The sequence below is a fragment of the Apium graveolens genome, chromosome 9, assembly GCF_009905375.1.
Source record: "Apium graveolens cultivar Ventura chromosome 9, ASM990537v1, whole genome shotgun sequence".
Classification (NCBI taxonomy): Eukaryota; Viridiplantae; Streptophyta; class Magnoliopsida; order Apiales; family Apiaceae; genus Apium; species Apium graveolens.
This window is the reverse complement of record NC_133655.1, coordinates 183144775-183216863: the sequence shown is the minus strand read 5'-3', so window position 1 is coordinate 183216863 and position 72089 is coordinate 183144775. Positions and strand designations below refer to the sequence as shown.

Below are 72089 nucleotides of genomic sequence, written 5' to 3'. Positions count from 1 at the left end.
AAAGTCTTCCCGCACTTAAGTTCTGATATGACCTTAAGTTCTGATATTAAGTTCTGACTTTCAGTAAGTCCGGATTTCAGTAAGTCCTGATATGACCTGTTTGTTAAGATATGAAAACTAAACATGAATCATATTAGACATGACATCTCAAATATATCTAACAATCTCCCCCAACTTGTAAATTATGCAAAATATACAAGTTAATAGATTTGATGATGTTAAAAACATTTAAGTACAAATACAATAAGAGTTTAACTAGATAACTAACTACAACTTACAATCCTTGTAGCTTTTACCAATCTCACTAAGTCAATCTGAATCCATAATGATTCTTGACAAAGCTTGATATCAGCTTTTCTTCTTTAATCCTCAGGACTTGAGACATTGTAGTCTTGACTTGCTTCATCTCTTCATTCTGACTTCCAATCTGATAGATTGCAGTCCTTAAAGCAGAGATATGGTTTCTTTCTAAACCATCATTTAGTCTTATTAACCTAGGATGAGAAGAATCTTCATTGTAGCACATACATTTCTCATTCAGTAACACTTCAAGCTTAGCAGAATTCTTCTTCATAGGAATTTCACTTCCATCATCTTCAATAATACTAGGAATGAATTTTGTAACTCTTGAACCAAAAATTCTTGCTTTATCTCTGATGGTCTTCAATATAAAGTTTGACCATTTCTTGGTAATATCAGACTTTACCTCTAAAAGGTAATGAAAGAATTGAAGTTATTTCAATGATTTATTTAGCACATCTTATTCTGACATTTGATATGTCCTTCCATCTTCAAGAAATAGAATCAGATTTTCCTTGACATTGTGCTTGTCATGAGCATCCAGTACCACTTGAATAGAGATAACCTTATCAAGATGTTTTTGTGTAACATCTTCAAGCGATTTGTCAGTCAATAAAAATGGATCTCTAGTAGTAACTTCAACTCCTGTTTTAATCTTAGCTTCATCGAGACCTAGTCCAGCCCTGTCTCTTGGTTCTCTAGCATTTAACCTAATAGTCATGAAAGTAGACAGTAATTGACTTTTCTTTGGATCTGATGGTTTGACATTTTTCGACAGAAGTTTCTTTTTAGCAGCTACTTCCATCTTGTCTAAATCAACTTGAGCACTGTCAGAGGTTGACTTGATGACTTTATCAGAACTTGTTGTTTCTATTAGAGCTTGTTGTTCTTCACTCTGAACAACTTGAGCCTTGTCAGAGGTTGTCTTTGATTCTTCAGAAATCTCCTTTCTTTTCAGAGTTTGAACATCTTTATCTTCAGCAAGAATATCATCAGTAACTTGAACCATTTTGTACACTGGCTTTATCAGAATTTGAGGAATTTTCATCTCCAGTGGCTTGGTTGGTTCATCAAATTTTCCTTTCCCTTTGTCTTTGGGATCAATCTCAGATTGTGATCTTATCTTGGGCTTTGATTCCTCAGTTTGTGACTTCTCCTTGATCACAATGCCTTTTATCTTAGGCCTTGGAGGTTTCTTTTCAACAGAAGCTTTTGGCTTTAGATTTTTCTTTTCAGCTTTAAATCTAGCTTCTTCCTCCTTGAGATTTTCTAAATCCGTTCCTAGATTATGCTTCAGAAATAATCTTCTAGCAATTTCCTCATCAAGTGTCTAAATCTTGGGATCCTTGTAGTAGACAGTTGTCTGCTTCCCCTTGAGCTTCAGAGTTTGCATGAACTTTTGAGAATCTTGACTTCCACCTTGTATAAGAACATCAGGCTTTGTCATCATATTTTGCTCATCAGAACTTGATATCAGATTTTGAGTTTTAGTACTTGCTATCAGATTTTGAGTCTGAGCAGCTTCAGAACTTGTCTTCTTTTGAATAGAAGATTTGCTTGCTTCAGTAATTATTTTCCTTGAAGAAACCTTGTTGCTCTGCTCTTTACTTTGAACTTGACCTCCACCCTTGCTAGGGTTTCCCTGGTCATCAGTTTCATCATCTTTCTTCTTCAGTATTTGATCATTAGAGCATTTGGACTTAACTATCTTCTCCCCCTTTTTGGCATCATCTGATAATAGGAGTGAGAGAAGAAGTTCTACTGAAGATTGAATATCATTCAATTGAGCCTGTTGAGAAGCTTCATTTTCCAGAACTTCGGAAATTTGGGCCTGTTGCTTCTCTTGAGTTTTCTCAATTGCTTTTACTTTCTCAGAAATAAACTCAGGATATGTCGATTCAAATTCAACATTTGTTTGTCAAATCATCAAAAATTATTAGTAACCACAATTTTAATCAACACATTTATCAAGAAATACAGTTCAAGTAGATGAAGTAAAGATTAACAGGTTTCAATGAGAACATTCACATGCATATAATGCGAGATAAACAAAGACTAAATCTTGCAATCAAAAGAAATTTCATTAAAATATCAAAAGAGTACATTTTATGAAATTTGTAGATTACATGCAAAAAATTACAAGATAATCCTAGTCTAAGATTAGTTCCTCCTGCTGCTGACAAATAGCACTGCAAGACGGATGATCCGTTCTTGCTGAAGAAGAGCCTCTCTCCATTCTTCTTCCAAGTGATCAAGATGGAGTTGATAGTCCATCTGAAAGAACAAGAGATTTGTTTGAACCTCTTGTGGAACTAAGTTCCATATCTCATCAGGAATGGCAGTGACGTGCCATTCCTGTTCCCAGTCACCACAACTGAACTCAAAGTTGAAGTTTTCATAGTTCATAAACATGTTTACAAGAACCATTTTTATGAAGGATGAAAATGGTGAGAATTAAAAGAGAGAGAATGATTTTATGTGAGAATAGAAGATGATTTGTCTGAGATGAAATGGTTGTTAAATAGCTAATGGAATATCAAGGGACTAGAGGACTGATTAATGATTAAGTGTAGAGTTAATGATGCCTCGTCTCCCTAGAACGATGTGTAATAATAACGATCAGTAAAAATTAAAGCAGGAGTTAATGGGCACGAGAAATAAGTAACAATTACTGTGTACATGCAGTTTTTCAAGACAGACACGTTTACCACTAACCCAAATGATTATGATTGTTTTTATCTCACCTAATTATATTCTGATTAAATATGTCCGTTTCAGTATTTACCAAAAATAAGTCAAGTAAAGAATAATGCCACGTAAGCATCAGAGTTTCCATCAGGATTTAATATCAGAACTTGACTATTACCAGATTTTAACAGTTATCAGAACATGGCTTATGTACTCAAAAAGTGAATGTCTTTTTCGGTGATTCTTCATACAAATACTGACTAGTTTTTTCAGATTTTAATTATCAGAACTTGAATCAGAACTTGTCCTCAAAATTTATGCAAATGACACTTAACTGTTTGTCAAAAATAACTTAATCACCACAATAATTTTCATCATTCATATGGAGTGAGAGTGTGTGCATTTAGCAGAATATCAGATAAAGATTAAAGTCTGATAAACTTCAGTACATCTTAGAAATAAGGCATAACTAAGAAAAGTGCTTAAAATCTGTCATTAATAATGAAGTCTACTATAGGATAAATTTGTGCATGAGTCCACCTCAACTGTTTGTGCTCATTTTATGCATCTTTTAGAATTCTTTTTCACAGTGGCTTCTCAGTGTAAATGAGTCACAACTGCTATCATAATTTATGCTATTATCAGAGTATTTCTCCAGTAATCAGAGAATGTGAAAAGTCACCAAGAAAAATTTATTTGCTTTTCTAATGCATATTACTTAATACCAGCAATGCACTTGGGTCTTCCCTTCCACATATTTACTCTAGATCTCAAAGGAGTACCTGACTTTAATTTTTCTTTTCTTTTCTTTTTCTTTTAATAAGTGAGGCTTATCAGCATTTAGTTCATCCTTAAGATTTACTGACATCAGAATTTGACAGATAAGAAGCAAGAATCTAGTTTGTGACTTAGTAATAAGTTACACAAAGTAAATTTGACTAAGCTCAAAATCAGAATTTGCTTGTGTTAATAAGTTTCCACATAAACAACTAATTCAAACATGGGATTTCTAGTATGTTAAAGACTACTAGGTCAGCATCTAGAACAGTAATCCTCATTGGGTTGAATAGTCACAGAACATTCAAATCACTATCAGAGTATATAGATCCAGATCAGATTACAATCAACATTTAATGTATTTCAATTTAAGTACAGATTACATGAAGATAAGACAATCTATAAACACTGATCATAAAGTCTGATGCATGAGAACAAAAACTAAGCAGATTTAGAGAAAGAACCTGAAACCATTCCAAGTTCATTTACTAGTCTTGTAAAAGTAGCTTCACATAGTGGTTTTGTGAAGATATCTGCTAGTTGTTGATCTGTCGGAACAAAATGCAATTCCATTATACCTTCCATCACATGTTCCCTTATGAAATGGTACCTAATGCTGATGTGCTTTATCATTGAGTGTTGAACTGGATTACCTGTCATAGCAATATCACTTTGATTATCATAGTAAATAGGTATTTTAGAAAATTCTAACCCATAATCCAGTAACTGATTCTTCATCCAAAGAATCTGTGTACAACAGCTTCCTACAGCAATATATTCTGCTTCTATATTTGATGTGGAAATTGATTTATGTTTCTTGCTAAACCAAGAAACTAATCTGCCTCCAAGAAATTGGCAGCTTCCACTAGTTATTTTCCTGTCTATTTTGCATCCTACAAACTCTGCATCTGAGTAACCTATTAGCTTAAAATCTGATTCTCTAGGATACCACAATCCTAGATCAGCTATACCCTTGAGGTACTTGAAAATTCTTTTCACAACTATTAGATGGGGTTCTCTTGGATCAGCCTGAAATCTTGCACAAAGACAGGTAGCATGCATGATATCAGGTCTACTAGCAGTTAAATAGAGTAAAGAGCCAATCATACCTCTGTAGTAATATCTACTGATGAACTAGTATCTTTATCTAACTTGGTTGCAGTGGCCATGGGAGTAGATGTAGTTGAACAGTCTTGCATTCCAAATTTCTTCAGTAAATTTCTGGTGTACTTGGATTGACAGATAAAAGTACCTTCTTCATTTTACTTGACTTGAAGTCCCATAAAATAACTAAGTTCTCCCATCATACTCATTTGATATCTTGACTGTATTAGCTTTGCAAACCTTTCACAGAGTTTGGCATTTGTAGAATCAAATATGATATCATCAACATATATCTGTACCAAAAGTAAGTCATTTCCATGGTTGAGGTAGAACATTGTTTTTTCAATTGTGCCTCTGTAAAATCCACTTTCCAGAAGGAATTGAGCTAAAGTCTCATACCATGCTCTTGGAGCTTGCTTAAGGCCATAAAGTGCTTTGTCAAGCCTGGAGGCATTATTTGGAAATTTTGAATCTACAAAGCCTGGAGGTCGTTCAACATAAACCTCTTCTTCCAATTCTCCATTGAGAAAAGCACTTTTCACATCGATTTGCAAGAATTTAAACTTTTTGTGAGCAGCATAAGCCAAAAAGATTCTTATAGCTTCCAATCTAGCAACTGGTGCAAATGTTTTATCATAATCAGTACCCTCCTGTTGAGAGTAACCCTTAGCAATTATCCTTGCTTTGTTCCTTGTAATTATGCAATCACTGTCAGTTTTGTTTCTGAACACCAATTTTATGCCAACAATGGATCTGTTCTTTGGTCTTGACACTAGGGTCCAGACTTTATTTCTTTCAAATTCATTTAACTCTTCCTGCATTGCTTGCACCCAATCAGCATCTTGAAGAGCTTCTTCCACTTTCTTTGGTTCAGTCTGAGATAGAAAAGAATGATAGAGACATTCATTTGATGTTGCAGTTCTAGTTCTGACACCAGCTTCAGGATCTCCAATTATTAAGTCAGGTGTATGTGATTTTGTCCACTTCCTTGCATATGGAAGTTCTTCTCTAGAACTGGATCCTCCCCCATGATCCATGATATCTTCATCAGCATTTTTTGATGCTCCCCCTGTAGTTATGCTCTCTGATACTTCAGAATTTGAGTTAGATCCTTCAGGATTTGAAGAATCAGAGTTTCCAGAATTATCAGAAATTTGCTCATCAGAACTTGATGAACCAGAACTTGAAGAGCCAGTGACAGGTTCTGATGCTTCTTGAGAGTCTTGAGTTGTGGTAGGATCTTCAGCTCGCTCCCCCTGGACATGTGCATTTTCCTTCAGAGTTGTTACCACAGTTTCAATGACATCAGAACTTAACCCATCAGAACTTACAGGATCAGAGTTTAAGTCATCATAATTTTCAGAATTAGAATATAAATCTTTATTTTCAAATCTCAGCTGATCATGATCATTGAAATCTTCAAGTCCAGTAATCTTCTTATCATCAAAAGATACATTGATAGATTCCATGACAACCCTTGTTCTTAATTTGTAGACTCTGAAGGATTTTTTGGAAAGTGGATATCCAACCAAAATTTCTTCATTAACTTTTAGATCAAATTTTGACAGCTGTTCAGGATGAGTCTTAAGAACAAAACACTTACAACCAAATACATGAAAGTATTTCAGATTTGGCTTCTTTTTCTTCACCATCTTATATGGTGTTTTTCCATGCTTGTTTATGAGTGTAGCATTCTGTGTAAAACAAATAGTCTGCACAGCTTCAGCCCAAAAGTAGGTTGGTAGCTTTGCTTCATCAAGCATAGTTCGTGCAGCTTCAATGAGAGTCCTGTTCTTTCTTTCTATAACTCCATTTTGCTGTGGAGTTCCAGGTGCAGAAAATTCTTGTTTGATTCCATGCTCTTTGTAGAACACTTCCATGACTAAATTTTTGAATTCAGTGCCATTATCACTCCTTATGATTTTAACAGAATCTTTGATCAATTTATCCAGCTGTCTGACATGATCAGTTAGGGTAGATGCAGTTTCATTCTTCTTGTGCAAGAAATACACCCAAGTGTACCTTGTGAACTCATCCACTATAACCATAGCATATTCCTTCTTTGCAATAGACATGACATTGACTGGACCAAATAGATCAATATGCAGTAGGTGATAAGGCTCAAGAATTGAAGATTCAGTTTTGCTATTGAAAGAAGATTTTCTTTGTTTTGCCTTTTGACATGAATCACAAAGGCCATCAGGAGGAAATACTGATTTTGGCAGTCCTCTCACAAGATCTTTCTTTACAAGCTCATTTATCTTGTTGAAATTTAAATAAGAGAGTCATTTGTGCCAATTCCAGCTTTCTTCAATTGATGCTCTACTCAACAGACAGATTGGAGAACCATCATAACTTGTTGAAAGTCTGGCTTCATAAATGTTACCATGCCTGTAACCATTCAGAACCACTTTTCCTGTAGAATTACTTACAACTTCACAGTGTTCTTCAAAGAAATCCACATAATAACCTCCGTCACAGATTTGACTCACACTTAGCAGATTGTGTTTAAGTCCTGAGACACGAGCTACTGATTCAATGATGACATTTCCAAGATTGATATTGCCATATCCCAGAGTTTTTCCCATGTTGCCATCTCCATAAGAAACTCATTGACCAGCTTTCTCCATAAAGTCTGATAGCAGGGCTTTATTTCCAGTCATATGTCCTGAACATCCACTGTCCAGCACTAGGATGTTTTTCCTGTTGCCTTGCAATCACAAAGACCACTAACGGTTAGTTTTAAGGACCCGGACTTGCTTGGATCCTTTGGCCTTTTTAAATTTGTTAGCATTTGCAGCGGATTTAGTTTCAGAGTTTGTGCTAACATGCTGTTTATCAGAACTTATATCAGACTTTGCATCATACTTTACACTAGAAGGAATAAAAGTAACTTTCTTCAAAGAAGGTTTTACTTGATAATAATCATAGTACAGACTATGATATTCCTTAAAAGTATAAATGGAATACCATAAACTACCACAATGAAAACAAGGATTTTGTGGTTTAAACCTAATAGACTGACTCTTAACTCCTGATCTAGGAGGTAAAGAGTTTATATCTTTATTCTTCCTGCAAAACAAAACAAGATGGTTAGAGTTTCCACAGTTATAGCATTTCTTTCTAGGAGCATTAGGAATTGGCATATAATTATTGCTTTTGTTCACACCTTCCTTTCCATTCCTATTTTTCCTAGCTTCCTTTACCTTGTTGACATTCCTAATCTCTTTCATCTTATGCTTAAGCTGCTTCTTTGTCATTAAGCCTATGTTGACTTCTGCTGGTTTATCCTATTTTAATTTGTCAGAAGTTGACTTATCTTTGACTTCTATCACAGACTCTTTCATCTTTTCAGAATCAGACTTTACAGTTTTTCTACAAACTTAACAGGATTTACCTTTGGCTTAGCAGTCCGTTTAACAACAATTGGCTCAATTTGATCGGTTCCTTTTTCACTTTTACAGTTTTTGCTACAAACTTAACATGATTTACCTTTGGCTTGGCAGTCTGTTTAACAATAATTGGCTCAATTTGATCAGTTCCTTTTTCACTTTTATCATCTCCATAACCTAAGCCCTCTTTCCATTTTCCACTACTTAATAAATTCTGAGTTGTTCTGCCAGAGTTAGTCCAAGTTCTGATGTTCTCTCTTTCCTTTTCTGAGTCAGCTTTTAGAGATTCATTCAATTTTAACACTTCATCTCTAACATATAAAGCATCATCTTTTTCTTTCTTAGTTTGATAAAGAACAACTAACTCCATTTCTAAATAATCATTTCTCTTTTTATAAGCAGAATTTTCAGATATTAATCTTTCACAAGTTAAAGTCTAATCCCTATAACTAATAAACATGGTTTTAAGATATAATCTCAACTCAGTAATATCATCAGTATGAAAAGCATAAGTTGTTTGAGGTACCTTCAATTCAGCAATTTCAGGACTGCTATCAGCATTTGCCATCAGGGCATAGTTCACCTCATATTCAGAATCTGAAGTGTCTGTCCAGCTTTTCTTCTTTGTGACAAGTGCCTTGCCTTTGTCACCTTTTCCTTTCTTGCAGTCAGGGGATATGTGGCCTCTTTCACCACAGTTGTAGCATTTGATATTTGAGATGTCTCCTCTGTCAGACTTTCCTCCCTTGCCTTCAGACTTTCTGAACCCTTTCTTATCAGAACTTCCACTTTTCCTGGAAAACCTCTTGCCTTTTCTGAATTTCCTGTAGGCTATCTTTGTGATACCCTTCACCATAAGAGCACACAATTTCATCATCTCTTCATCAGCATCCATTTTAAATAAGCTTTCAGTTTCTGAATCATCTTTATAGAATATGATGACTCTGAATCAGACTTTATGATGAGAGCCTTTCCTTTGCCCCTTTTTGAGGCAACAACTTTAGGAGATTCCTCCCCAGCCTTAAGAGCAACTGTCCTTGACTTTCTTCCATGCCTCTTGCTCCTTTGATCCATCTCAAGTTCATAAGTCTTGCGCATACCATAAATTTCATCAAGAGTAGTTTCAGTAAGGTCATAGTTGTCTCTTATGGTAGTACACCTCAAATCCCAATTTTCAGGAAGGGCTAAAAGGAATTTTAGATTTGAATCTTCAAGATCATATTCCTTGTCCACCAGTGACAGATCATTCAAGAGTTTGACAAACCTTTCATATAAGTCAGTTAATGATTCATCAGCATTTGAGTCAAAGTGCTCATACTCTTGAGTGAGTATAGTCCTCATGTTCTTCTTGATTGCATCAGTTCCCTGACATCTTGTCTCCAGAGCTTCCCATATCTCTTTTGCAGTCTTGTAATGTATTACCCCGATTGACATGACATTATCAATGGCACTATACATCAAATGCCTTACCTTTGCATCCTTGGAAATAGATGAGATGTCTTCAGCTGTGTACTCACCTTTCTCCTTTGGTATGGTCTTTGCTGGTTGATCAGCAACTACAACAGAGAGCTTGGTAGGCTTATGTGGTCCTTCATTAATTCTGTCAAGGTATTCTGGATTTGTAGCTTCCAGAAATATAGCCATCTTCACTTTCCATATGGGATACTCAGAAGGTCTTAGTATGGGAACCCTAATAGTCTCATATCGACTATGGGTTTGAGTCTTTTGAGTTTCTTTAGTTTTGGTGGACTTGGTTGGAGTTTGTGCTTCTTCAGGCATGATTGTTTGGATCTTTACTGTATGTGTGTTAACAGAAAAGCTCTGATACCAATTATCAGGTCACACAACACTCTAGAAGGGGGTTGAATACAGTGTTACTACAATCAAATTGATTTTGAACACAAGTAACAATAAACAGATATATTCAATATGATAAACTTTGTTAGAATGAAACTGTTCTCTCTCAGTGATGAACAAATATCACTAAGAGCTGCTAGGTTACAATGTATAATCTTCTCGATAATGATAACACATATAGTGTAAACCCAAAGTCTGTGTTTATATAGTACACGGTTACAAGATAACTTCTAATTGATATGGAATATAATTTTGTCTCCTAAAATATATCAATCATATATCTTCTACAAGTCTTCCAGTCTTCTAACTCTTTCCATGCATATTTTCTTTTATTTAAGTCTCGATCTTCTGCTGTAAATCAGCTTCCTTCCTTATATGAAAGTCTTCCGGCACTTAAGTTCTGATATGACCTTAATGTCTGATATTAAGTTCTGACTTCCAGTAAGTCCTGATTTCAGTAAGTCCTGATATGACCTGTTTGTTAAGATCTGAAAACTAAACATGAATCATATTAGACATGACATCTCAAATATATCTAACACATCCTCAATAATCTGAGTGAGTTTTTAGGACGCGCCCTGGGAATATCTATCTCATATGTTAAGGCTTCTTCTTTCGATATGATTACCAAGGTCATCTGGTTGTTTTTACTAAAAAGAAAATATGGGGGTTGCATTAGAAACATATGAGGAAGATGAGGTTACAAAGTACTTTTGACAGGGTGCACGCTCGGGGGTAGGTCACCTCTCATTAGGTATGTGGTGTTACATATTGCCACATGAGTAAGATATATGGCTTTTCCTAAAAGTCAGGGAGATGCTCAAGCTCAGGATAACACCCACTTTTAAGAAAATGCTCAACTTCAAAAAAATATCTCTGAGAGTGAGATGCCCTTTATTGGATGCCACTTCATGAGATGCCTCGCTAAAAGATGTTTCTACATGAGATAATTTTTGTATCCCTTGAGTTTTGTTGAAGATAGACACCTTCTAAAAATATTGATATTTGATTTAGTTTTGTTACATGAAGATTCTATTGAAGACCCTTGTCGAGGTAGATGCTCCTCTTAGAGAGGACGCACCCTCCAAGGATGATTCTCCTTAGTGAGGTAGATGCTCCTCTTACAGAGGATGCGCCCTCCAAGGGCGAATAGCCTTGTCGAGGTAGATGCTCCTCTTATAGAGGATGCGCCCTCCAAGGATTATTCCACTTGTCAAGGTAGATGTTCCTCTTATAGAGAAGCACCCTCCAAGGATGAATACCCTTGTCGAGGTAGATCCTTCTCTTACAGAGGACGTGCCCTCCAAGGATGAATACCCTTGTCGAGGTAGATGCTCGTCTTGCAGAGGACACGCCCTCCAAGGATGAATACCCTTGTCGAGGTAGATGCTCCTCTTACAGAGGAGGATCCCTCCAAGGATGATTCCCCTTGTTGAGGTAGATGCTCCTCTTACAGAGGATACGCTCTCCAAAGGTGAATACCCTTGTCAAGGTAGATGCTCCTCTTATAGAGGATTCTCCCTCCAAGGATGATTTCCCTTGTGGAGGTAGACACGCCTCTTACAGAGGAAGCTCTCTCCAAGAAGAATTTTCCTTGTTGAAGTAGATGCGCCTTATACAAAGGACGCGCCCTCCAAGGATGTTACCTTGTCGAGGTGGACGCGCCTCTTACAGAGAAAGCTCCCTCCAAGGATGAATACCTTTGTTGAGGAAGATGCTTTGTTGAGGAAGACGCGCCCTTCAAGAATGAATACCTTTTTCGAGCAAGACGCTCCTCGTGAAGAGGACGCAGCCTCTAAGGATGAAAACCTTGTCAAGGTAGACACTCCTCTTACAGAGGACGCGCCCTCCAAGAAAGTTACCTTTGTGGAGGAAGACACTCCTCGTAAAGAGGACGCGCCCTCTAATGATGTTAATTATATGAGGAAGACGCCGCCATTATAAAGGGCGCTCCCGCTAAAAATAGATGATTGTAGAATATCGTAAAAGTTTTGACTTTGATTTGAATAAATGAATCACACAATTTGTGGAAAAGATGAGATCAACGGTTTGGAGTTATGATTTGGAAAGAAGCAAGAAATTAAATATGGAATGGTATTATGTCGTCGGTGGAAGGATCACTCTCACCAACTGTAATAACCCCAATTTTGGAAATTTTTGAAACCCTTATGAATAGTGTTTTTGCTGAACGAGAAAACTTTTCATGCCACGCTATGTAGGGGTTCTGTTATTGATCTTATGGGATATTATTAGTACTCTATGAAGTATATAAGTGTATGTAAAGATCGTCAGAATCCAATTCCGAACACTTTGGTTTTTCCCGGAAATCCACAATATACGGAGAGAATTGAGTATAAGGTAACAGGATAAAAAGGATTTAAATTAAAGGATTATAAAAGAGGATCATAGAAGGAATATAATATATTGAGAAAGGTTAAGGGAACCTAAGTAATAAGATCCCGGGTATGATCCTTCAAACGATAAAACGAGAATGAAAGTTAAGCGAACCGTATAGCAGATCAGCGGTCATTAGGCAAACGATTAGGAAGTTAATCAAAGGGATTAATGGGAATGATGTCATCCAACCAATAGAAAGAAGACAAGGAAGGAAGGATGACATCATGTGGATGAGATAAGCATGACATGGGAAGGAGGAGGTGTGGTGGCTTTGTAACCACACAAATCCAAGGGCAAGAAGGTAATTCACTAAAGCAAAACAAAACCAAATCAACCAACCAAGCAAATCATTTCATTTTCATCAAACAAAACACAAAAATTCTCCATTCTTCATGAAGCTCTCGGGTGGGTTTCTTAATTTTTGAAAGTCCAAGCTCCTCCACTTGTTATTTTCCAAGGTAATTATCCTAGCTTCTCCTAATTAAGTTACATACTTCCTATAAGTTTAAGCTTCTAATTCCAAGCCAATCTTTTTCTATAAATCATCAAAGAAGATGGTGAATAGTGTTTTCAAGAACTAAAATTTGTGTTCTTGAAGTTTTGTTTAGATTAAGCTTGGATAAAGACTTTAAAGGTGATTCCAAGCCATCCTCTTGATTCTCCACTCTCCAAGGAAGGTATAAACTACAAACCCTAGCTTTAGTTTTGAGTAATTAGGATTGAATGTGTTTGATTTAGCATATGTGAAGCATGATGCTTGAATGGTTGAAGTTTGGTTGAGTTGTAGAGATTAGTTGGTTTTGTTGTATTGTTGGAGTTGTAAATCTTGGTAATTAGTTAAAGAACCTAAGTAAAGCTTTTAGTTCATGTGAGGAATAAGTATAAATGGTAAATGTTGTGGTTTTGAATAAAAGAACTTAAGTATGATTAAAGTTAAGTTTAGGCATAAGTATGAATGATTAAATTGAATTGGTTGGGGTTGTTATGATGTGATAAGGATGGATGATTGTTGTATGATGGATTTGAGGTTGGATTTGGGGTTGATTTGGAATGGGTTTGAATGGTTTAAAAAAAATGGGAAATCGCGTAAACATAGCCATCGTAACGTCCGATTTTCTTTGGACTGTTTTTGTGCATAGCATTAGGACCCGAGAACCCCCTGCTAGATTGTGACCACTGCCATGTTTAGATAGCTCATGTTACGAGCTTCGTTTTGATATGTAGTTCGTTCGATTCCGATTTACGGTTTAGGAGAAACGACCGTTTCAAGTAACGGCGTTTCACGAACGAAACTTTTTCCCTCGCCTTACTTTGAAATGTAGGTTAAAGACCAAAAAGGGTTAATTAATGCATGAAACATTTATGGTAAGTGTTTTAGGCAGTTGGTAAGTCACTCGCGAAGGAATCGCTTTAAAACTCGTAAAGGTTAAATTATTAAAAATGAAGGAGCCGAGGGTACCCGAGTGACTTAAGCAAATCAGTGAGCGCAAAATCAAGCGTTAGAGTCTAAGTTAGTTAAAGTATAGATTTACAAGTGATTTTGGTTTAATTCCAACTTACTTGTTGTTTATAGGTTACCAGACTCGTCCCGAGCCTTTTATCACCCCAAGTCGCTCAGGCAAGTTTTCTACCCGTTATACTGTTGTTGTGATGTAAATATATGTATATGCATTATCTTGTGATATTGCATGATTGTTATTAGCAAATTTTGCGATATATTGGAGCATGCTAATATGGTATATATGCATGTCTGTTTCGTAATCTGGTTATCTATCTGTTGATTTCAGTGCTTATAGTTGCATAATACCTATGCTAGAAATAAGCAAGTAGTTGCGTATACCCTTAGTATAGGGGATAAAAGGTGAACATATTTCTAAACCGGGAGTCGATGTTCCCGAGTATATTATATATATATATTTATATATATATATATATGGATATAGTTTTTAAAACTATGGATCGAATAAGGTTTATTCGATACCTTTATTCTATTATTTGAATATTATTTGAATATTCATTCGAGGGCTTATGACTCAGTTTATTTTATTATTTGAATATTATTTGAATATTCATTCGAGGGCTTATGACTCAGTTTATTTTATTATTTGAATATTATTTGAATATTCATTCGAGGGCTTATGACTCAGTTTATTTTATTATTTGAATATTATTTGAATATTCATTTGAGGGCTTATGACTCCTTTTATATTATTTATTGAATATTATTTGAATATTCATTCGGGGGTTTATGACTCAGTTTATATTATTTATTGAATATTATTTGAATATTCATTTGAGGATCTATGACTCCGATTATGTACTGAATTATATTCTTTATTCTATTAAAGAATAAGGTGTTAATAATCAAACTTATTTTCGATTATTCAAATAAAGATAATACTTTCATATAAGTATATCTTTGGTTATTTAATGTTTATTTCAAGTATAAGTTAATACTTCTACTTCAATTATTTTTATAAAGATTATTCTTTATGGGAATATTATTTAAAATAATAATATTCAGTCATTTTCTAAAATATTCTGGGGACTGATTTACTTCATTAAATCAGCCTTACTCCAAACACTCTTTAAAGTGTTTTCGAGTCTTCAAAATGATTTTTAAAAGTCAGAGCGGATCCCAAAAACTCATTTTTATATTTAAGATCTTCCTTTTAAGGGGATTTAAATACTCGCTCAAAACCTGGGGAATCCGGCTCTGTGGTGTATTTTATATTCGCAACAAGGTTGCAGATTTGGTAAATGAATTGATTACTTGCCCAACGTTCGGGAAGTAAGCCCCTCTCATTGAGTCGGCATAAGCGACAGGCCGAGGTACGGTCTATTATTGTGTAAGTGGCTCAGTGGGAGTCCATCAAATGCATAGGTGGCTGAGTGGCAGTCCAGCATAGGTCTTAATTATGACCAGGGTGATGACCAGTGGGGAATTCGTCCATCTACTAGTAGAAAAGGTTACTTATTGGTATCTTTGCCTGATCAGCAAGATATCGGGTTTATGCCAAAATTCTTTTCCTTTCCAAAATTCATTGGATGTTTCGAACTCTGTTCATACTTCACATAACAGAGGTTCCAGGAAATGTTTAAAGGGATATATATATGTGGTTATATATATATCGGGACTAAATAAAGTATCTCATAACTTTTTCATTCAATAATCTTTCAAAGATTGAATCTATTCAAGTCTTATCTTGTGGTCTCATCAGTGGGATGAACTTTTGAAATTGATTATAACTTGAACGGTGGTAGTTCAAGTAGTATTGGGAATGATATAAATGTAGTGAAGTATTTGGTAACTTCATCTTTTAAACTTATATCTAATTAATAATTGTCTTATGAATGACAAAGATTTTCAGAAAAACGTTGAGACAAGGTTAGATATATGAGATCACCTTGCAACGATATTTTTTTATATACAGTTATACACTGGGACTTTGTGTATATTATGCATGGAAGAGGACTTCCAATATTTTGAAAAGTATATATGTATATATATATATACTGAATATTTTGCGACTTCATCGCATTAAGTTATCAACTTGGTTCATTTCGTTTGACCAAGACTTTCATGAGTATTATGAGTAGACTCATATACTGTAAATAATTATGCATATTATTTTGGTGGGCTTGCTGCTCACCCTTGCTTTCTTCTTTCATCACACAACAACAGTTAGGAAAGATGACCAGACTCCAGCAGACCCAGCGCAAGCGCGTGGAAAGCGTTCCGCGTCTTCCCGTTGATGTCGTAGCTGCTATAGCTGCAGAGGTAGATCTATTGTAGATTAGACCATCTGCTTTTGGAGAATCAATTATGTATAATTATAACTTGTGGCAGATAATGGCAATTAACTGTAAATTTATCAAGTAATCGTTTTGGGTTGTAATAACTTTTAAATTGTGGATTCAAAGACTTGTACTTATTTGAATTTCATCTCTGAGACTATAACGGGTTGTGGTGTATGTTAGTGTGGGGTCACAGCATAAGGTTGGTTATTATTAATTAAGTGAAGTGATATTGTGGAAAGAAAGACCGTGACGACCCGGATCCCCGACCCCGGATCTGGGGGTGTTACAGAAATGGTATCAGAGCTAAGCGTTATAAACCTCAGAGATGATGGGACGTTAAGATAATAAGTTAACTAAGATAATAAGAACTCTTGCCAAGTTCATAGTCGGGCTACCTAACGTAGCACTGACAGTTAAAAACCCTTATGGGAACCCTTATAAATATCGTGATAGGAGCGTAGTTCGTTATCGTATATGGTAGCGGGACTCCGAACCCTGAGGTTGAGGAGCAACATCGCGATGATGTTTTATTACTCATTGGAGATCAAATTATGGATCCAATAGAGCGTCCTAACGCAGGACCGGTTGATGTTGATATTGAGGAGGTAGCGGTTGAGGAGGTTGTCCTAGAAGGGATAGTTGTTGAGGAGGATCCCAAGGAGGATCCTGGCAAGATTGGATAAAGGACCACTGATGAATTGATGACCATGGTTAGGGCAACTCCCAGAGGTAGGATTGGCCGGTCACTACCGGAGGTTCGTTCAAGTTTGTAAAGATAGTAACCCCTTTAACGCGGCTTACTCGTAAGACTGAGAAGTTCGAATGGACAGAGAAATGCGAGAACAGCTTTCAAGAACTGAAGCAGAGGTTGGTGATAGCCCCTATGCTGGCATTGCCGGATGGAAAAGGTGATTTTGTGAAGTGTAGTGACGCTTCGCACAAGGAATTAGGGTGCTTCTTATATAGCACAGCAAGATAATCGCGTCTGCGTCAAGATAATTAAGGGAATTTAAAATTCGATATCCCCACCCATGAGCTTGGGCTCGTGGCAATAGTTTTACCCTAAAGATTGGAGGCACTACTTGTATGGAGAGAAGTGCGAGAATTACCTAAGCCATAAGTGCTCTAGTACATTCTTACGTAGAAAGAGCTCAACATACGCCAGAGGAGGCGGTTAGAGCTAATCAAGAATTATGATTGGGAGATTCTTTATCATTCGGGGAAAGCCAATATGGTGGCTGATGCCCTTAGTAAAAAGGAGAGACTCAAGATGATAATGTCTTTTGGAGAGTTTATAAGAGATTTTGAGAAAATGGAAATAGTAGTGAAGGTAACCGGAGCCGGTACCGAAAAGCTGTTGAGATAGCAATACAGCCCGAATTATTGGAAAAGATCATATTGTGCCAGAAAAGTTATGAATGAAGGCAGAGAGCCAACAAATAGATAAGAGGTTAATACCGAGAAAGATGAGAAGGGAGTAATGAGGTATTCCTACAGAATTTGGGTTCCAAATGTTCAAGAGCTTAAAGATGAGATCTTAGATGAAAGCTAGTTTGAGGAATAAGATTTAGAGCAAACCCTGAACGTGATAGTCAGGGAGGTCGCCATCAAGATAGAAGGAACCCATGACATAATGGAGTGAAAAATGAGGATTTTAAATTAAAAGATGACCCCAATTATGGGGAGTAGGATGAAACATTTCATACTAAGGAAACAAAAAGTCGAGCGAGATAAGGAGACCCGAGACGGTACTCCTATACGGAAATTCATGGACCTGTCTAAAGAGAACTTAGACTATTATCCCCAACCACCACCCTGAGGAGACAGTGCGGTGGGAAATTCTTTCAGGACCTTTAAATCGCTAAGCTCTCAGAGTTCCAAGGAACAAGCTGACCCAGTCGAGGCAAGAGCCTGGCTAAAGGAAATATAGGAATCATTTGAGATTCTAAATGATTGACGAATCACAAAAGACTGTTTTTATCACTTACCCTCCTAAGAGAGAGGCCACCCGCCGGTAAAAGGCCAAGGAAGGCACGGAACAAGAGATTATAATAAACTGATTTAAGTTCAGTCAATTGTTTTCGGGAAAGTAATTCCCAAAGATAAGGAGATAGTGTAAAAGCTTTAGAGCCAGAACAAAGGCAGACGAGTATGATAAATTATGAATCTAAGTTGTAAAAGTTATCAAGATTCGTTCTGAGGACACGAATCCAGAATGACGGGATGTTTGGAATCAATGCTTATGTTGTGATGGTTCATGAAATAATGATAAGAGAAAGGGAAATAAAAAGGAACTGAAGTGGAAAGGGATATAAAGGCAAAGGAGTTTGAGGTATGATAAGGGAGTCGGGTATGAGGAAACCCTAAAGACTCATAGCAATAGAAATAGAAAAGTATGTAATCGTCCGGATGAGAGTGATTCACCATGAGTTAAATTGATGGTTGAAGGTATAAGAGATACATATATTTTATCCCCTGTAAGTTGGGAAGATTCGAGGAAACCTTGAGATAATTCGAAGGATAAATAATGAGACGCGGATAGACTGAGGAGACAAGAAAGTAAGGAATTAAGAAAATTGGGTGAAGGAAGTGACCTTCAAGAAGGTAAAGTGTAAGACCGGTGGCATGATACCCAGAAAGGGAGACGCCAGATATGAAAGATATCCCAACATTGAGGTGACTGTTGAGATAAACAACAGAAGTAAATAAGGAATTATTAAAAAGAAGTTCACGTTGAACACGACCAATATCTTCCAGAACATCCTTGTTATCGTTACCAAATTAGGCAAGACAAGCGGATAACCGTTGTTATCTTTTGGAGGCCATATGGATTGACCTCAATTTGAATAAGGATGCTATTATGAAATTAGGTATCGACTATCGAGGTGGGAATGATGAATAAGATAATCTGTCGAGGATATATGACTTGATTTATCCATGGATGGATGCAGGTACCTTTTAAAGGTGGAATTAAGGCTAGAACATCGGTAACTTAAAATGAATCCTAGGGGAATGCATAAAGGTTTGCATTTCACCCTTAATAGGGACGGTATGAGTTTTGACAGTATGATTTGGAAAGGGTTAAGGTAACAATAACCTTTAAGAATTCGTGGAGAAATTTTCAGAAGTATATAGACAATGGTTCTAGTAATAGTAAATGGTATTTTGATATGCCCTGTATCTAGGGAATACAGGAGGAACGATTCAAGGATAACCTTAGAGGTTTTACAAGGAGAAAGGTAATATTCAAAATTCTCAAGAATAGAAATGTTGATAAAGGAAATATGACGTAATTATGATGTTGCCAAGTGGGGCACATGTTAAACCACGAGAAAGTATGGATCGAACCAGTAAAGGTTGAAATTGTTAGGGCAATTAGGGCCTAGGATAAAAGATGTTCTAAGTATGATTGAGAGTCAGTCGTGACAGTGATTAACCTCTAAAGATTGAGGCAATAACTTATGGAAAAATGGTGATATTTTTTTTTTTACTCATCAGATTTTAAGGAAAACATCTTCACATAAGCTGTGATTGAAATAAGGTAGAAAATTTATTTGGAGGTGGTTAAAATGACATTGACTGTAAGGAAATTTTACTATCAGGAAAGGCCAAAGAGGTGGCCGACACTTTAAAGGTAAGTGGATAATTATAGGCGCGTGTGCCAAAAGAATACAGTGATGATGGTTAAAAAAAATGTGAAGGTTGTATTATGGTTTGGAAGATTGACATTCCTTCTGATGACTGTGCAATACCCAACCGTAATAGTAGTTAGTAAAGGTTTAATTCGTGTAATCGCCATGAGCGGGCTATCTATCTCAGAAGATACTATCTTGAGATAAGCCAGGACCATAGTTCAAAAAGGACTAAACAAACCTTTGAGTTAAGTCTTCTATTGAAGGCATATGATTAAGAATGGTATTAACCTGCTATCATTGCTTTGAGCGAAACTCTTCTGCAAATTTTATCTGCTTCATGTCATGAAAGTACGTCAGAGTTTGGAGTGTTCTTCATGAATTGTGATTGGTGGTTATGTTAACTCCTTAGGAGAATTAGATACGAGATGGATGGACTCCGTATGGTTAGTTATTAAGACTTCATGGAAAATGAATGACTACAGTAGGTCAGTGGTGGACCTTAGTAAGGCAGCAATGATTCTGCGAGTAATGAGCTGATTACAACCGTGAGAGTTGTATTGGAATGGGTGTTGAGATTAAGTACCACTAATCGGGTAGTGGTAGTGTATAAGTTATCATTGATAGACTAATTAAGTAGAGTATCTACCTAGTGAATAATTATTCTTTCTTATCAATAGAGAGTCATATTATTATACAAGGAAGGTTGCGGTGCAAGCATAGAATTCAAGTAACGATGATGTCTAGAATGAGATCCCAGATTCGATTTTCGATGTCGAGGGAGTTTCAAAGGTAATTGTGTATAAGCTCGAGGAAGAGCATGGGTCCATAGAATGATGGACGGGATAGCGAAAATATTTAGGCACGTGAAATGCGATGCTATAATACTTGATGTTGATTAAATACATATATGTTTTGTTCTTCTATGACAAACCTCTATAGTTCAGAGGTAGGTTCCAAGCCAGATATTTTATGGCAGTATATTTTTTTTCATATATACAATTCTCTTCAGTTCGTTCTTTTCTCTTCTTTTCATTTCATGTAAGCTGAGAAGAACAACCCTTCCAGAAGGGGAGGTATTGCCGAATGACTATCTATCTTTGTGATAGAAGCCTAGTAGGATACCACATGTTATTTAATTGCTTGTCAAGTACTAAAGGCTGGCCACCTTCTGTACTAACTATGCAATATAACAAGTGTTCATGATCATAGTGATCTCTCAACAAATTCCTTTACTTCTATTTGATTGATCAAATTTTGGAAAATAGAAACAACTGAAAAAGGAGTAATAAAGTGGTGGTAGTATGCGGAATGGGAACACATTCGTGATACTAAGGTTGACGTGGTTATTAAAAGGTTATAGAACGCTAACAAGCAAAAGTATAACCCGTATAATATTAGGAACGGAAGGTAGTAGCGATTACGAACTGGAAAAGAATGGGTATTGAGAAGCAAGAGCTCTAATGATTGGAAGCTATGATGAGAGTCTGTGCAATAGACTTGAAAGAATTTGGAATGATCACTTAATTCGGATTGAGTTATCTTACGACAATAGATCATATGTCATTATCGAGATGTCGCCTTATGAGATCCTTGAGGGAAGACAATGTCGATCTCCCTTATGTTAGGATGAAGTTGTAGAGCGCAAGATACTCGGACCCGCAGTAGTCCAAAAGATCAAGGATATGATAGATCTAATCAGAGGACGGCTGGTAGTAGCCCAAGATGGACATGATAAGTATGTTGATTTGAAACGAAAGGATAAAGAGTATGAAATAGGGGACCTAGTAATGTTATAGGTATCCCTTGGAGAGGATTGATGAGGTTCGGAAAGAAATGAAAGCTAAGTCCACGAATTGCTGGACCCTTGGATATATTAAGACGTATTGGGAGGATAGCATAGAAGCTAGCCCTAACCCCGAACATGTAGCAGGTCGTAACGTGTTTCACGTATCAATGTTAAGGAAGTGTAATTTAGATGCCAGATAAATAGAGGCATATGAGCGCATAGATATGCAACCCGACGTAACCTGTATGGAGCAACCAGGAAGGGTTATAGAGTGAAAAAGAACAAGTGCTTAGGAGAAGGATTATTAAACTAGGCAGAGTTTGGTGGTAGGACCACAATGTGGGAAAATTTACTTAAGAGTTAGAAGGTGCAATGCTAGGAAGGTATCCCTATTCATTTTCTATCTGATTCCGGGACGGAATCCTTTTAAGGAGGGGAGACTGTAATAACCCCAATTTTGGAAATTTTTGAAACCCTTATGAATAGTGTTTTTGCTGAACGAGAAAACTTTTCATGCCACGCTATGTAGGGGTTCTGTTATTGATCTTATGGGATATTATTAGTACTCTATGAAGTATATAAGTGTATGTAAAGATCGTCAGAATCCAATTCCGAACACTTTGGTTTTTCCCGGAAATCCACAATATACGGAGAGAATTGAGTATAAGGTAACAGGATAAAAAGGATTTAAATTAAAGGATTATAAAAGAGGATCATAGAAGGAATATAATATATTGAGAAAGGTTAAGGGAACCTAAGTAATAAGATCCCGGGTATGATCCTTCAAACGATAAAACGAGAATGAAAGTTAAGCGAACCGTATAGCAGATCAGCGGTCATTAGGCAAACGACCGTTTCAAGTAACGGCGTTTCACGAACGAAACTTTTTCCCTCGCCTTACTTTGAAATGTAGGTTAAAGACCAAAAAGGGTTAATTAATGCATGAAACATTTATGGTAAGTGTTTTAGGCAGTTGGTAAGTCACTCGCGAAGGAATCGCTTTAAAACTCGTAAAGCTTAAATTATTAAAAATGAAGGAGCCGAGGGTACCCGAGTGACTTAAGCAAATCAGTGAGCGCAAAATCAAGCGTTAGAGTCTAAGTTAGTTAAAGTATAGATTTACAAGTGATTTTGGTTTAATTCCAACTTACTTGTTGTTTATAGGTTACCAGACTCGTCCCGAGCCTTTTATCACCCCAAGTCGCTCAGGCAAGTTTTCTACCCGTTATACTGTTGTTGTGATGTAAATATATGTATATGCATTATCTTGTGATATTGCATGATTGTTATTAGCAAATTTTGCGATATATTGGAGCATGCTAATATGGTATATATGCATGTCTGTTTCGTAATCTGGTTATCTATCTGTTGATTTCAGTGCTTATAGTTGCATAATACCTATGCTAGAAATAAGCAAGTAGTTGCGTATACCCTTAGTATAGGGGATAAAAGGTGAACATATTTCTAAACCGGGAGTCGATGTTCCCGAGTATATTATATATATATATTTATATATATATATATATGGATATAGTTTTTAAAACTATGGATCGAATAAGGTTTATTCGATACCTTTATTCTATTATTTGAATATTATTTGAATATTCATTCGAGGGCTTATGACTCAGTTTATTTTATTATTTGAATATTATTTGAATATTCATTCGAGGGCTTATGACTCAGTTTATTTTATTATTTGAATATTATTTGAATATTCATTCGAGGGCTTATGACTCAGTTTATTTTATTATTTGAATATTATTTGAATATTCATTTGAGGGCTTATGACTCCTTTTATATTATTTATTGAATATTATTTGAATATTCATTCGGGGGTTTATGACTCAGTTTATATTATTTATTGAATATTATTTGAATATTCATTTGAGGATCTATGACTCCGATTATGTACTGAATTATATTCTTTATTCTATTAAAGAATAAGGTGTTAATAATCAAACTTATTTTCGATTATTCAAATAAAGATAATACTTTCATATAAGTATATCTTTGGTTATTTAATGTTTATTTCAAGTATAAGTTAATACTTCTACTTCAATTATTTTTATAAAGATTATTCTTTATGGGAATATTATTTAAAATAATAATATTCAGTCATTTTCTAAAATATTCTGGGGACTGATTTACTTCATTAAATCAGCCTTACTCCAAACACTCTTTAAAGTGTTTTCGAGTCTTCAAAATGATTTTTAAAAGTCAGAGCGGATCCCAAAAACTCATTTTTATATTTAAGATCTTCCTTTTAAGGGGATTTAAATACTCGCTCAAAACCTGGGGAATCCGGCTCTGTGGTGTATTTTATATTCGCAACAAGGTTGCAGATTTGGTAAATGAATTGATTACTTGCCCAACGTTCGGGAAGTAAGCCCCTCTCATTGAGTCGGCATAAGCGACAGGCCGAGGTACGGTCTATTATTGTGTAAGTGGCTCAGTGGGAGTCCATCAAATGCATAGGTGGCTGAGTGGCAGTCCAGCATAGGTCTTAATTATGACCAGGGTGATGACCAGTGGGGAATTCGTCCATCTACTAGTAGAAAAGGTTACTTATTGGTATCTTTGCCTGATCAGCAAGATATCGGGTTTATGCCAAAATTCTTTTCCTTTCCAAAATTCATTGGATGTTTCGAACTCTGTTCATACTTCACATAACAGAGGTTCCAGGAAATGTTTAAAGGGATATATATATGTGGTTATATATATATCGGGACTAAATAAAGTATCTCATAACTTTTTCATTCAATAATCTTTCAAAGATTGAATCTATTCAAGTCTTATCTTGTGGTCTCATCAGTGGGATGAACTTTTGAAATTGATTATAACTTGAACGGTGGTAGTTCAAGTAGTATTGGGAATGATATAAATGTAGTGAAGTATTTGGTAACTTCATCTTTTAAACTTATATCTAATTAATAATTGTCTTATGAATGACAAAGATTTTCAGAAAAACGTTGAGACAAGGTTAGATATATGAGATCACCTTGCAACGATATTTTTTTATATACAGTTATACACTGGGACTTTGTGTATATTATGCATGGAAGAGGACTTCCAATATTTTGAAAAGTATATATGTATATATATATACTGAATATTTTGCGACTTCATCGCATTAAGTTATCAACTTGGTTCATTTCGTTTGACCAAGACTTTCATGAGTATTATGAGTAGACTCATATACTGTAAATAATTATGCATATTATTTTGGTGGGCTTGCTGCTCACCCTTGCTTTCTTCTTTCATCACACAACAACAGTTAGGAAAGATGACCAGACTCCAGCAGACCCAGCGCAAGCGCGTGGAAAGCGTTCCGCGTCTTCCCGTTGATGTCGTAGCTGCTATAGCTGCAGAGGTAGATCTATTGTAGATTAGACCATCTACTTTTGGAGAATCAATTATGTATAATTATAACTTGTGGCAGATAATGGCAATTAACTGTAAATTTATCAAGTAATCGTTTTGGGTTGTAATAACTTTTAAATTGTGGATTCAAAGACTTGTACTTATTTGAATTTCATCTCTGAGACTATAATGGGTTGTGGTGTATGTTAGTGTGGGGTCACAGCATAAGGTTGGTTATTATTAATTAAGTGAAGTGATATTGTGGAAAGAAAGACCGTGACGACCCGGATCCCCGACCCCGGATCTGGGGGTGTTACACCAACAAGGCACGTCTTCCTTGCATCAAAGATTATTTATTACTTGAATATCATAGAGCTAGTCTTTTATTTTGGTCACGCCTTCCCTTAGAGCGCGCCCTCCTATAATGACCTTTTCAGTTTAAGGCGCGCCCATAGGAGACCAATATTGGGATGAAAAAGTTATAGAAAATCCTCAAACTTTTTTTTAATGGATTGTGCTTTTCCAAGGTATGCGAGTGTTAGGAAAACAATAACACACAGGGGGTCAATGTGTTTTACTGTTTTTGATCTTTTCTTGATCTTTTATGATTGAACAAAGTAAATTAAAGCTTGTAGTAAAAATGTGTTCATGCAAAAATTAAGCTTGCAGAAAATAAAGAACACAAATCTTCAAAACTCACTTAATTTTTATATTAAAATTAAGAATGTTTTGCTATAAAATTTCTAGGCTCTTTGTTGATAAAGAGCTTAGCTTCTTCTTGAGAGAGTTACAAGATTTTCTTTTTATCTCAATTGTTACAACTGACTAAAGGACCAGTGTTAACTTTATAATTCAGTTAACTGCTAGTTTACACAATGTACAATAAGACATGCTATTAGCTTTTGTAAATAGACACTTGTCATTTCCATTTATAGAAAAGTATATCTTTTATTTCTGGCTTAACATATCTTTAGCATCCTGTGATCATCTTGATCTTCCTTTGTCAGTTAATCTTCACCATTGATCTTGCACATTCTTCAAGCTACTTTTTGTAGGCTTGCCAATCCAGCTGTTTGGATTATTTGTTGATTGTTGATGTTGGATATTGAACTGATCTGTAATTCTGTACTTTGAGATTTTACCTCGAGATCTCCATTTGGTCTATAGAGAACTTGAATTCTCGATAAGTATATCGACCTATCGAGATCTCTAATGCAATATAGTAAATTTGACTTTAGAGGTCTCTGAGTTCTCTATAAGAGAATTTGGCTTGTAGAGATCTCTAGTCTTCATATCTTCACTTTGACTTATCGATATCTCTGAGTTCTCTAATGGTTTATTGACTTATCGATAACTCAGAGTTTTCTAGTCAAATTTGACTTGTCGATAACTCAGAGTTCTCTAGTGAATTTTGGCTTATTGATATCTCTGAGTTCTCTAGTGGAATTTGACTTATCGATAACTCAGAGTTCTCTAGTGAATGTTGACTTATCGATAACTCTGAGTTCTCTAGTAAAGAAATGACTTGTCGATATCTCCAATCTCTATGTATTCACTTTTGCTTGTTGATATCTCTGTGAGTTCTCTAGTGCCTTTTCTGACTTCTCGATAAGTCATTTTGAGTTCTCGAATGACTTCTCTACAAAACTAAATTTGTGACTTGTAGAGATCTTGACTTAGAATATTTTTCCTAAAATAGATTTATTCAACTCCAAGCTTCTTCATAATTCTTCTGAGGCATGATCTTCTTGATCTTCTTCCAGATAGAATTCATAGGCTTGACACTGTTTATAGAAAAAGACTTCAGTCTCCTCCTTTGACATTTTTACAGACTTTAAGTGTTACAAGTACAAGATACAGATTTAGATAACGATACAACTTACTTAGGATTGACAAATTGTCTTAGTCTTGTTAAAGTACAGGCATGTCTTGTACAACAATCTCCCCCAATTTGTGAGAAAATTGTTTAACACAATTTCATGCATGTTAACAAGACTAACCCCAAGTTTAAAAAGATGAAAAATTAAATTGATACACAATGCTTGAACAAATTACAACTATTTGTACATTAGCAAATTTACAGAGTTTAAAGGCTACAAGTGTCAGGTAAAGACGGTTTTTACATCAGCTTGTTCTCTTTATAGGTCCTTTAAGTAATCAAGAATTTCAAGTTCTTCTATAATAGGTGTCCCACTTAGAGCTTCTATGAGTTCCTGTCTTGCTGCTTTTGAGTAACCTTTGTCCAGTAAATCAATCCTGAATCTTGAAAATTGACCAGCTTTAATGTTGAGAAATTTTCCATCTTTGGAGATTCTACTCATTCCTTTTTCTTTCAACTCTTCATATCTTTTTATGTACATCTCTATTTCTTCATCATACTTCCTCCTTCTCTCTTCAGCTTCAACCCCTTCTCTTTTATTTGTTTCCTCCCTTTCAATCAACCATTCAGCTAGAACTGATCTCCATGCCCTTGTAGCAGTATCCTTGTCATTTACCAAGCTTGTTATTCTCTTAATTTCTATGGTTGAAAGAGAGTCCATTAACTTGCTGCCAAGAAAGGTGAAGGAACCATCTTCATAGAAAACTCTAACTTCCCTAAGAGATACAATCCAGACTTTGACTATTTCCTCAGCAAGTTGTTGAAAATGGTCTTCATCTGAGATGTACCAGTTTAGAGGTAGAAAGTCAGATTGCTTGAAACAGTTCTAGATGGCCCTTTCAGTGACTTCTTCTTTCTTTGTAGGCTTGACTTTCTTAGGTTTTCTTCCAACAGATCTGAGATGTCCCTACATGAGAATCCTCCAATTGAATTGGAGAGGATTTAGATAGCTCCCCCTCAGGAGTACTACCCTTAAACCTTTCAGTCCGTGAAGACTGTTTTGCACATGAAGGTGCATTAGAAGTATTCATGGGGTCTTCAGTGAAAAATGATGAATTCCCCATGTTTGTGATGGTGTCATCAAGGTCTACCTCAGCATATAGCCTCTCACCATCTAAATGGAGTGTCTGGGTGGTGAGCAAAGCTTCTTGAGCTAAGTCACTTGATTTTTCTTGCACTTGAGAGTTAGATTCAAGTGCAGATGGAAGAGAAGAAATTTTAGATATAAGAGTTTGTTTTTCAAGTGTGAGTGTTGGCAGCTCCCCCTGAATGGATGAGGGAGCTTCAAATGATGTGCCCTCACTGTGTGTGCCTTCCTTATTTCTTCTACCATACACTTGAATTTCTTCTTGTGCAGGCTGTGCAGACTCACTATTGGTTGCTTTTACAACTGCATCCTGTTGGGAGGATGCAGAGGTGGCTAGAGTGGTCAGCTCAGTTTGCTTACTCCTTTTGGATCTTTTGACCAGAGGTGACTCCTTTTCAGTTATATCCTCACCACTCTCAGTAACAATAGTTAAGGTTTCCCCCTTTCTCTTCTTTTTACTTACCTCATCCTTTTGAGAAGATGAGGTGGTTGGTTGCCTAGCTTCTAAGGGTTTTGAAAGAATGGTTGCAGCTTGGGAAGATCCCTGTGGGTGTTCCTGTGTTTGTACTTCCACAGGTTCAGGGATCATAGCCGTGCTCGATTGATTACCAATACTTCTCATGTCTGGCATAGAATAAGGATAATTCTTAAATCTTTCAATCATGAAAGGTGTTAACTTAAGACTTACTGGAACCTTATTCTTAGTAAGAAGTAATCCAAATAGAATTTTTGATACTTGCTTACAATTTCCAATTAGTGTCTTGTTTACACCTTCTAGCATATGTATCTCATGTACTTTATAGTTTAAAGCTGACATAATAAATCTCGGTAGAAAGATCTCCTTACCTCTTGATTCCAATGGCATTGTCAACCGGGTGCTCAGCTCCTCCAATATGTAGTGTCCTACATTTATCTGTTTGTTGTGAGCCATGGAGTAGACCAGCTTCTGGACAACACTGGATATGTTGTCAAATCCTAACTTCCTACAAGTGAATGCCCTTATTACAGAGTCAAATAGGAATGACCATTCCCTCCTCAGATATTTCTTGTTCATGCTGGCCAAATTAATCCTCTCAAAATAATTTATGAAGTCCATGAACTCATGCAGCTCATCTCAAGTTGGAGCCTCCACCAGATTGTCAGCAGGAATGCCTAAAGCCTTGTTTACATCATCCTCAATAATCTCCACTTGTTTTCCCTTAATTGTGCAGTTTATTACTATAGTTTCAGCTTAATTTTCATGCACAACTCTTCTGGTTGTTGCTGTGTTCCAGAAATCACCTAGCACATCTAGATACAACACAGGATTAGTAGTTAGAGCACCTACAAAGTAGGTCTCAGACAGAAACTTAACAAAGCACTAAAAAACTTCAGGTGCTTGATTTGCATCCAGAAATGCAAGAAAGTTGGTTTCCTTGGGGAGAAAGGGTACAAGATTGTTGGTTGCCATTAATATGAGTATGAAGTTTAATGGGTAAAAGAGATTTGTGAGAAAGAAGGAAAAACTAGAGAGAAATCAGTTTTGGATTGAAAGCTAGGTCACTTAAGATCTCGAAAGTTGTAAGTAAATGTATATATCGAGAAGTCTGGGTATTTATAGTAAAAGAAAATGACTTGTCGAGAACTCAAAAATAGACGTTTGGAATTTGCCTATCGAGAAGTAATTTTTAAGAATTAAAATACATTTCGAGAAGTCATTTTAAATTACACTTATTAGAGAACTAAAAATTGACTTATCGAGATGTCAAATAAATACTCAGTTTATCCAAAAATGGACTGAATTAATTCCAACTTTTATTTGAATAAATTCAAAATAAAATTAAAAATAAATTTTCCAAAAGTATTTTACCAAAATAATTATTATTAAATTATTTCAGTTTTGAGTTGTTGATAAGTCAAAAATTGTACTTGTAGAGAACTCTGTGAATTAACACTACTAGAGAACTCTACAAGGACTTATCGATAAGTCATTTTTAAGCCTATCGAGAAGTCATTCGAGAAGTCAGTAAATTGACTTTTCGAGAACTCACTCGAGATGTCCTAAAATGACTTTTCGAGAAGTCAATTAGACTTATCAAGAACTCAGTTCTCATTATACTTTTGAATTTTGTAATTCTGCCTTGTGTTAATTTTATATATTAAGAATGTAAATTAACCACTGAGTAGTTTCTTTAGAATTTAAAAAATTCCAAGTTGAATTTTGAATTTTTGAAAAATAAATATGCAGAGATTTCTGAAATATTTATAGTTCATATTTCAGTTAATTTCCAATGAAATCAAATTGATTTTGATTTAATGGAAATTAGTCTGCTGCAACACATTAGCTGAGTTCTTGCCTTAGGATAAAGAATTAAGCATTCCAATTTCACCTACAAGTCTAGTGAAAGTTGTTTCATCCAAAGGTTTAGTAAAAATGTCAGCTAATTTTGATCTTTTATGATTGAACAAAGTAAATTAAATCTTTTAGTAAAAATGTGTTCATGCAGAAATTAAGCTTGCAGAAAATAAAGAACACAAATCTTCAAAACTCACTTAATTTTATATTAAAATTAAGAATGTTTTGCTACAAAATTTCTAGGCTCTTTGTTGATAAAGAGCTTAGCTTCTTCTTGAGAGAGTTACAAGATTTTCTTTTTATCTCAATTGTTACAACTGACTAAAGGACCAGTGTTAACTTTATAATTCAGTTAACTGCTGGTTTACACAGTATACAATAAGATATGCTATTAGCTTTTGTAAACAGTCACTTGTCATTTCCATTTATAGAAAAGTATATATCTTCTATTTCTGGCTTAGCATATCTTTAGCATCCTGTGATCATCTTGATCTTCCTTTGTCAGTTAATCCTCACCATTGATCTTGCACATTCTTCAAGCTGCTTTTTGTAGATTTGTCAATCCAGTTGTATGGATTGTTTGTTGATTGTTGATCTTGGATATTGAACTGATCTACAATTCTTTACTTTGAGATTTTACCTCGAGATCTCCATTTGGTCTATAGAGAACTTGACTTCTCGATAAGTATATTGACTTATCGAGTTCTCTAATGCTCCATAGTAAATTTGACTTGTAGAGGTCTCTGAGTTCTCTAATGCTCCATAGTAAATTTGGCTTGTAGAGATCTCTAATCTTCATATCTTCACTTTGACTTATCGATATATCTGAGTTCTCTAATGGTTTATTGACTTATCGATAACTCAGAGTTCTCCAGTCAAATTTGACTTGTCGACAACTCAGAGTTCTCTAGTGAATTTTGGCTTATCGATATCTCTGAGTTCTCTAGTGGAATTTGACTTATCGATAACTCAGAGTTCTCTAATGAATGTTGACTTGTCGATAACTCTGAGTTCTCTAGTGAAGAAATGACTTGTCAATATCTCCAATCTTCATGTATTCACTTTGGCTTGTCGATATCTCTGTGAGTTCTCTAGTGCCTTTTCTGACTTGTCGATAAGTCATTTTGAGTTCTCGAATGACTTCTTTATAACACTAAATCTGTGACTTGTAGAGATCTTGACTTAGAATATTTTTCCTAAAACAAATTTATTCAACTCCAAGCTTCTTCATAATTCTTCTGAGGCATGATCTTCTTGATCTTCTTCCAGATAGAATTCTTAGGCTTGACATTGTTTATAGAAAAAGACTCCAGTCTGCTCCTTTGACATTTTTACAGACTTTAAGTGTTACAAGTACAAGATGCAGATTTAGATAACAATACAACTTACTTAGGATTGACAAAAAAACTCTTAGTCTTGTTAAAGTACATGCATGTCTTGTACAACAGCGGGGTGTACACTTTTGTACGATTTTTCTTTTTTCTTATGCCGAGTTAGCTTATGTAAGATTAGAGATGTGTTGCATAAGTGGTAAACCTCTGTAGACAAACCAAGGTTAAAGCCATCAAGAAGAGAAGTGGTAGAGAGTGACAAATGTTACGCTGAGGGGTGTGAAGTTGTTATACAGATTCATGAGATGCGCATTCATCTAGGGTGCATGTTATGGTGTTTAAAGAAGAAATGGAGGAGGATGAAGAAAGGGTAATGAATAAGTTCGTAAGTGCACACCCTCAAATTGGTAGATCTTATACAAATTTTTCAAGTTTTCTAGGGGGTTGAAAATTCCAATCCCATTTCCAATGGCATATGGATTTGGGGGTAGTTTTTATGCCCAAAATTTGGTACAAGCGCCCTCCAGGGAAGGAGATTAGGCGCGCCCTAACTCATATGGATATTAGGGCGTGCCCTGTTATTTTGCTGGCAGCCAATGGATTTTTAGGAAGATTCTTTGGGCGCTTCGTGAGGATAGGAAGACAATGGATGATTATTACTAACATATTTTCTGCAGGTATTCTATTGAAGAACTACTTCCTATAATGCAACCACAGGAAGACGGTGTCCATGATTAGAGACTCCAGGGGTATGCCTGGATAGAAGGCCTCCTCCTGTAGTCACTGGGTGTCCTCATTGGGGATGTGGGGGTAAATTCTGGTATGTGCTTTGGGAGCTCTGTCTCTGTAGTCAACGAGTGTCCTCATTGGGAGATTTCAGATTATCCTACACTTTGCACCCAAAAGCTTGGGATCATTTGTCCTGCAATCTGGTAGGGGCTCCTTATCCGGGGGACAAGGATGCGTCAAATATTTGGAGTGAACCACGGCTATACCTGCGTCCACGGACTAGAAAACAACTGGTAGTGGAGCGTTATCCTTGGCGGGGGAGATGCCTTATCCGCAAAGTCTTGAAGCTGTGGAGGAGCCTAGAGCCTTTGTGGTTGGGCCACATTGGAGGACATTCCTAAAGCTAGTAGAAGACGGTTTCCCCTCGGGATGAGAAATTAAAGCCCATTAGGTTTCTTGTTCCCTAAGAACTATGTTGGCTTGATTCCCTATAAATAGGGATACGTAGGCAAATTACAATGGGTCAGAAGCGAGAGCCTTAAGGAGCCACCACCAACCCTAAGCGATCTCAGCCCCCAATTCATCACAACCACCACACTATGTTCATATTTTCCGACGATGAACGACCGTCACAAAGCTTGATTCTGGCAACAAACCTCAAATTTTGTTGTTACCAAATTCCTTTATCAACAACAATATTTTCAGAAACTAAATTGTCATATCCCATTGTGAAGCCCTTTTTATTGTCTCTAAAAGTTACTAATGGGCCAACCAACTCCTCAAATTGTGATAGCAGGGCTTTATCACCTATCATATACCTGGAGCATCCACTGTTTATGATCTATATGACCTTCTTCTTTTTGCCCTGCACACAATGAGGATTAAGTGTGTTTAGCTACCCAAAAAGTGTTGGGTACTTTTTTCTTGTTAAAAGAATGTGTAGAAGTAGAATTTGATGATTCAGAAAGAATTTTGTTCAAATTTTGCTTTGCAGTTTCGCTATAGACTCAGTTTTTGCCTCTTTAAGATTCATTCTCAGTCTATAACAGCTTGTCATTTCTCATGTTACAAGGAATGTAATCAAATTTATCACAGAAGAAATAGGGGTCTTCAGCCTTTGCTTCATTGTATTTGTAGGCTCCCACTTTTGGCTCACTAAAAGCCTTTTTGCAAAGGTGAGTTAGATGACTAGTAGAGCCACATTTTTGACATTGCTTCTTGGGAGCATCTGCAACAAATGCAAAATTATTGCTTTTGTTCACTCCAATTTTCCCATTCCTATTCTTCTTTTTCTTTCCTGAATTTTCAGTCTTGATTTCCTTGATCGGCTTTTCAGAACCTTGATTTAGCATGGGCTTCTTTTTAGTTTTAGGAGTTGGAGTAATTTCTGTGTATTCTTCTCTTTGTCCTTATCTGCAAGCTTTTTCTTGATCACCAACTCTTATTCATTAAAATTGACTTCACATGCCTTGAACAAAGGTGCATCCACTTTTCTCAGCATAGCTGGGACATCTTGATTTGCAATAGCCTTTCCTTTGTCACTTTCATTTTTATTGTTATTGTTCAAGGCATCATAGTCCAAACCAATAGCTATGTTAGCAAATGGTTTGTTCTTCTCATGGTATTGTCCAACTAACTCAGATGTATTCCTGAATGACTTCAGTTTCACCTCATTCTTCTCTAAATTTTCCCTCAACACAGCTTCAATTTCACTAGCACACTTTAGCTTGTTCTTTAGATATTCATTTTCTTACTTAACAGTCTCAAGCTCAACAAGCTACAGTTCTAAATCTTGCTTCATTTATCTTTGACAGTCTACTCACTTCCTCCGTAGCTGCCACCATGCTTGTGTGTATATGAAACATCTCTACATGCATCTTTTCAACAGTTTCCTTATATTGACTAGCATCTAAATCAATAGTGGTTAGAGTTGGTACCTATAACTTTGAAGTGGATGATTCTCCATGCTCAAGAGCCATGAGATCATAGTTTACAAATTCTCCTTTGTCTTCATCCTCATTAGAGTCATCCCAACTTTTTCCTTTAGCAATATAAGCTTTTCCCTGTTATTTCTTCAAGAGAGCTTCATATTTTTCTTTCAATTCCAAATAGGCTTTATCCTTCTTCACTTTCTTTGGCTTCGCGCACTCAATAGCAAAGTGACCCAACTCATCATAGTTGAAGCACCTTATATTTGATATGTCAACGGATCCAGTTTTTTAGCCACCTTTTCTAGCTGAGTTGTACTGAGTCTTTGGTTTCTAATTGTTGTTGTTGGAAGATTATCCCTTGTTCTTGAAGAATCTTGGCTTTTTGACCCTAATGTTGGAAATTTTTCTAGCTAGGTATGCCATAGATTGGTCCATCTCATCTAGTTCATCAAGGGTATAGTACTCATCTTCTTCTAGCTCCCAAATAACTTGTATTTGGGGTCCTTTGTTCTTTTGCTCCACAACTTGAATGACTGGAGTTTGTGCATCTTGCTCATCTTCACTTGTTTCACTGTCATTTATAACCAAGGCACTATATCCATCAACTACATGTCCTTAATTTGACCTTAATGACTTTCCTTGTAACATTTCAAGTTCATATGTCTTCAAGATTCCATACAGCACCTCCAATGTCATTCTACTAAGGTCCTTTCCTTCTCTTATGGATGATATCTTATGTTCAAGGTGGTTAGGAAGAGATAACAAGAACTTTAGGTTCACCTTCTTAGCTTCATAATACTTATCATGAAGTTGCAAGTCATTTATCAACTTGTTAAACCTTTTAAAAACTTTAGTTATTCCTTCCTTAGGCTTGGCCATAAAACCCTTATACTGAGACACCAATATCCTCCTTTGATTTGACCTAACTTCCACTGTTCCCTCACACATAATCTCTATTTTTTCTCAGATCTGCTTGGTTGTGTCACAGTTGACAATATTCTTGTACATCACATTGTCAAGTGACTCTATCAATATTAATTGTAAGCCGTTATCTAGAGAGACTTTCTCTTTTTCAGTTTCAGTATATTTTGAGGGGTCTTTAGGAGTATGATGAGCTGGAATGACCATGTCTCCATCTGTAGATTCCTCAACCCTTTCCATGGGAGTGAAATGGCCATTCTTGAGAATCTGTATATATAATGGATTGGCCATCCTTATAAACAACATCATCTTCTTTTTTCATAGTGTGTAGTTGACTCTGTCAAAGGCTGGTATCTTGATGCTACTTAACTTCTGTGCACTCATACTTCCAAGATCTTTATCTGTTTTCTTTCAGATTTAGCTCTGATAACACTTGTTAGATATTAAGTGCAACACAGGGAGGGGTGAATGTGTTTTCTTGATTTTTAACCTTTTTAAAACTTGTTTGGATATGGTGAACAAGGCAGTTTACAATTTGTAAAGATATTATTTTAGCAGAATAAAAACAACAAACATAGCAAACACAATATTTCAAAACTCACTTAATTTGAATTAATAGTTTATCTTGCTACAAATCCGGGTTCTTAAAAATATAAGAACTTAGCTACTTTCTTGAGAGAGTACAAGAAAATTTAGATATGTTTATTACTTTTTTTAAAAAAAAGGACCGATGTTTACTTTATAGATTAGTATACATAGGTTTACACAACATGCAATAAGATGTATTAAATCCTTTTCTAAGCTATCTCCGAATCTTTCTATTTTTGGCTTAATAAATCTTTACAAATCTTGTAGGTTTGTGACCATCCTTTGTCAGTTAATATTGACTCTTGATCTTGCACTCTTTAAGCTGTATTTGTAGACTTTTCAATCTAAGTGAATAGATCGTTTGTTGATTGATAATCTTGAATATTTAACTTGTCTGCATTGCTATATTTGAGGTTCATATTGAGATCTCCAGTTTGTTTTCTATAGAGACGTGACATCTCGATATGTATAATGACTTATCGAGATCTCTGAGTTCTCTATAATTGTATTAGACTTGTCGATGTCTTTAGATCTCTATTCGTGTACTTGTTTTTTCGAGGTCTCTAGATCTCTACATGTAGAAATGACTTGTCGATGTCTCTGAGATCTCTATATGCATTTTGACTTGTCGATATCTCTAATTAGAAATTGACTGGTCGATATCTCCAATCTTCACATCTTAATTTGACTTGTCCATATCTCTGAGACTTCTCTATAAGTCATTTTGGACTTCTCGATAAGTCATTCTAGAGTTCTCGAATAACTTCTCTATATAACTTGATATGTGACTTGTCGATATCTTGACTTATAATATTTTTCATAAAACAGATGTATTCAACTCCAAGCTTCCATATCTTTTCTCTAGGGGATGATCTTACTTGATCTTCTTCCAGAGTTTATTCTTAGGCTTGAAACTGTTTACAGAAAAATATACCAGTCTAATCTTCTAACCATTTTACAGACTCAAGAAATACAATATATAATACAAATTTAGACTATCATACAACTAAATCTCAGGATAGTCAATGTAATTTAGTCTTGTTATTACACAAGCATATCTTGCACAACATAAAGTATATGACAAAAATATTCTTAAGGAAAAACAAAGCCAAAAATGCAATATGACACGCTATAAATTGCTAAGGCAAGTAAACCGAAGATGCAATTAAGATTAAAAGGAAAAGGCACAAAGGCCATCAAATAATTCGCCCGAAGGCAGTTAAAGTTGAAAAGCCCGAAGGCAATAGTATATACATGCAAACGAAAAACAAATTACAAGTCCTAATCTAGGACTGAAACTCGGGGTCCGAGAGATCTTCATCTTCTCCAGAAGAGACTACCAGGGGCTCTGCTTTACCGATTTTGCCGATGGAAACTTCAAAAGACTCATCCATGAGTTGGTTTTAGTCCTAGCCAAGCTCATGTGCCTTCTTTAACACATGGTCGGCACCAAACTGGAATCATCGCTCCTTAGTCAGATCCAGCCTCTTCGGCTTCTTTTGAAGCTCCCTCTGAGCCTTCTTTAGATGGGCATTCCTTCTTTCGATGTGCTTGTTGGCCTTCGCCGAATCCCCCTCCAGCCACTGATTGACTACGATAAGCACCTTTGCATGCCCATCCGGGATCTCGTTATGCAACTGGACCCTTCAAAGCTCCTCCTCGGCAGCAGTTTTCCTTCATTCAAGCTCCATAACATTGGCCATTTGGCCCTGCATATCATGTACCTTGTCTGCAACAACAACGGCTCAAGGGATAGCCTGATATAAACCCACAAGAAAAAAACTTAGTTCGGCCTAACGATAAGGAAGTACAAATAGTATAAACAAAGGATAAGCGAAATACAAAAAAATTAAGTACTTACCAAGGAGAGAAACGACATCAGCTCTGTGCACGCCTCCGTCGGAGTAGTTGCGGCATAGAGCGAGCGATCAGCTGGAAGCCGGAGCCCTCGGTAGAGGTCCAGAGCGACCTCCTTTGTCGACATCATTGCCGGGTAGACCGTATGATCATTCATCAGCACTCCCCATCCGAGGACATACGTCTAAATGATCCCATCTCGGCCCCTTTGCCACTTATTACCTTGCTCCAAACCATCTTGGTCGCCCTGACCCTCTCCATCGTTCTCGACCAAAGCAGGAGGCTCCCGTTGGTCTCCTTCTGTTTCCTTCTTTCACTTCTTTTTAAGAAAGATCGCCCTCCTTTTGCTTAGCAGCCTCCTCGGCAGTCTTTTTCGCAGTCGCCTTCATCCGCTTCCTCTCCAGGAGAGCCTCCATGAAAGACACTGTAAATAAAACAGAAGGATGGTTAGACGAAATGAATTAGACGCACTTAAAACAAAGCAATTTAGACACAATTAAAATGAAGTCATGCATATAAGAAAAGGAAGAGAACGAAGGACAAAGATTTGTTACCCCCACCCCACAAACCATAAATCGAATCCTGGCTTTGGTAATCCTTAGATATAAGCTTCGCCACCTTATCATCGACCAAGGAAGAATAAAGCTCATTTTCCTCCTCTCTTAAGTTAGGCATGATGAGTTTTATGGGGTCGACTTCCTGCCAAGTCAAAAACTGGCCAAGCTTTGGACCATTGATAAAATACCAATAGGTGTGAGTCATTTTGTTGTTGGAATTTGTGGTGGTCCAATCCGCACGACCCGCCCTGCAGGCGATGGTGTAGAAGCCTTGACTCTTCAGATTCTTGCGAAATTCATAGTGGAACTTCAGTTCTGGAAGCAGTTGAAGTGGATGAACCCATTGGGATCTATCTGTCCCAGAGCGATGCCCATCTGGATGAACAGATGCCTTAAAATTTTTAATAGCGGGACCCGGAAGCCGCACTTGAAGGCAACTTCGAAAATGCCGACTGTCCAATTTCCGTATCTCTCCGGAAACCCCGGGTATCAAAGATCCTCTCATCGTCATTTGCATCGTACAACCAATATGCACCGCGAGGGATCATATACCCGTCGTAGATCCCCTCCACCTTCTCCTTCGATAGTTCCGATCGCCTATTAGCCGCCAGAAACGAAGAAACGGACCCAAATAACCTTCGCCTTCCGTTCTAGTCGGGAGGAAGAGGTTCCCGCCAGAGTATTCACTCAGTCTATGTCCCTGTATTTGAAAATAAAGAGACATTAGTCCATGTACTCAGTCCAGAGTTCCCGCCTGATCGACGGGAAATGTCCATGGTTTCCCCAAAATGGGCCAAGATTGTTTATCGCCCGACCAACGGACCAATCGAAAGACACAGATATGTTGGCTATAGGCCCAATAAGGCCCAATGAACAAAGACCCATGAGGCCGAGAAACACTTTGAGTTGAAAACCCACCAAATGAAAAGCCTGAGAGCCCAAAGATTCCAAACTACCGTTAGAGGACAACCAGGACAAAAATGCCCATAGGATTTCCGCCTCCAAAGTTCGTCCGTGCTTTCAGCGTAACGGACGAACTTTAATTATACAGGTTTGGCCTATATAAATACAGTGAAAGTAAGAAACACAGGGAATAACTCTCTATACACTCAAACTTTTTACTTTCTTGTATTCTCGAATAAACTACTTCTACACTCAGATTACTAATTCTCACACCGGAGGTGAATTGGGGGGACAAACTCTCACATTCTCTTCTCTTTCATGTCACTACCGAAGGGTGTTCTTGAAAGCCGAAGGGTGTTCTTGAAAGCCAAAAGAATCTGGACGTAACAGATACATTGGTAGAACAATAATAGGTGACAAACAAAGTTCCTATGAAAACTGGATCGAGCCAAATTTGACCAGGCTTTCAAAACTTGATTTTTTATTATCTGATCGAGCAAGTTTTGTTTTAAAAATTCGGGTTAGATTTCATCTAATATATCTGGGCCCATGAATCCTGTCAAGCCAGATTGGATTTATAAAAAAAATATTATTAATATTTTTGAATAATTATATACATTTTTTAATTTATTTTGGATTTTATTGAAAATTTTATACTTTTAAACTATATTTTATTACAAAATTTAGAATTTTACCCAAGTTTTCGTTAAATTTGATAAAAGTTGAATTAATACAAATTTATATTGGAATCTTCTGAAAAATTCATATAAAATTCGGGTTTTTATTTGACCGGATATGTCCAAGACTTTTATCCATTTTTATTAGTGCCAACTTTTTGTGCCTCGAGTATAAATTAAGATTTTTACTACTGGACTTGATCGAATTTTTAAAGAAAATACGTGACACGTTTAGGTCTGTGGGTCGAATAGTACCTTTTTTGAATAATTTTTTTTCTGAATTTTAAATCATGTCGGATCGGACGATTTTTTGAAATTTGGAATTTTTGTGCATTCCTAATTATAATACTAACTTTTCTTAAAATACTTTTTAACAAAATCTTAGGGTGTCATTATAATGAATATATAAAAAAAACAATTATAAGTGATGTCATGGGTGATGTCAAATGCTTTGGCATAGCCTGAATAGTTTAATACGGCTACAGCGTACATGAGTGAATAATGAGCATTGAAATCGAAAACTGCAACATATATGAATAATATTATAATTTTTTGTAAAATTAAAAATTATAAAATATTTAGATTTGATAAATTCAATAATTTTAATAAAAAGAATTCGTCTCTCTCGTATTCGCTTTTTGATGATAAAATAATAATCTATAACTGTCGACTATTTCCGTTTATAATAATCTAACACATAAATTTGATCCGTTTTATATAATTCTACCCGTCAAAATATTATAAAATAATATATTATATCCGGGATAAGCCAATAATATTTCAGAAAGTAATAATGACCAGCAGCCAAATGAATCAATAGAAAACATGAAAAGTTTATAGGGAAAAAAAGTCAAAATAAACTCTAATAAATGGAGATTGTTTATACTGAGACGGGCGTCATTCTTGAACAAGCTCCAGAAAGCACTTGCTTGCCAACAAAAAGACAACACTACTACAAAAGTTGATTTGCCTTTAAACACCCCCCCCCCTTCAGTTTTCACCATCTGGGTGTTGTTCTTGACTCAGGCTTTACTTGTTTCTGCTCCCCATTTTTCACACTTCCTCCTCCCTCAACTATTTTAGCATAACACTTAGCTGCTTATATATAATACACATATATCTTTATGTTTTTGGGCTGCTGTTGATGTTGAAGAAGTGGAGATTTCTATGTCTTCAGCACTGTTTTCCCATTCACTGTAAGCTTCTCTCTCTCTCCCTCTCCCTCTCTCCCTCCCTCTCTCTCTCCCCCTCTCTCTGAATCTCTCTCTCCCCCTCCCTCTCCCTCTCTCTGACTCTCTCTCTCTCTCCTTCTCCCTCTCTCTGACTCATTCTCTCCCTCCCTCTCCCTCCCTCTCCCTCTCTCTGACTCTCTCTCTCTGTTTTTTTATGCCTGGATTAGACTATGATGAATTGATGAACGATAAAATTTTGATGAAATCTATTCTAGCCCATTTTCTAAGCATGTTGAAGTTCAAATTAAATTCTTGATCAAAAAAATGAATTTGAATGTATGCCTTGTTTTATATTTAGGGTTAAATATCAAAGTGGTCACTCAACCGAATGTTATATATTAGTTTAATCATCAAACTTAACGGGGTATCATTTGGATCACTAAAGTAATAATAAATATGAAACAGATATCTCAAAATATGTGCTCGAGAATTAAAATTTATTTTATGGAGTTCTAAACATTTTTTTTAAACCTTATTACAACAAATGAAAAGTTATGAATTCATAGTATTTTAGATGATTTTTTGAGATTTTTAAAATTTATCTACTAATTATTTTTATTTAAATAAAGCAAATGACTACAAAATTAAAAATAAATAGTAAATAAATTTTAAAAAATCTTATTATATTATAGAAAATATTCGAATTCATACATTTTCATTTGGTTGTAATAGAATTCAAGAAAAATATATAGAACTCCATAAAATAAAATTTAATTCTCGAATACATATTTTGAGGTATACGTATGATATTTATTATGACTTTAGTGATTCAAATGATACCCCGTTAACTTTGATGATTAAACTGATATATGGCGTTCAGTTGAATGACCACTATGATATTTAACCCGTTTTATTTAGTAGGTGATCTTTATACATGTATGTTTGTATTGATTACAGATGACATGCTGTAGCTTGGTTTGTCAAGTAGCTTTTAATGATGCCTGCTATGCATATGGCAAGTTTTTGTTAAAACTTTATATATGATCTAGTTAAGTCCTCCAGCTGACACCTTGAGGTTGTGTTGAGATAATGACTTATCGTTATCGGTGTTTTATGTTGATGCCTACACATATAAATACTTGACATTGTGTTGAAAATCCTTGCATTATTTTATAGTGTAGCAGATATCTGTCTTCTCTTGGTAAGAAGAGGTTGAAGGTTCGAGTCTTAAAAAAGGTAGAGGCAGTTTTGTGTCATTGTGTGTCGAAACCATGCTTCTAGTTGGGGTTAAATATCAAATTGGTCACTGAAGTGAAAGTGATATATCAATTCTTTCACTGATCTTAATGGGGTATCACTTTAATCACTAAAGTCGTATAATTATCAAATAAACTTCAAAAATGTGACGAAAAAGTAAATATTATCTTTTGTTAAGTTCTACACATATTTTTTCAACGCTACTATAATCAAATGAAAAGTTATGAACTCTAGTATTTTAGATAATATATCTAGATTTTAAAACTTTTATTTACTATTTATTTTTAATTAAGTAAGATAAAATAACTAGAAAATTTAAAATAAATAGTAAATAATTTTTTTTAAATCTAGATATATTATCTAAAATACTAGAGTTCACAACTTTTCATTTGGTTATAGTAGCGTTGAAGAAAAATGTGTAGAACATAACATATGATAATATTTATAATCGCATTTTTAGAGTTATCTATTTGATATTTATATGACTTTAGTGATACCCCGTTAAGATTAGTGAAGGAAGTGATATATGGCCTTCACTTCAGTGACTACTTTGATATTTAACCCCTTCTAGTTGTTTATATTTAGCTAATTGAAGTTTGATATGTGTTTTTTTCTCTATGATATATATATATACTCTAGAATGACCAATTTGTATCTAAAAGGTTTTATATTATAGAGCCATAAGTATTATTTATTTTGTTCACCTTTTTATAGAAGTCTATGTACGGCATATATAAATTAGCTTTTTAAGAAATTTGTTAGTTGATACATAAGATTGTACAGTCTGCACATTATAAGTGATATCACCCCTAATAGGATTATTTTAAGGTTTTGAAATCAGGGTCGAAGAGTTTGGTAGCTAATCATCTGTAACCTTTGGGTCTGTTAAAAAAATTAATGTGTAATCAAGTCTCGATTATTAATTTGCTTGTTAACATTTTTGCTGTTGAGGTAAGCTCATTTTTATTTGTCAGGAAAGGCTTTTTAGATAACATAAAACATTAAAATTCTATACTCTGATTATGCAACTAATCCTTCTGTACTTAAGCTGATTTATTACAATTTAAAATTTGAGTTCTCTATATTATGTTTCAAGCCAAATGGGTATATATAGGGAGCCTATATCAAATAATAGTCCTTCGTTTACAGTGTTAAGTATATGGAGTCTGATGGTTTGTTTGAATTGATTATTAACCCCGGAGCTGGGGGAATCCAAGTGGGCAATACCTCTGCCGGGACTTTGCTGCCTTGTTAGTAAGCAGGGGTTCCTCCTGCCTCTGAAATGAAGATTGTCTAGGTGCCAAATTCCTGTGGATTCAGCCAGTGAAGCGGTCTTATACTATGATAGTAAGGCAGAAGAACAGTCTAACAAGGCATAACAACTCATTTAGAGAATTGTATTCCTTTGAAGTTTACATTTAAATTAATGCAGTAGGAGACTAGCTCTGCGTAGGCATACAACTATATTTAAGTGAACTGGACAATATGTTTAATTGCATGGTAATACATCTCAATATAACCATGACAAGATATGTGAGATTTAGATGTTTGGTTTTATTTTTACATCCACACAACATAGTTTGCTCCAACACATGTGAGATATATTCGTAAAAGTTTGAATCAATGGGCTTTATTTTGGTATTAGCTAGTTCTTTGGTCTCTTTACCCCTCTTAATTTGAAGTCTCCCTGTATGGTGTACACGTATAAACCTAATTAAAATAACTAAGTATATATGGAATGGATGGTATACCTAGAATTATAAACAAATATTAAATGGGGCAGGAGTCAACCCATGGGTTCGAACCTTAAGAACAGCCTCTTCATGAAAAATACAAGTATTGCCACTTACATTAAGTCCTTTCCTTTCTCATGCGGAAGACGTCCGGCATTATATTGAAGATGAAACTGAAGTTTTTTTATTATATTTTTTTATTCCCACAATTGTTTTGTTTCAAGTTGGGGGTAAAACAAAATTCACATATTTCGTAGAAGAGATATATAAACAGCCAAGTTTCCGCTCATTTGTTTATTCTACAAACATGTAGAATGTTGTAAACGATAACTATGGGCTTAATAGTGTTTTGTAAAGAATTTCACCATTTTCATGACTAACTTACCTCTAACTTACCTTAGAAATTTTGTGCTTTTCGAAAAAGTAAATGGTGCATACATTAACTGTTTTAAGTTAAAAATGGACTCAATTTTGAAGGTCTTAAGATTTCTTAAATCTTTTCGTGAGCTATATTACTTCATGGAGTTGATTGATCTTCCATGAGAGTGACTGTACATTTTCTAGCTCAAGTGGGACAATCATGTTTATGTAAATAGGGTAAGTTGTTACCAGCACCTTGACGGTTCTCTTTACCCAGTATGGAGCATTTGCTATCATACTGTTTATTTGATTGAATTTTCTCCCAGATTGCTTATACTCTTAATTTATATCTTAGTTTTATTCATTATACATACAAAAATATGCGATTCCTCGAATATATAATTTGGTACTGAATATATTTATTTCCTACTTGAGTCAGATTATGACTATTTCCTTTTTCATTTCTGGTCTATTAGCAGAGATCCTAAATATCATTCAACAGTGTCAAGTGTCCGTCCAATTTTTCTAGAGTCTGTTGGCCATTCTCTCTGAGGTAAATTTGGGAAATTATGATTTTTTATGTTGAATATTATATCTCTTTATCACGAGGATTAGCATTGCGCTTTGGGGTATTAGTAAGACTCTATGGAGATGCTTTGCAAAGTCAATCATTTGCATTATGATTTTATTAATTCTTTATGCTAAATTTTTACTGCAATTACCTTAAGGAGTTGGCAGCCACACTGTGTTTTCGAGTTCAGTTTGTGAGGAAGAACATGATGGCAAATGTAAGTCCTAGGACCGATACTTCTGCAGATGGAGATATTGACGATAAGATACCAGCGGTGATACTTTTAACTTCTACTTTACTGCTATCTGTATTTGTCCGAGATTTGGATTCCTTCCATCAAGTTTTGCTTGACTGTTTCATTATAACTTTAAACTGGTTCTTAAAATTTAGTTGTGCTGACCCGTTTTTTCATGGCTGTAGTTCCATAACAGTGATGGTATGATTGTTTCTAATGCCAGCGAGAGGTCAAGGGATCAAAAGGTTCTAACTTTCTGGCTTGTTAATTGTATATCTATTTTGCTTCGTAAAGTAAATACTTGTACATGATTCTGGTTGATTTGATTGAATTCCTAAGCTTAGTTTTGTTCAATTATTATATTACAGACACTCCGTAGACTTGCCCAAAATCGCGAAGCTGCAAGAAAGAGCCGACTTAGGAAAAAGGTAAACTTGTTTCTCATATACAATCTTTGTCTAAGAGAATGATTCAAGCACATTTGAACCTGAACTAGAAAGATCAATCTAAACATATGCATGGTATAACATATTTATCCATATAGTCGTATATACATTTACAGGCACATATACATATTTGGTCATTATACATTTATTGGGGTACCAATATACTAGCTTATAACTTGTCCGATGGATTTTTAATATTTTTTATCTTATTACTCTTAATATTTATTGTTTTGAAACAGAATCCTTTACCTGTATCTTGAAAAAAAAGAAGAAAATATGTATTTAATTATTATATTTTGTTAATGAAATTTGAACTTGAATTTCAGGGAGTAGTTAACTAGAGCCTGCTGTTGATAGGGTTTGAACCTTGAAACTATGGAAGTATAGAATATCTTTTTAGTGTTACATTTAACGTTCTTATGGAAGTAGAGAATACTTTTTAGTATTACTTCAACAATTCTCATTATCTGCCTTAAAATCTAACAGTTATTATTTAGTTTACAGAACCAATAACCAACCAAATATCTCATGTTCGGCTTACTATAGCATAGTATTGATATAGATTTCTGGTAAAAGAATTGATATGTTAAATTTATTTTGGCTATTTTCTTTCCGGTGGAACTATACAAGTTGATTAAATTTGGTTTTAAATTAATAAAAGAATTGCAATGCAGACCCTAATTGGACTTAGCTGGGTTTTTTTCTGCTTTAGTAGTGCAAGCCTCTGACTAATTCTTCCAGCTGCCTGATTTCATTTTTCTAGAGTTTACATAATTATTTATCTAATTTGCGCTGCAGAACACCTAATTATCAGATTTTGCAATTAATAATATAGCTGTTCCCAACTACTTCTGCAACAAAGCTTTTTTGAGTTTTTTTAAGTATTGTTTACTATTTGAATGCATAGTTGAACTATTGACATTTAAACAGAGTTTTGTCAACTAAGAATTTGCGCAAAGGACTGTTTCCGCTTCCTTAAGCATGCCTCTCGTTTCGTTTAACATTACTTTGGTGTAAAGTAAACCTAATTTGTGGAGACTATCCTTGATATCTTAATGCGTGCACATTAGCACTTCTGTTTAAAAAGTTATTCTGATTTGAGCTGTAATTTGTATGTTAAAAAAATGACTTGAAAAAGATTGTCTACTCATTTTGTTATTCATGGAGAATGCAGATAAGTGACTGATATATGCTTGTTTCTGGAACCAGAACTAGTGTTTATAGTTAAACTTAAACATGTTTATAAAGAGCTCAATGGGGGTACATCTCTGATGTGGTTTCCTTATCTTTCAATATTTAGTTGGAACCATATGAACATGATGATAAAGTTTTCAACGTATAACGTGGACAGTGATATATCAGTGGAAGTTCAGTGTCAAGAACTATAAACTTCTGTGACAGCTTCAGTAGTAAGCGAGATTTGAAGTTTTCTTTCCGGTCTTTAAGTTTTCATTTTCACTGTGGCTTTAAGGATATAAAAATATTCTTGCTTATCTGGCTAGAAGATCATAACATTTGAATTTTTCAGTAGTTAGGGCATGTTCCGTGATGGATGGATTATTTTATTATTAGGTTATTTGTAATCTAGGAACTCAGAGTCCCGTTTACATATGTATGGTCCGTAGCAGGTTTGTCTTGAAATATATATCTAAAAGATTGTGTTGATATGGTATGACTTGTGCCTTCTTTCTTGTTGCAAGTAGATGATATCTTCTACCTATGTTCTATTTTAGGCTTATGTCCAACAGCTGGAGAGCAGCAGAATGCAGCTGACTCAACTTGAACAAGATCTTCAACGAGCTAGGCAGCAGGTTGAATCAATATCTGCTGTAGTATACTCTGGACTACCTTGAAGTTTGCTGCCATATTATTAATGTCTTTCTCTTTTCTGAAGGGTAAATATATTTCAAGTTCAGGAGACCAGTCTCAGTCAATGAGCGGAAATGGTATGACCATATTCTCATAACTTTTCTTCTCCTAAGTAATAAGGATAACATTATAGGAATATAATATTTTTTTCGTAGATATCATTGAACGGTTTGTCTGTTTCAGCATCTGTATTGTTTCAGACCAAGCCCAAGCTAATGGGCACAATTGCATATCTTTATTCTGTCGTTATAAAGGAGAATCTTGTTGCCAGTTGGTAATTTTATTAGGAAGTAAAGGCCTCACTTTCTTATATCGTAAGTAATGGACCTATTTGAGTACCCTTAACCTAATTGAGTAATGGACCTAATTGGTAACCTGAACATGAAGACACTTATTCATCTTGCTCTAGGCATATTTTCTGTTATCCTTTCTTTGTTTCTTGAGAGATCTGAGTTGAGTGGTCTCATCACTTTGTAGGAGCCTTGGCATTTGATGTAGAATATGCGCGGTGGCTGGAAGAGCACACTCGGCGAGCAAATGAACTGAGAGGAGCTGTTAATGCCCATGCAGGCGATGCTGAACTACGCATCATTGTGGACGGCATCTTGACACACTATGATGACATTTATAGGATAAAATCTGAGGCTGCTAAAGCTGATGTTTTCCATATCTTGTCTGGAATGTGGAAAACACCTGCAGAGAGGTGCTTTTTATGGCTTGGTGGATTTCGTTCGTCTGAACTGCTTAAGGTGGGATTTCATCTCCGATTATTGATTAATGATATCCATACGTTGTATAGGTCCTATTGATATCTAGTATGTTTACACTCAATCTGCTGCACCCTATCTCTTTGAATGCTAATACAAAAATACTTGTGAGTAATAGATATTATTAGGGCTGTAAACGAACCGGACTGTTCGTTAAGCTCGCTTGAGTTCGCTCGAGTTTGCTCGAGTTCTAGCTCGATAAGTTCGGTTCGAGAGGCTATCGGACTCGAGTTCGAACCAAATATTTTGTCCAGTAAGCTTAACGAACGAACACATGTTCGACTCGTGTTCGACTAGAGTTCGTTTACATTAGTTGTGATTGATTCATCTATAGGTTCAAATGATTAAATTCTCTTTAGGGCTGTGAGAAGTTCTAACTCTATGTACAAGTATGGAAAAACTTGCGAGCATGAATGAATATGAAACTGAATGTTTGTTTCACAAATGTTGCTCTACGAATCCTAAGTAAGACTTGTCTAGTGGGAATACTTTATTCAGAGAGATGAATATGAAACTAGAAAATTGAGTTGCTTCAATCGAGGATATTGCAGCGTTAGTATGCACACTACAATGTACAGAAGTATAGTCTAAAAGCTATATGCGTACAAAAGAGTTGCAATTCCTAAAGAATTTTTCGACACAAAGTCTCACCCCCCCCCCCCACCCAACTACTGATATCAAGAATTTCTATTGTTATTATATTTTCTTCAATCTATATTACTTGGCTTTTTTCTAAAAGTATCACTCTCCTAACCGTGAGATTTATTATTTGTAGCTGCTCATGAGTAAGTTGGAGCCTTTGACTGAGCAACAAATGTTAGCTATCACCAACTTGCAGCAGTCATCCCAACAGGCAGAGGATGCTTTGTCGCAGGGAATGGAGGCCCTGCAGCAGTCTCTGGCTGACACATTAGCAGGTTCACTGGCTCAATCAAATTCTCCAGGAAATGTTGCCAGTTATATGGGACAAATGGCTATGGCTATGGGAAAGCTTGGTACGCTGGAAAACTTCATTTGTCAGGTAATCCTATTTTTTATTGTCCTTAAAAACCTGTAAATTGTCAAAAAAAAATCTACATAACCGAAAAGATTAAGTTAAGCAATTATTATTGATACCAGGCAGACAATCTGAGGCAACAAACCTTTCAACAATTGCATCGCATACTCACGACTCGGCAGTCTGCTCGTGCTGTCATTGCAATCAATGACTATTTCTCTCGGCTCCGAGCTCTTAGCTCTCTCTGGCTTGCCCGACCCCGGGAGTGAGCAAGCACTTGTATGTTACATCATATATGATTAAAATTCTACGTGTGACTCACTGATTTTCTATAGCAAAGCAGACCACAGGACATAAAAACATAGTTCAGCAACAAACTTTTCCGATAGTTCTTTCCTTGTAGTAATAGTCTTTGGTGGATCCAATTGGTTCTATCTGGATTGGTTTTGTGAACATTTAAGTTATCAAAGGAGATTTATAGTTTATGTTGTCTTGTGCAATACTGCCCTGCTATTTTACCTTTGTCATTTCAAATAATATTTTACATTTGTTGCAGGGTAGAGTTTGGGTCAGTTAATATATTTGGGAGGTTTGAACCTCCCGTTTTTTTCACACAGATACACATATTCAAACTTGCATATCGACTTGAGTTTTTTGTCACAAGAAAATTGCAAACAGCTGATTTTGGAAAATGTTTTGTTTTTTCAAATGAGTCCAAGTCGGTTCCAATTGTGGTCGGGAAACAAAACATGTTGCAGAGGAGGAAGAACTAAAAATGAAATGCGTGACAAATATTTGACGCATTGGTTGAGCTCTAATTCACTTGGGCCAGGGATTCGACTTTTATTTAGCATAGGAGTTCGACGTCTAGTAGTATGTAGTATGTACGGGTGCTAACTAATTAGCGAAAAAAACTAAAGATGAAACAAATGAGCTATTAAACAGACATACCTCAGTATTTATTCGGTAAATAAGAAATAGATGCAATGTGATTATTCTACTAGTGACTATTACAGAGGACAGTTGTATAATCAAAAATTAACACAGGTAAGCAATTATGTAACGAAATTATTGAATTGACAAAAAAGAGGAGAGAATAACTTAGGTTTAACGGTAATTTTAACAAATTTTGATAGAACAATGAAATACCTAAGTTGCCTAGTCATTAAGACACATCAAAACTATCAAAGATTCCTCGCACCAATCTTCTACCTCATCTGGCACCTGAAACCTAAAAATATGGAGGGGACCGTTACATGTGGTACACCTAAGTCTGACAATCATCTTACTTAACTGCCGAGGTTAGATCAACACAAAATAATATAAGCGAAAAGATCCAGCAAGTAACTTATAAGAACAATTCTACATAATAAAAATCTGGCAGTGACTCGATAGTAACAAAACTAGATCTCCGTATTAGGGTTTTTAAGGTTCAAGATCATGGTTCGAAAATGATCAAATAATTGGGTGGGATAAATCTCTTACAAATAGGTTTCTTTCAAAAAACTGGAAAGTCTCAAGATTACTTTTGAAAATTAATTCATAATGCTTTGTAAGAGTAGTGCTCAAGGAACGATTATGATCTTAACTTTTAATTTCATAAAATAAATAGTATTCGATTGGGATTATCCATACTTTAAACATAATACAGGTGATCAGCCCGTACTGACCTTCATTCCGGTCATAATGTACTCAAGGCACTATATTGGCTTTTAATATCGGACTAGCCCCGCTGGCCTCTTATATAGCTGGACTAGCCCCGCTAGCCTCTTACTCAATTATCTTTTATTTTTAGGAATTCTGTGAAAACCTTTATATTGGAAAAGTCAATGTATTTCTAAAACTTAATTCCATTTTAAAAGAAATACCGACCTTTGAAATCATTTGGACTCTTTCAAGTCGAAAATCATTCTTAGTTTCATTTCAAGAATTCAAGTGAGGTAAACGAAGGTATAAGAAAGGAACGTAAGCTAAAGAGCGATCAAAGGTAAGTATAGGTATACAATAATGTATACAAAGCTATTTAAAGCTGGAGTTTCAAGAAAGCATATGTAGTATCAATATGGGGATATCGGTAAGCATATGCAATGAGAATAACACGTCAACGAAATATAGGGAGTATTAGATATCCAAAAGGAAACAAGCTAATCAAAGATATATCAAATGCTTGGTAACAGTATCAATATAATCAATTTCCTGTATCGTTTCATAGCATAATCAACTTTCTTTATCATTTCATTTCTTTTGTCATTTTATAAGAAGGGCAGAGTTACTTGCCTCAAATGCTTTCCTTTTTCACAGAGATCAGGTTACTGCAATCTAGAACTTCCTTTCGTTTCCTAATCTGAACGTCTTTGTTTTCCGAATCTACAATACAACAATAACCCTAACTAGGGGTCTTATAAACAATCGACGTTTCTCTGAATGTCTAACTTTACTACTCCATTCGCCTTAGAATAACCAACTCGTATGTATATACAATCATATATGACTACATTCGCCTAAAACCAAGTAAACACGTAAAACCAAGTAAACACGTAATCACCTTTTTTACTTCACGTACTCACTCTTTTAATAAATACATAATATTTTAATAGACGGATAATCACATATATTCGTAACCTTACTCGTATTCATCTCACTCAAATGCACATAATCAAATAAGCATCTCCTCACAGTTCGCATAACACCTTAAAGTACATACCACATCCCTTTTACTTACATGAACATTTTCAATACCACTTATTTTATGATAAGTATTCTATAGGATACCATGCTAATTTACTTTTTAAAATCTACATAAATTTTGGGATTGCCTATTCACATGTACGCTAATCATAAAAAAATCAACCAACAACAATGAAATCATATTTCAAATTAACGATCTCAACATCGCTATACATTATAATCTAACTCAAGACACCACACACATATTCACATGCTTTTATCCAAAATTAATCAACACGAACCAACAATTACCATATACAGATCAAAAGCACGATTAATAACTAAAATCTTTAACATCGAACAGAGGTACCATTTTCCGAATTATAAAAATCTGAAATTTTACAAGTACCCTTAAAAGGATCTCATAATGTTGGAATGTTAGCACTATTAGATTAGTAGATCCAGAAAATCTGTGGCAGCTTTATAAGCCCCTACATAACCTTTAATTCACTCTCTCTAGCATCCCATCAGAAGTTAGGCATCCTGCATACTTTGCTACTGACAATATCTAGTCACATAATCCCATTATCAGGAAGTGGGCTATCTGCATCCATGTTAGCGCATCGTGCAATATTTGCATGTTGCGTGCTAGATGGCAAGATAGTCGTGGCTGCTGGTTCACCATCGGCAGAAAATTTATCTCTCAAGTTTAAATATACGAGCCTGAAAAGAATGTTTTGATAGAATCTAATAATTTTATAAACATATAATTCTCTAAAATAGAGACAAGGACCGTAATCATCATATCTAATTATCGATATTAAACTGAAGGAGGAAACGTACCTGAATACATAAGGCGATAATTGTGACGGTATCTGAATCTGTATAACGTTCTTGATTATTGTCTTCCTCAACCAAGTACTCATTAGGGTTTCCTTAACCAAGTACTCATTAGGGTTTCTCAATAGCTCTAATGGGTAGAGGATAACCCGTTACGTGTACTTGATATATTGGGGACTATAACTCTTTTTATATACCACCTAATTAAATTTCCCATTATAATTTATTTGGTTCTGGTATTAGCTATCCACTTATTAGGTCCATATAATAAATTAAAATTTAATTGAGTTTTTTATTTGGTCAATTTTTTTTTGAATAGTTCTACTTGCATTAATCAAATAGCCTCTAGGGCAAGGTTACACATAATAAAATTAGGAGCAGTATATGACCATTCCTGAGGATCTGACACAGAATAAGCAGCCTGAGCTAAGCTATGAGCTACACTATTCGCAGATCGATTTACAAAAATGACTAACACTTCATCAAAGTGTTTAAGTAACTCTATACAATCCTCCACATGAGGATGAAAAATTGATTTAGCATGACCACCTCGGATTTCATCTACTAGCACTTTAGAATCTGATTCAAAGATAAACTTGTTCTGTCTCCATGATTTAACCCATAACAACGCTTCCTTGAGACTTAGAGCTTCAGCCTCCCGTGCACAAGCTCGACTTCGTACCAATGAACTTCGCGCCCGAACAAATCCACCTTCATCATTCCTCACAACACAACCTGCACCCACAAAATCTCTGTCATGTCTACAAGCCGCATCAATATTGATCTTTAGCCAGCCACCTGGTGGTTTAGACCATTTTCTTCGACTCTCCTGTGTTCTTTCTTCTCTCCGTTCCGTCTTTTCATTGACTTTTCTCCAGTCTGTTAACATATTCAATGCCATAGACTTGATGCCAAACACTGAAATATTGTGTTTATCCCAGACCCACTTATTTCTTCATAACCACAGACACCAGCACATCAAACCTACTAGCAGTACCTGTTCTTTACTTGCCGATTGAAATACCCTTTTTAAGACACTCATCACTGTATCTCTCTACTCTGTACGAATTAGTGCATCAAGCCCTAGCATTCTCCAAACTTCTTTAGCAAATGTACATTCAAAAAATATATGAACTGCTGTTTCTGAATTCTCTCGACACCCACCACACATTTCATCAATGTTTACTCTCTTACCTTGCAATGCAACCGTTGTAGGTAAGACAACACGCACTGCACGCCATAACAAATTAATCACTTTTCCTGGTAGCTGCATTCCCCAAATTTTCCTCCAAAAAGTCTTATCCGTACACTCCACTTCCCCTTGTAAATACCGATAACAGCTTTTAACTGAGAATTCTCCTTTGTCGTCCAGCAACCAATACCAAGAATCACTCTTATTACATAACGGAATAGGCACCTGTTTTATCAGCATTCTGTCACGTTCATTGCACAAGTCAGTGAGCATATTCTCATCCCATTGTCTTCGATTTTCATCCATAAAGCTTTCCACCCTTATATCTCCCATCTCTTCATACATTATAGATGTCAAGTACCCATTCTCTAAATAGGGCAACCAAGGAATCTTCCATGCCATCGTATCTTTCCCATTTCCAATTCTTCTTCGACTTCCCCTCCTAATCACCTCTTGCATTTCCATTATGCTTCGCCATACATAACTCATATTACTCCCCAATTCTGCTTCCAGGAAACTAGACTTAGGATAATATCTGGCTTTCATTACATTAGTAACCAACGGATTACTATTATTTATCAACCGCCATGCTTGTTTGGCCAATATAGCAACGTTGAATTCCCTCAGCTTTTTAAAACCCAAGCCACCTGCGTCTTTCACCATACATAATTTATCCCATGCCAACCAGTATATGCCCTTACCTTTAGATCCACCCTTCCCCCACCAAAATGCATTCATCCTACGTTTAATTTGCTCACACACTGTATTAGGAATCAACATGATATTCATCCAAAAATTAGGAATAGCCTGTGCGGCTGTTTTAAGCAACGTAACCTTCCCCACCTTCGATATTGTATGTTTATCCCAACCTTGCAATTTCTGATCAATCCGCTCCAAAATAAAGTTAAACTCCGCTGCTTTATTTTTTCCAATACGCATTGGTAATCCCAGATAATGGCCAGGTACCTCAGCCTCCCTTACTCCCAATTGATTGCACACAGTTATTCTCGCTTCCTGACTCGTATTTGGTGAGAATGTAACAAGACACTTGTTGAAATTTATGACCTGCCCAGATATACTCTCATACCTGTTTAAGATCTGTTTCATTACACGTGCTTCAGAGTTCGTCGCCTTGAAAAACAGATAACAATCGTCAGCAAACAGTAAGTGTGAGATAGCAGGTGCTCCCCTAGCCACCGTACATCCGTGCAAGACACCAGCTTCCTCATTTTTTCTGATGATAGCACTTAAGCCCTCTGCGCACATGATATATAAATATGGTGATATAGGATCACCCTGACGAAAGCCACGCTGAGGAAGAACACTCCCAAACTCCTCCCCATTATGAAGAAAACTGTATGAAACTGAAGTAATAAATCACATCACCCTATCAATCCACAGCCCACAGAAACCAAGTCTTCTCATCATATTTCTTAAAAAACCCCACTCCAATCTATCATACGCCTTGGAAATATCTATTTTTAATCCTGCAATCCCATTGCTTCCTTGAGTGCGCCTTTTCATATAATGATTTATCTCAAACGCTATCATTGCATTATCAGTGAGCAAGCGTCCCTCAATAAATGCACTATGTCTATCCGAAATAACTGATTTCAAGCTCACCTTCAATCTATTAGCTAACACTTTTGAGAGAATACGTACCAATACATTACACAATGATATTGGTCTTAGGTCCGCCATAGTTTGAGGCATCTTTACTTTCGGAATCAAACAAACAACAGCTTTATTAGTTTCCAGTGGAAGCGTACCAGTGTTCATAAATTGCTGACAAAAACTCACCACATCATGCTTCACTATATGCCAAAATGACTGGAAAAAAGCAGGATTTAATCCATCCGGGTCAGGTGATTTATCAGGATGCATAGAGAATGTTGCATCCTTAACCTCTTCCTCCATAATTTCTTTAACCAGATCTTAGTTTACCATGTCAGTCACCTGCTGTACTACTTCTCCATTAGTTAAATCCCCATCTGGCGATGTTGATTGAAAGAGCTGTGAGAAGTAATCCTGTACTATTCCTTGAATTTCCTCTGGTGTTTCTTTCCATTCCCCTTCCCGATTTCTTAAGCGCTGTAACACATTATTTCTTCTCCTTTTCGATGCATAATTATGAAAAAATCGAGTATTCCTATCTCCTTCACGCAGCTAGAAGTTTTTAGCTCTCTGCTTCCAATATATTTCTTGCTTTTCTAACAAATTCAAATATTTCCACCTCTCCTCATTATACAACTGAACACCTTGTACATCTCTTCGTGACCTAAGTTTCCGCATCCTTGCCCTACACTCTATAATGTTCTGCTTATACTCCTTGCTGATTTCCCCACCCCACTCTTGCAATTTCATTCCACAAAATTGAATTTTTTCCATAATCTCGACCTCTCCTGCCTCCTCCCAACCATTCTTTACTACTTGACTGCATTCTTTTTCACGAAGCCATGTGTTTTCGAAACGAAATCTTCTTTCCCTTCTCTGGTACACCTGTTTATTTGGTCACTTAATATAACCTCAATATAATAAATAACAAATATAATTGATATATTTATATATATCCCATAAAATAATAATTATTATTAAAATAATAGTAACATGTTTGGGCCTTGATATGATACCTAACCTTCAACGTGCATACAATGTTGCTAGCACACGGGAAGTAGTTATAAGGGGGAAGATGCACGCCTTGCATATAAGATTGTTTGTATTACAGATACACGATAAGGAAAAGCAGAATAGGATAGTTCACGACTGTTTACCGCATCTTCTTACATGTGCTCTTTTGCTCAAGTCTAATTTCTTGTTCTCATCCGCTTGTTAGGCATTGATAGGCCATAAATAATCAAGCCCAAATAAAGGAGCAGAAGCCCATAGAGAGAACACCCAGGCCCAAACTGGGGTGATCCCCGGTGCCGCGTGGCACTGGACAAAAGAGTCAACTATCTCATGTTACCCAAAATGGAACAATTGCATCCCAGCCGTCCATGTGTAAATATCCCAAGGTAACACTGGTGGAAGAGGGACACCTTACCCCACAGTCCATCCAAGCCGTCAAATCGCTCACCAACCAAGAATGATCAAAGGCTAGGATGAAGAGGTACAAACCCCAAAAACCCTAAATCTTGGGACCTATAAAAGGCCCCAAAAAGAGGGTTTTAGGGGTTGAAAAACATTTTGACTACTACACTCTTATACACACACCACTATACATATTTTTGAATAGCTCCATCTTCCCACTTCTTCTTCTTCTTCTTCTTCTTCTTCAAGAAACCCCATTCTTATTCTCACGCCGGAGTTGCCGCGGGAAACAACCCCCCCTCCGGTTCTGTTTTGCAGAGTCCCCTACCTAGCAAGTTAACCTCACACCGGCTGCCACGTGGACAGGGCTCTAGCATACGTGAGAGAGGAGAAGACCTAGGAAGAAAAAGAGTTATCATTGGTGCTAGAAGGAGGGGTCGAACCTCCGGTGGTGTGGTGCCATCTCCAGTTACATTACACAGCTCCAAGAGCCAAGAAAACCCCCTCCCAGGTAAGAACAAGACCCTCACTCTCTTCACGACTCATTTTTCTTATCTTTTCTTCCAAAAACAGTCATGCACCATGTCGCACCTCTGTTACCGTTTCCCATACTCTGTTCTGAAAAAATGGCCACAAGAAAGAGCAAAACTTCGGTGTCGGGAACTATTCAACCCACCGTTGTCCCACCCAGGGATGGAGAGATGGAGGTCATAGAAGAGGAGCCCCCCCATAACTCGTGCTTCATCTCAACTCCAGCCCGGAGACCAGAGAGTAACTATAGAGAAAGTAGCCCACAAGTATGCAGAAACCTCAACAAACCCTTGGGGAAACATGACTCTGGAGCCGATTCAAGCGGCTATGGATCTATGGAAAGAAAAGAACAATGTCCTGAAACCCGTCCCGGGGACCAGAAGGAGCACTCTGAAGAATCTCGGGGCTCAGTCTTGGACCAGATTGACAAAACTAAGAGGCCATTAGAAGATGCCCGGGACGAGATCAAGAGGGCTACACTCCGGGACCGCATCCGGAAGGAAGAAGTGGCCAAGGCCAACATTGAAAAGAGGATCCAAGAGGAGGAGGCGAAACAAAAGAAGAAGACACGCAGGATTCATGTCTCTTCAGATTCAGATCAGGAGAAGGAATCCAAACAGGAGCAGATAGCCCGGGCTCTTCGGGATCTTAAAAGAAAAGTTAAGGGGGACATGGAAGTCGGAGCGGTGGCCATGCCCTTCACCAGAAAATTGGAATCCACCCCCAGGGAACCCACACTCAAACACTTGAACTTCGACTCTTTTGACGGGCTTGCTGACCCTGAAGAACATCTGAACTACTTCGAACAGATCTAAAATATATATGATTACAATGACCTCACCAAATGTCGTTTCTTTGCTTCAACACTAAAAGAAGGAGCGCAAAAATAGTTCAGCAGAATCTCCCCTCGGAGCATCGAATCTTGGAAAGACTTCCGGGAAATATTTATAAAGAGGTTTAGGGCGAACCGCATGAACGAGCTCCAGATATGCCACTTGGAAACCATTCAACAAAGAAGCAGAGAAACTTTACCAGAATTCATCAAAAGGTTTCAAGAAGCGATCAACCAGCTCTCCAACCTTGAGGAAAAGGAAGCCGTGAATATTTTCCGTCGAAATCTCCACCCGGTTTCATGCGAAGGCTACATAAAAGATCTGATCCATAGAGAGCCCCAAAGCCTTGATTCCGCTTATGCGATGGCTTCAAAGTTTATCAAGGAAAATGGCTTCCTCACATCCATGAAGATGAACAGGCGAATCCGGGATGACGATGAGTCCCCAGAACATCGCTCCTCCTGCAGAAAAGAAAAGAGACACAAGGCAGATATGCAGACCTGGAGGATTGAAAGAAAGCCCAAGCCTAAAAGGGAGCCAAAGCCAGAGCCCGAGTGGACACCGCTCAACCGGCCCCGGGCTGACATCTTAAGAGAGGTCAAGGGGAAACCTTTTTACTACCCCCCAAAGCCGCTGCTAGCACCCCCGAGAACAGGGCGCGAGACAAACATTGCGGATATTACGAGGATCATGGCCATACCACGGAGAACTATTTTTTTTTCAAAATGTTCATTGAAGACCAGATTAAGAAGGGCAACATGAACCAGTACCTGCAAAGGAGACTCAATGACAAAGATAAGCCCTCTAGCGGCGGTAAGCACGTGGTCAATGTGATCTTCGGGGGAACCTCCTCCCCTCCCCGGGGCCCAGATATGGACAGTGATATCATGATGATCCATCCTGCTGAAAATGAACCCATATACTTCTCTAATGTCGATTACGAAGGCCTGGATCCCGAACATAACCAAGCCCTGGTCGTGACTCTCGACATTGCCGACAATGAGGTACAAAGAATTTTGGTTCATAATGGTTCCTCGGCTAACATTATCTTTGAGCATATACTTAACATGATGAAGTTGGGACACCTTCGGATGGACCCATGCCTCGAAGACCCCCTCTATGGATTTGGAAATAATATGATTCCGATCCACGGGGTAATATACCTCCCCATGGTCTTCGGGACCGCGCCCCGACAAGTGTCTTATATCATGAAATTCTACGTGATAAGTGCCACTTCCTCTTATAACATGATTTTGGGGAGGCCCACCATCACCAAGCTCCGGGCCATCCCTTCAATAGTTCACTTAAAGCTAAAGTGTCCCACCCCGGGAGGTATCGTAGACCTTAGAGGAGACCGGGGGGTATCCGGGAAATGCTATGGACAGGCCTTGGTGATGGCAGAAACTGATCCTGAGAACAGGAAGAAGGTAATGGCTTTACCCAAAGGCCAAAGCCGGAAGAAGCACCGTGAATATCTCAGTAAAAGGCCAAGATTAGATATCAACGTGATAGAAGACTCGGGCTATGGCGTGACCAACGCCGATGCCCGGATACAGAAATTTATCGAAGTTAAGGAAAAGACCAAGGTTGAACCCGCTGCACAAACTATCGAAATACATTTGGAGCCCGGGAACCCCACCCAAAAGTTGAAAATTGGAAAAGGCTTAGAGACATCCTTCCAGGAGGAACTCATTCTGCTGCTAAAAGAATATGCGGACGTGTTCGCATGGGCACCGGAAGATATGCCCGGGATTAACCAGTCCGTGATAATGCACAGTTTGGATGTAGACTCATGGAAGAAACCAATCAAACAGAAGAGGAGAAACTTCGACCCGGAGCGACAGCAAGCTATAGACGAAGAAGTAGAGAAGTTGCTTAAGGCCGACATCATCTGCGAAATCAAGTACCCCGATTGGCTCGATGTGGTGCTAGTCAAGAAGCCGAATGGAAAGTGGAGAATGTGTCTCGACTACACGAGCCTCAATGCTGCATGCCCCAAAGATTCCTATCCCCTTCCCAACATCGATCAACTAATCGACGCAACTTCGTGCCACACCATGCTCAGCTTTATGGACGCCTTCTCAAGGTATAACCAGGTCCGCATGAATCCCGAGGATATCGCCAAAACATCCTTCATTACTCATCGGGCAGTCTACGCCTTTGTCATGATGCCCTTCGGGCTCATTAATGCTGGAGCCACCTACCACAAAATGATGAACACAATCTTCAAGAGACAACTGGGGAGGAATATGAAATCCTATGTAGATGACATGATCTCCAAATCTCTCACGATCCCGGATCACATCAAGGACCTTAAGGAATGTTTTGACAACTTGAGGAGGTACAACATGAAATTGAACCCGGAGAAGTGTGCGTTCGGAGTACCTTCGGGAAAATTCCTGGGCTTCCTAGTCAGCGAAAGAGGAATCGAAGAAAACCCGGAAAAAATCAATGCCATAATGGAAATGAAGATACCCCACACCCGAAAGGACATTCAGAAGTTGGCAGGATGTCTCGCGGCCCTACGCAGATTCATCCCGAAGCTGGCAGAAAGATGTCTCCCGTTCTTTGAGTTACTGAAAGGCGCCCGGAACAAGAAGTTGGGACCCCAGAATGCCACACAGCTTTTGAAGAAGTCAAACGATACCTGATGAACCCCCCGGTGCTATCAAAAGCTAAGCTCGGTGAGCCTTTATTCCTCTACATTGCTGCCGGCCCGAAGGCCATCTCTTAAGCCCTAGTCCGGGATGAAGGAGGAATACAGAGCCCCATCTACTATGTCAGCCAAGTCCTCAAAGATGCGGAGACTCGGTACCCAATCTTGGAAAAATTTGCCTTGGCCCTCGTACATTCCAGCAGGAAGCTAAGGCAATACTTCCAAGGCCGAGAGATTAGAGTGGTCACAGATCAGCAGCTCATAAAATCATCCACAAGCCAGATGCCTCCGGAAGGCTAGTCAACTGGGCCATTGAATTAAGCCAATTCAACATCAAGTTTGTGCCACGGACAACGATAAAATCCCAGGCCCTAGCAGAATTCGTCATGGAATGCACCTTCTCAGAACATCAAACACCTGCTTCCGGCGGGATTGCCCAGGAAGAAGCCAACCCAGGCACACACTGTTGGAAGCTCTACGTGGACGGGTCATCTACGGCCGAAAGTTTCGGTGCTGGCCTCATTCTAATCAGTCTGGAAGGTTTCACCATTCAACAAGTAATAACCTTTGCCTTCAAGGAAACGAACAATCAAGCTGAGTATGAGGCACTCATCTCTGGGCTCAAATTAGCAAAATCTCTTAGTATTATGAAGATGATCATCTACAGCGACTCCCAGATTGTAGTCAAGCAAACCAGTGGAAAGTATATTGCGAAAGATCCAAAATTGGCATAGTATCAAGCAATGGTGCGGGATATCCTGGAAACCATCCCCGATATCACCATCCTCCAGATTAATAGAGAAAATAACTCCAAGGCAGATGAGCTATCCAAGCTCGTGCAGAATACATCGGACCTCACCAGTTCGGTATACTTCGAAGAGTTTAAGGCACCCAGCACAGAGCGATCCGAGGTCCTGTGTATCGGCAGCCCGGACAACTGGATGACTCCCTACATAGCCTACCTAAGGGACGGAACGCTCCCGAAAAACCAGAACAAAGCCAGATACTTAAAGCACAAGGCTGCTCGTTTCTTCCTGGAAAATGGTCAGCTATATAGAAGAACCTTTTCACCGCCCACCCTGAAGTGTGTAGACCCGGATGAGGCAAACTATTATCTCCGGGAAGTTCATGAAGGCATCTAGGGAGATCACTTGGTAGCCAAAGCTCTGGCTTACAAAGTCATCAGGCAATGGTATTACTGGCCCACAGTCCACACCGACTCCATCGCCTATGTTAAGAATGTCCTCAGTGCCAGAAGTTCAGCAAAGTTCCCAGACAAAGCCCTAGCCTTCCGGCGTCAGTATTATCTCCAATCCAATTTACCGTTTGGGGCATAGATATCATGGGCCCCTTTCCTCGGGCAAAAGGCGACCTCCGCTACGTCCTTGTAGCCATCGATTATATGACAAAGTGGGCAGGAGCTAAGGCCATGAGAACAATAAATCAACAAGATTGTATCAAGTTTATGGATTCAATCGATATGAGATTTGAGATCCCGGTAGTTCTAGTCTCCGATAATGGGCCACAGTTCGTCGGGTCCGACTTTGAAGCATATTTGAAAGAACTCGGGATCAAGCACAAAAGGGCATCAGTGGCACATCCTCAAGAAAATGGGCAGGTCGAAGTAACTAACAGAACCATACTTCGGGGTCTGGAAAAAAGGTTAGAAGAATCTAAGAAAACTTGGCCAGATGAGCTCCTGAAAGTCCTGTGGTCCTACAGGACCACTCCGAGGGCGGGAACCAATGAAACCCCCTTCAAGCTTGCCTATGGCACCGAAGCCCGCATACCAGTCGAAACTGGGTCCCCCTCCCACAGGGTCGTCAACTTTGATGAAATCTCAAATGTTGAAGGCCTCAAGACCAACCTGGAGCTCCTGGATGAAGTAAGAGATCGGGTTGTAAAAAACATGGAAGCCTATAAGGAAAAGACAAAGCTCTACTTTGTAAAGAAGGCAAAAATCAGAGAGTATGAAACGGGAGATTTGGTACTTTGGCACACCGAGGCTTCGGACCTGACCAACCAAGGAAAACTACAACCCAACTGGGAAGGGCCCTACATGGTTAAGGAAATACTCCACCCAGGAACCTACAAGCTAAGCTATCTCAGCAGGTCCGAAGTCCCAAATACTTGGCAGGGAACCCGCCTAAGGAAATTCTACCAGTAAGGGCTAGGTGCACATTCCGGGGCCATCTCTACTTTTATGCTATGACAACTTGATGAAAACTCTCTCCTCGTACACTCCGGAATGTAACTTTTGCTTTATTTTGATTTAAATGAAAAACTTCGCTTCGAGCACCCCATGGCCCAAGATAATTTTACTTTGTCATTTGATTACTGTCGTCATATTACTAGAAAAATTTTATTCAGTTAAAATTTTAAAGCCCCATCCCGGGGACCATAACACAAACCATGTGTACTTAGAAAAATTTTATTCAATTAAAATTTTAAAATCCCATCTCGGGGACCATAACACAAACCATGTATACTTAGAAAAATTTTATTCAGTTAAAATTTTAAAACCCCATCCCGGGGACCATAACACAAACCATGTATACTTAGAAAAATTTTATTCAGCTAAAATTTTAAACCCCAATCCCGGGGACCATAACACAAACCATGTGTACTTAGAAAAAATTTATTTAGTTAAAAATTTAAAACCCCCCATCCCGGGGACCATTACACAAACCATGTGTACTTAGAAAAATTTTAGTCAGATAAAATTTTAAAAACCCCCATCCCTGGGACAAGTACACAAACCATGTATACTTTGAAAAATTCCGATGAAAGAAAGCAAAAACCAAATGCAGAAAGGGAAGTATATTTACATGTTTGCCCGGGGCAAACCAAGCCCCGAACCAAATTCAAACAAGAGTCATACGAAATTCAAATAACAAGTATAAAAGCCACAAGGGCTAAGTCTAAAACGATAACAAACTAGGAAAACAAATTACAAGGCACAAAGCCTGGGTCTTCATTCTTCAGTTCTCAGGAGGGGGATGAGTCTTCTCGCGGACCTCTTCAGGAGGCAGAGGCGGATGGGTCCCGGAGGTACCCGCTTCAGCGGCTTTGGCTTCTTCACGATGGAGCTCTTCTGCGAGGTACAACTTTATGAACCCGTCCATTTCACCACCCGGATTCTCAGCCAGATAAGCAGAAGCAATGTCCCAGCATATGTTGACCTTCTCAAAGATCTTGTTGTTGAGCTCCTCGTAGTAAGCAGGAGTACCCCGGAAGGACTCAAGGACCTCCTCTGCCGGGGGCCTAGAAGCAAGCTCCTTCTTTAAGTTCTCCACCTCCGCTCGGAGGGATCCAACCAAATGCTCAACAGACTCCCGGGCCTTCACCGCTTCAGCAACAACCATTTTATGCTCCCGAGATTCTCTTTCCTTCACCTCCCGGTATTTGGTGAAGCTTTCCTTGTCACTAGCCAACTCCTTAACCGCGGCCTTATTCTTAGCTTCCCTTATAAGGTATTTGTGAAGGATGGTAGAGCAGCCGCTGATCCGAGTGTTAGCCTGAAAAGAAATGACTCAATACTGATACAAAGGGAAGAAGAAAAAAGATGATAAGGGAACACTCTTACCTCCAAAACATCCCGAACAAGATGATCAAGAAAGGTATCCAGATCCTCCTTGGCATAGCACTCGAAGTAAGGAGGGGAGGCATAGTTTTCGAACAGCTCGTTCCGACGATCATCCAAAGTCATCCGGGCTAAGAGGTTCTTCAAAGCATCCTCCTCCACCAGCTTCTGGCTCTCCTCCTCAGTAGAGCCTGAGGCAGAAACCCTTCTACGCCGGGGAGTTCCGGAACCACCAACAGCTTATTCCACAGCCTTCCTCTTGCGAGGGTTTAAAGTTCCAACCTCTTCTTCATCCAGCTCCAGCACCTGAATCTCCTCGGGCTCCGGGACAATAGGCGTAGTAACCACCAGAGCACTCTACCTTACGCTATTCCCCAAAGAACCAGCATCCCGGGCCTGCGAACCACTACCTACACCATCCTTCTTCTTCCCTGAGTCCAACTACACAGCACCACTGATCTTCTTGAACCTTCCAGCCAAATCCTTGAACTGTTGCGACATAGCGTGATGGAAAGGGTTAAGAAACGGAAGACCTGCACAAGGAGCAACAGTTTAGAAACAGGACATCAGGGCAAAAATGTACATCAAGGAAAAGTAAAAGGAAAAAATTACTAAATTAAAGCACTTACAGCCAACATTAAACAACATTTGGTTATCTAAAAAGGTATCCTGGGTCCACTGGGCACAAAGAGCTACCACAAAATCATACATCTTCACCAGGGCATCTCCACCGAGTCGCTCGGATGGGAAATTGTTATTTTTCAAAGCAGTTTTGTACACATGCATAAACTCCAGGTCCCCACCCCGGACGAAGATGAACTCCTGGTGCCAGCCCCGGAGCGAGTTTAACATAAAGACGGGTGCACTTTTGGCATCGGCAGGAAACCCGCAACCATCTATGTTGAACGTAAACTCAAAAAGGGGAGGTAGGGTGGACTTCTTAATCTTAAAGAGGTAGTGAAAAAGCTTGAAGGTAGGGAGGTATTTCTTCACATGACAACATGCAAGGAACCAAGAAACCCACTTGACAGAATTCAGAGCCAACTGAGTAAAGGGTATCCCGTAGACATCACGACATAGAGACTGGGTAAATTGGTGAAGGTTGGGCCTCATGCTACGAAGATGCTCTAGAGGAATAGCTACCCAACCACCCACAGGACGGTGATAGACCCTCTCATGAGGCTCAGGCCACCTCCACTCCATACCATCCCCGAAGTGGAAAATGACTTTCACTAAGTCATCTATATGCTCAAACGTATATTCTGAAAGGTCGGGATGACGGGGAGCTGGAACATAGCCAGTCCCAGGAGCATTATAAAAAAGCTGATCCATGCGGACCCCATCATAAGGCTCTATGCCCCCGGGCTTATAAACGGCAGAAAGGTCCAAAAAATAGTAATCATGGGGGGGACTATTCTCTCGGGTCTGAACAAAATAGTGACCTATATCTACCCAAGACTCGTCTCTTCTACCCAAAGTCTGCCCGGGGTTTAAAAGGAAAGTAGGCAACTCCTCAACTACAGCTTGGCGACGGGGAGGCATGTTCTCTGGTTCCGGGGAAGAATCACTAAAAGAATGATCAGGTAATTCGAAGTGGGGACGTTCGGGCCTATGCTTAAGGTTAGCTAGTTGTTTCACTCTACCTCTCCTAATCATATAACCCCGGAGTCTATGCCATTTCGGGAAGAAAAGAAGAAAGAAAGAAACACAAAAGGCTACTCATAACAAGTTAACCTTAGAATTAAAGCACCAAGATATGTCATACAATCTATACACACATATATACGCCTACAACATAAGTCATGAACAGTCATAAAAATAAAGAACAAACACAGTTTTTGGCATAAATTAAGCCTCTTATTCGTACACATACATACACCAAAACACAAACCCAGATCCACTATAAACACCAACTGTTTCTATGCAAACAAAAATTGTAAACCTAAAATAATAAACAACAGCCTGTTCGATTCACCAAAACTGAACACAACAAAAGCAAACTGATTCGGATGATTGGACATGCATGCATTCTAAGAACTCAGACTACAAGTATTCATTAAACAATCACGAGAAAGCAAAGAACGAAGGAAAGTTCGAAAACTTACAAGAAAGCAGGAGAAATAAGACGGCTTCAAAGAGAAAAGCTCCCAAATTTGCCTTGAAGAAAAGTTGCGGAGAGTTTTTGGTGTTTGTAATTGCGTAAAGAGAAAAGAAATGGCAAATGGGGAGTATTTATAGGCACAAACGAAGTAGCAACCCACTCAACTGCCACACAATCGTGTCCGTCAGATGAAGACACGTGGCACAATCTTGAGCATCCAGAAAATAACCACCGCAGTTAATGATTACATCACTGTAATTATTTAACAGGCGCGGCTTTTGAGAAGAAAAAGGGGGGAAGATTGCAACATTTCGTACATATACATATATGTATACATATATTCTTACAGGTAGCTCAACCGCCACCTGACACTCCGGGAAAAATGCCAAAATACTACGCACCTGTTGCATCTGCACCCAGCATCCCAATTATGGGGCCTACCAAAACACAACCCCGGGGACTTGTATCCAACAACACCCCGGAGTTAGGGGCCACAAATCAAAGGAAAAATGAAATTTTTTCCAAGTGATAAAAACCAAAAGGCCTACCCAAACACAACCCCGGGGACTTGTATCCAACAACACCCCGGGGTTAGGGGCCACAGATCATCGGTAAGCGTTTGAGATCATCAGCAACAGCTGAAGCGTTTGATGATATATACATGTGCGCACAATAACACACATCAAATTTATATTGGAAATGCTTCCGGACTGACTTGGCTGCTGAGTAGGATTCACATGGCATGCTGACTTGGAATAAAATGTGGAATAAAATGTTTCACAAACGTGTACTTTGTAGTATCTATCCATCTAATTTTTTCACAAATGTGTATTTTGTAGTATCTATCTATCTGTCTATCTATCTATTATTTATCTACTAGCCTATAACGGTGCGATGCACGGCCTAGCTAAAATGTTTTGAAATTTTTATGTTAATAATATTTTTATTCAAATAATAGTAAGAGTTATGTAATTTTTTGATTTATAATATGTTTCCATATTAGTTATTATGAAAATTATTTGTTAATTTTTCTATAAAATTAAAATATGAAAAGTCTAAAAGTTTTATGATAGAAATTTTAATTTTAAGTGACATTGTTATAATGATTCGTTTGATATATTTAGTTTGTTTCATTTAGTTACTCCACATCACATTTGTTTTATAAAACTTTGTTTTGGTTGCTATACACATGACATTTACGGTGCAGGAGTAACTTATACAACATTTAGCCAACAAAACAAAACCTATCCATTCTACAGAGCCAAAATAAAAAACAGCCAGTTTTTTTATCAAGCATTTTTTTGGTTGCTCAGCACAATACATTGAACTATTGTTCAGAATCTTTCATTAGATCAAATATTTTTTCTTGCTAGACGCAATTAACACCTTATGGCACGTTTAGATATTTTTCCACATGAAGCTTGCAGACTTTTAGATGAAGCCATTAAGACTCCTTGAAAGGATGGTTGCAACTACTCTCCTGGAAACCCTACCCGTTGTATAGAAAACTCACAAAATTTTACAGGGAAACGTACTTCAGGTCCCCCACCACTTTTTCCACGACAAGTATATCTGCAGGTCATGACACAATTTGGTGCTGCTAGCTAATAATCATTTAGCACCATATTATCAAATATGAGGGAACTCAGTGGTTCTTTTATGATTTCTATTTTCTGCATATACTTTTATTCTTTTCTAACCATTACTTGTATGTAGGTTAATTTCATTTTTTTGATGTGTTGAATTGTATATATCTGTTGTTATATTTTCTGAATAAAGTTAAGTCATAAATAACTCCAAGGTACAATAATTGATAGAATCTCTTTTTGTGTTTGTGTTGGCTCAGAAATTTCCCTAAAGTTTGTAGAGAGCATGAAGAAAATTATAGCATATTCCTTTAATAGAATGATGAATAATTTTAAAATGTAAGGATTTTTTTGCAGGCTCCTCTGGACAGTACTAAACCCATTACAGTATTCAGTATTTTTGATGATCCTACTAAACGTGTGATTGTTCGCATCCCTGTCCGTATGAAGAGTGTGCTATCAGTTTTTTGTTAAACAGAAGGGGCAGAAATTAAAGAAATAAGACTTGGATACGTCATATACTGGTTTTACATAACCGTATATTCGGGGAATTCCTCAAATTATCACTTCCTACTCCACCTAATTCAGTCTACTTGGGATGGCTAAGTATAGATCTGATGAATGAACCCTGTCCAAGTGAGCAGCACATATAATCTTTCTTTCTGAACTAATCTTAGAAGTACACCAACAATACTGTATATTGCACTATTGACAATGTATGAAAATATTTGCTATTTAATTTTCATTAAAGTACAAAGCAATGGCATTGATTGATTTCTATACTCATTGACAATTAACTGGAATAAAAGATTACCATCTTGTTCATTATATTTTTCTTTCTGGGTTCATATATTTTTAAGCGATTTAAACGAAGATACCATATATCGCCATCCAGTGAAAAAAACTTATAGAAAATGAAGAATAAAACTTTAATATTTAACTCAATTTCAAAATCATGCAAACATTAGAAAGCATGATAGAATTTTTAAATTATTGAGTAAGAATACTATTGGACCATTATTAAAATTCCTAATATAAAATAATTGAATTGACTTTGAAAATTGTGCATGTAAAAACTAATCTCTTAGACTACTTAAAACATATCTAAGTAGTAGTCAATAGATTCAGTACGATAAGCTGAAAGACATCCCATAAGCACTACAATTTGCATTGAGGACATGTGTAATCATCCATCTGGTCTGAGTGTACCAGATATCCATCAGGTTGATAATGATTGTCTTCATTTGGAAGTTGAGCATTACATATTCGCACGCCAGTTAAGTCGTCAAATATTGTAGCCGGATAAATTTGGACACCATTTTTTTTAAACCTAGTATCATGCCATTAATAGTCAATTTTGTCTCGGGTGAAGTGATTATTTGTATAATAGCAGTGACCGCATCTTATCTTTTTCTAGGGAAGAAATATATATCAATCATATTTTTGAATAGCAGGCTGAGTATGTGTCCCTTGTTAGACATATCCTTGATTATTTTGTACGAATATTCCAATATGTCGTAATAGACATGATTTCGTAGAACTACACTTTTACAAACCCAGTAAAATTTAGCATCCATGTTTCCGAGTCGTTGTGCCATAGCCATGAAGTATGTGAACATGCTTTTATTAGGCCTGTCCATATCATGTCCCCATTGGTACAATTCTTGAATAGGAATATGATGTAGCAAAGCTTTGACTATTTTCTGTGTTTGGCCTCGTATCCAGAAAATTAGGAAATCGAAGAAATTTTTGAAACTATTGTTTGATGTCTTCATAAGTATAAGTACAACAGAGCTTAATGGCAAGTCGTGTAAAGAATCACTCGCTGAATTCTTAATAACATACCAATTCTTGCAAGTAGCACGTAAACTAATTCGTTATTCATAGTTGAGCTTGTTTGTGACTAACTTCAATAAATCTGGTGGTAGATGACACCAGTTGGAAATAGTATGTTCTTTCTTTGTTTTCTCAGTCTTTTTCTAGGCCTTTGCGTTGTTGGAGTATTTGGGTAATGCATGTCATTTTCTCGAATTTTCTAGAATACATATGAAAAAGTTTTTTGTTAAAAAATTTTAAGATATGCTAATTGCAAGAGAATTCAAAGAGAAACATTAAAAGACTTATGGAGTTAATTACCTTAGGAAGTAACAGTTTAGTGTTGTCGTCAGTTATAGTCATTTTCATAGAATTTTGAGATATTGACAATATTTTTTCTTGTTTTTTTGAAAAATTCATAGGAGGTCCTGCTTTGTGCTTCATGCTTCCTTTTTTTCCTCAGTAGATTAACAACTGATGGCTTATGAATGACAATAATATTTTATTTAAGTCTCCTCTAGTTTTATAACTCTTCAATTTGAGTTGTATTTGATATAAGTTACGTTGAAGATAATATGTTATAATAGCAGTGAAATTCTTTCTTTAGATGGAGAGTTTATTAGTTAGAAAAATACAAAAATATTAATAGTTTTTTTTAAAAGGAATATACACATGTACATATATGTTAATAAAAAAATATTTTTAATAAGGAGTATACACATATAATTATGCTTTAAATAGTTATAGGAATATTCATGTACGTGTATTTATAGTTACCTGGACTTTAGGTAATTAAAAAATGGTGGAAACAAACCATTTAGAGAGTGAAAACATTGGAGAATAGTAGTGGGAATAATAACAACACTGGAGCAAACAAAACGTCAAATTGTGGAAATAGAAAGATCAACTATGGTGAGTATTCCAAGTAGTTTGAAAAGGATGTTGGTTGTTTTGCAGTAACAAAGCAAACAGTGACATGGTTTGTTGTTGCTAATTTTCCATGTTTGTTTGAGTATGGGAGAATTGTAAGTGTTTATCTCATTGCAATATTTTTTTAAAAAGTTATTTCTTATTATCTTTTTTTCGTAATTTATTTTGTTTATATTTTTTCAGAGGATTCCGAAGAAATTTTAATAAACTTTATGGTCTGGTGATTCCAAAAGATATTGTTTTGATTATCGCTAACGGAGATAAATGGTTTTGTATATATGATCATATAAGTTGTCAAATCGTCGGGTTGGAAAATTTTATGGAATTTTATGGAGTGTCTATATTTTGGTTTTTGATTTTGACTCATTTTGGTAATGATGAGTTTGGTGTAAACATCTGTTCGTCAATATGTTGTGAAATTTTTTATCCGAGTATATTACATACTGATGTGATCAAAGAGGATTTCGTGAATAATTTTGAAGTTCTCATTGATTATTGTATTATCCAAGAAAAGGATGGTGCTTTGTTTTTTTCATTGCGTCTTGGAGTGACTTTAGTTTCTTTAAATTTGTGATACAATCGATTCATATAAATAAAGAGTATGATAAAGTGGTACTTATTCTTCTTATCCTTTTTATAAGTCTCATTTTTATTAGAATATGATTATTGTAGTAATTGTTTTGGTTTAAATTTGTAGCCCATATGTGAAGAGTTGTATGAATTTTATAAAAATTGGAGGAAGGGCGAAAGAATTACTTTGTGACTCTTTAACAATTGTTAGAAAGTTGAAATTGAGTGGTGCGACTGTCATTGCGTGTTCAGTACTGGGTGGAGTAAATTTGTAAAAGAGGCAGATATTTGTGTGGTGATATTTGTATTTTAGAATGTACCGGTGATCGGTTGAAATTTAATATTTGTATTGAGAGGTATGACGACAAATGTTTCGTCACTGCTAATCTAGGTGACGTTCTTTTTTTTATTAATCAACATTAATTTTTTTAAGTTTATATTCTATTTTGATTGCAG

At 37.0% G+C, this 72089-nt stretch overlaps 4 protein-coding genes across 11 annotated transcripts; 2 read left to right on the top strand and 2 right to left on the bottom strand.

Annotated features, from left to right (window-relative positions):
* The first annotated feature begins 40770 nt into the window (after positions 1–40770).
* LOC141683200 (transcription factor TGA2.2-like) lies at positions 40771–49784 on the top strand. 8 transcript variants are annotated; one of them, XM_074487895.1, is made up of 11 exons: positions 40771–41088; positions 42022–42079; positions 44894–44967; positions 45146–45259; positions 45406–45465; positions 45589–45648; positions 47400–47477; positions 47561–47612; positions 48013–48284; positions 49078–49323; positions 49422–49784. In XM_074487895.1, the coding sequence occupies exons 4-11, from the start codon at positions 45191–45193 to the stop codon at positions 49566–49568; spliced, it is 984 nt and encodes a 327-aa protein (XP_074343996.1). In that variant the 5' UTR covers positions 40771–41088; positions 42022–42079; positions 44894–44967; positions 45146–45190; the 3' UTR covers positions 49569–49784. The 8 variants fall into 8 exon arrangements, with proteins under 8 accessions (XP_074343996.1, XP_074343994.1, XP_074343995.1 ...); XM_074487892.1 differs by having other exon boundaries at positions 40772–41088; positions 45143–45259; XM_074487893.1 differs by lacking the exon at positions 42022–42079.
* Positions 49785–53140: 3356 nt separating this feature from the next.
* LOC141685777 (uncharacterized) lies at positions 53141–53707 on the bottom strand. Its single transcript, XM_074490861.1, has one exon. The coding sequence runs from the start codon at positions 53705–53707 to the stop codon at positions 53141–53143; it is 567 nt and encodes a 188-aa protein (XP_074346962.1).
* Positions 53708–56164: 2457 nt separating this feature from the next.
* Positions 56165–56996, bottom strand: LOC141685776 (uncharacterized). The gene is made up of 2 exons (XM_074490860.1): positions 56964–56996; positions 56165–56497 (listed from the first exon to the last, which is right to left on the bottom strand). Exons 1-2 carry the CDS (start codon positions 56994–56996, stop codon positions 56165–56167), a joined length of 366 nt encoding a protein of 121 aa, XP_074346961.1.
* A 5394-nt stretch (positions 56997–62390) lies between these two features.
* Positions 62391–63215, top strand: LOC141685775 (uncharacterized). Its single transcript, XM_074490859.1, has one exon. The coding sequence runs from the start codon at positions 62391–62393 to the stop codon at positions 63213–63215; it is 825 nt and encodes a 274-aa protein (XP_074346960.1).
* The last annotated feature ends 8874 nt before the right edge of the window (positions 63216–72089 follow it).

What these genes read in the sequence shown, in the direction of transcription:
- LOC141683200 (XM_074487897.1), top strand. Translation starts at nt 45,191, where the DNA reads ATGATGGCAAATGTAAGTCCTAGGACCGATACTTCTGCAGATGGAGAT. An exon ending in AGAGGTCAAGGGATCAAAAG is followed by an intron (nt 45,466 to 45,588) that starts GTTCTAACTTTC and finishes ATTATATTACAG; the next exon opens with ACACTCCGTAGACTTGCCCA. An exon ending in TCAGTCAATGAGCGGAAATG is followed by an intron (nt 47,613 to 48,012) that starts GTATGACCATAT and finishes ATCACTTTGTAG; the next exon opens with GAGCCTTGGCATTTGATGTA.
- LOC141685776 (XM_074490860.1), bottom strand. Translation starts at nt 56,996, where the DNA reads ATGGACGGCTGGGATGCAATTGTTCCATTTTGG. An exon ending in ATGCAATTGTTCCATTTTGG is followed by an intron (nt 56,498 to 56,963) that starts GTAACATGAGAT and finishes CCAAATAAACAG; the next exon opens with GTGTACCAGAGAAGGGAAAG.
- LOC141685775 (XM_074490859.1), top strand. Translation starts at nt 62,391, where the DNA reads ATGGGCCCCTTTCCTCGGGCAAAAGGCGACCTCCGCTACGTCCTTGTA.
- LOC141685777 (XM_074490861.1), bottom strand. Translation starts at nt 53,707, where the DNA reads ATGGCATTGAATATGTTAACAGACTGGAGAAAAGTCAATGAAAAGACG.